The sequence below is a fragment of the Adiantum capillus-veneris genome, chromosome 27, assembly GCF_014529385.1.
Source record: "Adiantum capillus-veneris isolate H3 chromosome 27, ASM1452938v2, whole genome shotgun sequence".
NCBI classification, from domain to species: Eukaryota; Viridiplantae; Streptophyta; class Polypodiopsida; order Polypodiales; family Pteridaceae; genus Adiantum; species Adiantum capillus-veneris.
The window spans coordinates 50,529,851-50,601,939 of NC_140957.1; the positions used below are offsets into that span (position 1 = coordinate 50,529,851).

The 72,089-nt window shown below is 42.2% G+C and overlaps 1 protein-coding gene and 2 pseudogenes across 1 annotated transcript; all 3 read left to right on the top strand.

Annotated features, from left to right (window-relative positions):
- The first annotated feature begins 1,903 nt into the window (after window positions 1-1,903).
- LOC147421950 (magnesium-chelatase subunit ChlH, chloroplastic pseudogene) lies at window positions 1,904-9,411 on the top strand (annotated as a pseudogene).
- A 45-nt stretch (window positions 9,412-9,456) lies between these two features.
- LOC147421951 (magnesium-chelatase subunit ChlH, chloroplastic pseudogene) lies at window positions 9,457-26,317 on the top strand (annotated as a pseudogene).
- A 20,627-nt stretch (window positions 26,318-46,944) lies between these two features.
- LOC147421952 (uncharacterized) lies at window positions 46,945-69,974 on the top strand. The gene is made up of 5 exons (XM_086502613.1): window positions 46,945-47,091; window positions 47,856-47,920; window positions 48,196-48,268; window positions 69,810-69,839; window positions 69,918-69,974. The coding sequence occupies exons 1-5, from the start codon at window positions 46,945-46,947 to the stop codon at window positions 69,972-69,974; spliced, it is 372 nt and encodes a 123-aa protein (XP_086358739.1).
- The last annotated feature ends 2,115 nt before the right edge of the window (window positions 69,975-72,089 follow it).

The following is a 72,089-nucleotide window of genomic DNA, read 5'->3' on the forward strand; positions in this document are numbered from 1 at the left end:
CCATCTCTATGCCTCTCTCTATTATCTCCAAAGTACAATTCCATCTTACTCCTTATATATATACATAAATTCAGCATGTGTACCATGCTTAACCTCTGCAAATCAAAAGATCTCATCAACGGAATTACCATTTTCATCACGATGATCAACCTTGGCAGCGGCGGCGTAAAGAAGCGAAGAAGAAGAAGAAGACCAGCGGTCATTTTTTCCACAATCTACACAAGGGTGAGTTCAAGCTTCTTCAAAGCTTCACCATCTCAATGATTCTCTTTTAAGTCACCCCTCTTCCTTCATCAAATCAAATCACTCTACCCATTGTAAATGTAACATTAACTTTCTAGTGATTACTAACGACTAACATGCTAACACAAAATAGCATTGACCTAACCATAAAAGACACCTCACCTCAAGACATGTGTATAGTAACACACACACTCTCTCTCTCTTTCTCTCTCCTTACTGACTTCCACCTTATTTACCATCAATAATGCTCTCTTTTGAGCCCACACCCATGACTCAAGCAGACAAAGAAGGCCCGCAATGTTTTGATATTCAAAAAATTCATAATCCTGATTTGTTAGCTTGTAAATTAGGATTTCCAATAATCTTTATGAGGGGTCTCCAACCTATAAATAGGCCCCTCTCCTTCTTGTAAAACAACCTCCAACATCTCACATAGCACCCCAACACTCTATGCGTGAGGAGAGACTTAGGTGTAGCAACCACTTGTGAGCTTCACTCTTGGGGTGAGAGAAGCCTTCAAGCTACACATTGCAAGTGAGAGAGCGTGAGTTCCACAAATCTCAAAACCACTATTGTACATGCTCCTTCATCATCAATAAATCGAGGTTTGGTGCATCAAAGGCGTGATTCGACGTTCAAATCTTCGTCCTTCCATTTGTGTAATACGGTTTGGTGAATTCAAGGTGACTTGTGTATTTTGAGTTTTTATCGGTTGATCTTGATTTTAGAAAGTGTTTTAGTGTGTTTTTCATTGCCAGTTTTGTGTCCATTGTAAGAGGGTATTGTGGTGAGAGGTCTCCCACACCCTAAGACAGTGTGTGTGTGTTTTGGCAATGATTAGCAATCACTAAGCATTGAGTGAGTTTTGTACAAGTTCTACGATAGCATCATAACGAACCATCTCCATTTGCAAGTCACAAATAAGGTATTACGCAAGATCCTTCCCTCTCTCTCTTCCCTTTGCTCTAGCTCTCTCTGCTCCATTTCATGTGTGTCTTGGTGTGAGGTTGCTTGTGTGTGTTGTGTGGTGCATCTTCTTGGTTGTGCCAAAATCTCTCTTGCATCCTAGTTCGCATACCATAACTAGGTGGTGCCCCTATCTTGTTTGGGTTTGGCTGTGGGTTTGTTGTTGTGTTGTGCTTGTGGTTGCCCCAGCCCCAATTGAGCAGCACGGGAGCCTTGAGGGGTGTTTAGAGGTCGCCTCTCTTGTTGCCCGCCCCGGACCGCTCCAATTTTGGTGCCCCCACTGAGGACAGACTTGTGTATGTTTTGTGTAGGCTCAACCTTTAGCATAATCAAGTAGCTTGCATGAATCACGAGAATTTGTATGATCCCTTCATTCCCATTGCAAGGCAAAAGGTACACATAATTGTTAGTACTAAGTTGCAATTTCAACGTGTAATTCGTAGAATTTTAGGTCCTCTTAGGTTGGCAGGGATATTGAGGAAATCTACAGGAATAACAACAAGGGGGTGTTAGAGGATGTTGAACTTTCTCGGGAGATCACTGATGTCTGCCGGGCTGCTATTACAGCATTTGTGGAGGAGACAACCAACAAGAAGGGGCAGGTTGTCAATGTGTTTGAGAACTTGGGTTCTCTTTTTGCAGTGCCTAAGAAAGCACCCTGGGTTGCAGTGGTCAAAGAACCAAGTTTAGCAATGCGAGCCGGGAGAAGATGCGGATTCTTTTTGAGTTCCTTGGGGACTGTTTGAAGCAAGTCGTTGCCAACAATGAAGTGGGCAGCTTGAAGGATGCCCTAGAAGGCAAATATGTTGAGCCAGGCCCAGGAGGTGACCCAATCAGGAACCCGAAGGTCTTACCTACAGGAAAGAACATCCATGCCCTTGACCCACAATCGATTCCAACTGTTGCTGCGATGCTGTGTGCAAAGACGGTTGTGGACAGGCTGTTGGAGAGGCAGAGGGTTGAGAATGGAGGTGCCTATCCAGAGACGATAGCTCTTGTTCTGTGGGGTACAGACAATATTAAGACCTATGGAGAATCACTTGCCCAGGTCCTTTGGCTTTTAGGAGTCGAGCCTAGGCCGGATGCCCTTGGCCGTGTCAACAAGGTTGAGCCTGTTTCTTTGGAGCAACTTGGCAGGCCTCGGGTGGATGTTGTTGTCAACTGCTCTGGAGTATTCAGAGACCTCTTCATTAACCAGATGAATTTGTTGGACAGGGCTGTGAAAATGGTAGCCGAACTGGATGAACCAGTGGAGATGAACTTTGTCAGAAAGCATGCTCTTGAGCAATCAGAGAAGCTAGGAATTGCTGTCCGAGATGCCGCCACCAGAATTTTCTCCAATGCATCCGGCTCCTACTCTGCCAACATAAGTTTGGCAGTTGAGAACTCTTCATGGGAGAGTGAACAACAGTTGCAGGAGATGTACCTGAAGCGCAAGTCGTTTGCCTTTGACTCTGATGCGCCTGGAACTGGTATGAAAGAGAAGAGAGAGGTGTTTGAGTTAGCACTGGCTACGGCCGATGCGACATTCCAGAATCTAGATTCGCCAGAGATCTCATTGACTGATGTAAGTCATTATTTCGATTCGGATCCCACCAAGCTTGTTCAGGGACTAAGGAAGGATAAGAAGAAAGTTAGTTCATACATAGCAGACACTACAACAGCAAATGCCCAAGTGAGGAGTCTTTCTGAGACAGTGAGGCTGGATGCTAGAACAAAGATGCTTAATCCCAAGTGGTATGAAGGGATGCTGGAAGGTATGCTATCAACAACACTTACAAAGGATGAAAGAGAGGAGTTCAAATGTGTGCTAAGGAAGTTTCCTAGGCTTTTTGCTAAAGACTACACCGATGTGCGTGGAGTAGATGCTGTTCAACACAAAATTGAGTTGAAGCCAGAGGCCACACCTAAGGCTCAGAAGCTACGAAGGCTAGGAGTCATCAAGGAGCAGGCTTTACTCAAGGAGGTAAGAAAGCTTCTAGCAGCAGGGTTCATTTATCCAGTGGATAATTCAGAGTGGGTCTCTCCTGTTGTTGTCACTCCTAAGAAGAACGGAAAGTGGAGGGTGTGTGTGGATTACCGTCCACTCAATGAGGCAACAAAAAGAGATCACTTTCCCCTCCCATTTCAGGATGAGATACTAAATGAAGTAGCTGGTCATGAGAAGTACACTGTGTGTGATGGCTACTCAGGCTACTTTCAAATAGGTATCGCATTGGAAGATCAATTGAAAACAACCTTTATCACTCCTTGGGGTTGTTATGCTTTTAGAGTCATGCCATTTGGTCTGACAAATGCTCCTGCAACATTCCAACGTTTCATGAACATGGTGTTTCAAGCATTCTTTGGAAAGTCAATTAGGGTGTTCATTGATGATTTTTGCATTTATAGCTCAGAATCATTGCATCTACAAAGGGTAGAAGAAGGTTTAAAGAAGCTCTACGACATGGGAGGTCAACTCAACCTCGACAAGTGCCACATAGGTGAGGATGAAGTGATCTTGCTCGGTCACAAGGTTTCCTATAAAGGCATTGAGGTGGATCCTTCAAAGGCAAAGGCTCTTATTGAGCTCCCATCACCGAAGAGTCTTAAGGAGGTCATCTCTTTCATTCAGAAGGTGAAGTATATGTCACGCTTCATTCACTTAGCCTCGGAGTTGCTTCATCCTTTGCAAAAGTTGACACAACAAGTAGAATTTGCATGGTCTGATGAGCTTGAAGAGTATTTTTGTAACATTAAAGTCATTTTGTCAGAGCTACCAACACTCATGCCTCCTTGTTGGGAGTACACATTCTTTGTTAGCTCTAGTGTTGGAAGGGAAACAATTGGTGCTGTGTTGCTACAACAAGATCCCCACAGTACAAGGATGCGACCCATCTACTTTGCTAGTAGGGTCATGAATGCTTTGGAGAGAGACTACACCGAAGCAGAACTCATGATGCTTTCTCTCATGTTTGCGGTGAGAAAGTTTAGATCCTACCTACTACCAAAACCTTTTGTAATTCTCACTGCAGAAAATTTGTTCCCTTGGGTGTCATCTCAAATGAATCTTAGTACTAGGATCTCAAAGTGGATTATGGAGTTGCAAGAGTTCCAATACTCTTTCAAGGTAGAAGATAGTGTGCGTGCACAATTGGCAGGGATTCTCACTTATAGGGTACATAAGAAGGAAATTAAGGTGCCTCAAGTAAAGACCCTACCATTGCCACCACCAAAAAGTATTCCCAATGCTTTTACCTTGTTCTTTGATGGAGCTTTTCGACAAGCCACAGGAAAAGCAGGGGGAGGGCTAGTGTTGCTCAACCCAAGTGGAGAGGTGGTCATGAAAGAAAAGTTCAATCTACCAAGTTCAGCTAGCAACAATGAAGCAGAATATGACACTCTACTTCAAGGTTTGAAGATGTGCATTGGCCAAGGGATACAACGCCTCATGGTAAAGGGAGATGCACTTCTCATTGTTAAACAGATTTTAGGCATTTGGGCATGCAAGAATGAGAGCTTACGGACAAAAGTTCATGCCATTCGTAGATTGTTTAATCAATTTGAAGAAGTGCAACTATATCATATTCCTAGGAAACAGAATGAAGATGCTGATTTACTTGCACAACAAGCCGTTGCATGTGTAAAGAAAGAAGTGCAGGTCATCATGGTGGCGGCTGCTGTGAAGCAACCGAGGTACCAGGGATTGGAGTCATTGGCTCCCATCATTGGCTACATTTTGGAGGGTGAGTTTCCACCAGACTTCACAAAAGCTCAGAAGAGGAGACTCATGAAGAAGGCAAGCGTATATCTCTTCCTAGAAGGCTCCCTCTATCAAAAAGGGAAGGATCAAGTATGCAGAAGAGTACCAACTATTGAGGAAATTCCAGCCATTCTAAAAGGTTTGCATGAAGAGGCATGTGGTGGTCATTTTGCCCAAGAATCAACTGTGAAGAAGATTTTGCTTGCGGGGTATGTTTGGCCAAGCTTGCATGTGGATGTTCAACATTGGTGTAAAAGCTGTCACAATTGTCAGATAAATGGAAATAGAAGGTTGGTGCATGGCCCGAGGCAAATAGTGCTTGCAAATGGACCCTTTGAAAAGTGGGGCATTGATGCTATGGGTCCTCTGCCTAGGACAAAAAATGGTAAACTCTACATTCTAGTGGCTGTAGACTATATGACTAGGTGGGTGGAAGCTCAAAGTGTGGCAAGAGTGAATGAGAGGACGGTTAGCAAGTTTGTGTACACTCACATTTGTTGCAGATTTGGCACACCTTTGGAGATTGTTTCTGATAATGGCCCAGGGTTTAGGAAGGGCTTGCTCACAGAAGTTTGTGAAGAGCTTCACATTCTACATCGTCATAGCACACCATACTACCCACAGTCAAATGGTTTGGTGGAGAAGGCTAATGGTGTCATTGCAGGAATCATTAGAAAGATGGTGCAAAACAAGACAAAATTATGGGATGACTTCTTGGATGGTGCCTTGTGGGCATATCGAACCACATATAGGGAAGCCACGGAGTTCACACCATTTCACTTGGTCTATGGTCAAGAGGCTTTGCAGCCTATCGAGCTCAACATTCCAACAATGCGACTTCATGGCAAAGGAGCACAAGATGATCAAGAGGTATGGATGGATCGACTTCTTACGTTAGTGGAGCTTGAGTGGAAAAGAGAAGCAGCATACGAGTGCTACAAGAGGAAAGCCACACAAGCGAAAGAATCGCACGACAAGAAACTGAAGGACAAAGGCATCAAGGAAGGAGAGCTTGTGCTAAGGTATGACAATCGACTTGACAATCGTTTTGATGCCAAGTTTGAAACTAGATGGCAAGGGCCATACATAGTCAAGAAGGCTTTCAATTCTAGTTACTATCAGCTTATGGACTTGAATGGTAAAGAGCACTCCAGGAAGGTAAACGGGTATCGCTTGAAGCCCTATTTGAGTCGCCTTCTACCAAAGGATCTACCAAAGATCTGTCCAAAGGCCTCTGTCTCATGTAAGTATTGTTACATGAAGCATGAGTGTAACTCCAGCCAAAATTCTGAGGGGCCAAACAATGAAGATCTCGTCAAGGACTCTAAAGCACTCTCTTTGGAAAAGATGCTCTATGATGGTACATGAATATACCATCATCCTGGGGGAGGGCTAATGATAGCCGTTTTTCGGCTCTCCATAATTGCTATACTAAGTTACTCCACCCTACCAAAATCACCCAAACACTATGGCTATCCCTACCATTTCACTGCAAATAGGCGTGTGTGAGTTAGGGGGCTTTTCCTATATTTTCTTAAAAAACCCTCAGCTAGCTAGTCACTGGGCTAGGTGAGCCAAAAAAAATAAAAAAAATAAAAAATAAAAGTATATTATGGCCTCTTTGTGTGTAAATATTTCATTGTATATATGGCCTAAATATAGGGATTTTTTATAATTATTTTGGTATTTTATTTAAATATTTCTACTTAGGTGTGTGTTTTATTAAACCTATGTACACCTTCTTTCATCCTCTTACACCATAATTATATTTTTTGCCAATATGTACATACTCTAACCTCATATTTTTCCTTTATACAAATCACTCCCACATTTTCACCCTCACCCTCGTGAAAACAAAAAATTGATTTCTACTCATTGGTTACTTTTATTATATTATTTACTTGCATACCTTTTCCTCTTTCACCCAAAATAATTCAAGGAGGGATCATATCATATGATTCCAATATCTTTCCATATCCATAACTCCTCCATATTTTTATTATTATTTTTACTCATTATTCTAACACCATGTGCTCATTGAGCTAAAGTCCATGAATAGTCCATACACTAGTCCCACCATGTATATATTTCTTTATTCACTAATAATCCTCCTCCATGCATGTGTCAAGGGCAACTTGGATGCTTTGTATTATGATATGACAAAGGAGGGGCTCACTCTTGGATGCATTGTACAAATTCAACAAAGGAGGGGTCCACTAAAAGACTTTTGCAAGCATAAAAACAGGCTTTTTGGTGAGAATTTTGGCACCTATCTCCACTCCGAATTTGGAGCAGTGGTCAAAAGAGAAAATGTAGCCCACGCTTTGAATAATCACCTCAAATTTTTTCATGATTTTTGGAGCTACCAGCGGTGAGCTATGATTTTTTGAGTGGACCCCAGTCTGCCCACTTTTTTCACAAGTAGCCCCTAGTCTTCTCTCACCTCTTTCCACACTTCTACACACACACACACACACACACACACACATTTCTCTCAATCCCTCACTCAAACCTGCACCTTCAATGGTTTCTCTCACCTTCTTCACCATTAACCTCCCCACTTACTTCCATAGCTCTCATATGAGCTCTCCATGTACATACACCATCTCTATGCCTCTCTCTATTATCTCCAAAGTACAATTCCATCTTACTCCTTATATATATACATAAATTCAGCATGTGTACCATGCTTAACCTCTGCAAATCAAAAGATCTCATCAACGGAATTACCATTTTCATCACGATGATCAACCTTGGCAGCGGCGGCGTAAAGAAGCGAAGAAGAAGAAGAAGACCAGCGGTCATTTTTTCCACAATCTACACAAGGGTGAGTTCAAGCTTCTTCAAAGCTTCACCATCTCAATGATTCTCTTTTAATTCACCCCTCTTCCTTCATCAAATCAAATCACTCTACCCATTGTAAATGTAACATTAACTTTCTAGTGATTACTAACGACTAACATGCTAACACAAAATAGCATTGACCTAACCATAAAAGACACCTCACCTCAAGACATGTGTATAGTAACACACACTCTCTCTCTCTCTTTCTCTCTCCTTACTGACTTCCACCTTATTTACCATCAATAATGCTCTCTTTTGAGCCCACACCCATGACTCAAGCAGACAAAGAAGGCCCGCAATGTTTTGATATTCAAAAAATTCATAATCCTGATTTGTTAGCTTGTAAATTAGGATTTCCAATAATCTTTATGAGGGGTCTCCAACCTATAAATAGGCCCCTCTCCTTCTTGTAAAACAACCTCCAACATCTCACATAGCACCCCAACACTCTATGCGTGAGGAGAGACTTAGGTGTAGCAACCACTTGTGAGCTTCACTCTTGGGGTGAGAGAAGCCTTCAAGCTACACATTGCAAGTGAGAGAGCGTGAGTTCCACAAATCTCAAAACCACTATTGTACATGCTCCTTCATCATCAATAAATCGAGGTTTGGTGCATCAAAGGCGTGATTCGACGTTCAAATCTTCGTCCTTCCATTTGTGTAATACGGTTTGGTGAATTCAAGGTGACTTGTGTATTTTGAGTTTTTATCGGTTGATCTTGATTTTAGAAAGTGTTTTAGTGTATTTTTCATTGCCAGTTTTGTGTCCATTGTAAGAGGGTATTGTGGTGAGAGGTCTCCCACACCCTAAGACAGTGTGTGTGTGTTTTGGCAATGATTAGCAATCACTAAGCATTGAGTGAGTTTTGTACAAGTTCTACGATAGCATCATAACGAACCATCTCCATTTGCAAGTCACAAATAAGGTATTACGCAAGATCCTTCCCTCTCTCTCTTCCCTTTGCTCTAGCTCTCTCTGCTCCATTTCATGTGTGTCTTGGTGTGAGGTTGCTTGTGTGTGTTGTGTGGTGCATCTTCTTGGTTGTGCCAAAATCTCTCTTGCGTCCTAGTTCGCATACCATAACTAGGTGGTGCCCCTATCTTGTTTGGGTTTGGCTGTGGGTTTGTTGTTGTGTTGTGCTTGTGGTTGCCCCAGCCCCAATTGAGCAGCACGGGAGCCTTGAGGGGTGTTTAGAGGTCGCCTCTCTTGTTGCCCGCCCCGGACCGCTCCAATTTTGGTGCCCCCACTGAGGACAGACTTGTGTATGTTTTGTGTAGGCTCAACCTTTAGCATAATCAAGTAGCTTGCATGAATCACGAGAATTTGTATGATCCCTTCATTCCCATTGCAAGGCAAAAGGTACACATAATTGTTAGTACTAGGTTGCAATTTCAACGTGTAATTCGTAGAATTTTAGGTCCTCTTAGGTTGGCAGGGATATTGAGGAAATCTACAGGAATAACAACAAGGGGGTGTTAGAGGATGTTGAACTTTCTCGGGAGATCACTGATGTCTGCCGGGCTGCTATTACAGCATTTGTGGAGGAGACAACCAACAAGAAGGGGCAGGTTGTCAATGTGTTTGAGAACTTGGGTTCTCTTTTTGCAGTGCCTAAGAAAGCACCCTGGGTTGCAGTGGTCAAAGAACCAAGTTTAGCAATGCGAGCCGGGAGAAGATGCGGATTGTTTTTGAGTTCCTTGGGGACTGTTTGAAGCAAGTCGTTGCCAACAATGAAGTGGGCAGCTTGAAGGATGCCCTAGAAGGCAAATATGTTGAGCCAGGCCCAGGAGGTGACCCAATCAGGAACCCGAAGGTCTTACCTACAGGAAAGAACATCCATGCCCTTGACCCACAATCGATTCCAACTGTTGCTGCGATGCTGTGTGCAAAGACGGTTGTGGACAGGCTGTTGGAGAGGCAGAGGGTTGAGAATGGAGGTGCCTATCCAGAGACGATAGCTCTTGTTCTGTGGGGTACAGACAATATTAAGACCTATGGAGAATCACTTGCCCAGGTCCTTTGGCTTTTAGGAGTCGAGCCTAGGCCGGATGCCCTTGGCCGTGTCAACAAGGTTGAGCCTGTTTCTTTGGAGCAACTTGGCAGGCCTCGGGTGGATGTTGTTGTCAACTGCTCTGGAGTATTCAGAGACCTCTTCATTAACCAGATGAATTTGTTGGACAGGGCTGTGAAAATGGTAGCCGAACTGGATGAACCAGTGGAGATGAACTTTGTCAGAAAGCATGCTCTTGAGCAATCAGAGAAGCTAGGAATTGCTGTCCGAGATGCCGCCACCAGAATTTTCTCCAATGCATCCGGCTCCTACTCTGCCAACATAAGTTTGGCAGTTGAGAACTCTTCATGGGAGAGTGAACAACAGTTGCAGGAGATGTACCTGAAGCGCAAGTCGTTTGCCTTTGACTCTGATGCGCCTGGAACTGGTATGAAAGAGAAGAGAGAGGTGTTTGAGTTAGCACTGGCTACGGCCGATGCGACATTCCAGAATCTAGATTCGTCAGAGATCTCATTGACTGATGTAAGTCATTATTTCGATTCGGATCCCACCAAGCTTGTTCAGGGACTAAGGAAGGATAAGAAGAAAGTTAGTTCATACATAGCAGACACTACAACAGCAAATGCCCAAGTGAGGAGTCTTTCTGAGACAGTGAGGCTGGATGCTAGAACAAAGATGCTTAATCCCAAGTGGTATGAAGGGATGCTGGAAGGTATGCTATCAACAACACTTACAAAGGATGAAAGAGAGGAGTTCAAATGTGTGCTAAGGAAGTTTCCTAGGCTTTTTGCTAAAGACTACACCGATGTGCGTGGAGTAGATGCTGTTCAACACAAAATTGAGTTGAAGCCAGAGGCCACACCTAAGGCTCAGAAGCTACGAAGGCTAGGAGTCATCAAGGAGCAGGCTTTACTCAAGGAGGTAAGAAAGCTTCTAGCAGCAGGGTTCATTTATCCAGTGGAGAATTCAGAGTGGGTCTCTCCTGTTGTTGTCACTCCTAAGAAGAACGGAAAGTGGAGGGTGTGTGTGGATTACCGTCCACTCAATGAGGCAACAAAAAGAGATCACTTTCCCCTCCCATTTCAGGATGAGATACTAAATGAAGTAGCTGGTCATGAGAAGTACACTGTGTGTGATGGCTACTCAGGCTACTTTCAAATAGGTATCGCATTGGAAGATCAATTGAAAACAACCTTTATCACTCCTTGGGGTTGTTATGCTTTTAGAGTCATGCCATTTGGTCTGACAAATGCTCCTGCAACATTCCAACGTTTCATGAACATGGTGTTTCAAGCATTCTTTGGAAAGTCAATTAGGGTGTTCATTGATGATTTTTGCATTTATAGCTCAGAATCATTGCATCTACAAAGGGTAGAAGAAGGTTTAAAGAAGCTCTACGACATGGGAGGTCAACTCAACCCCGACAAGTGCCACATAGGTGAGGATGAAGTGATCTTGCTCGGTCACAAGGTTTCCTATAAAGGCATTGAGGTGGATCCTTCAAAGGCAAAGGCTCTTATTGAGCTCCCATCACCGAAGAGTCTTAAGGAGGTCATCTCTTTCATTCAGAAGGTGAAGTATATGTCACGCTTCATTCACTTAGCCTCGGAGTTGCTTCATCCTTTGCAAAAGTTGACACAACAAGTAGAATTTGCATGGTCTGATGAGCTTGAAGAGTATTTTTGTAACATTAAAGTCATTTTGTCAGAGCTACCAACACTCATGCCTCCTTGTTGGGAGTACACATTCTTTGTTAGCTCTAGTGTTGGAAGGGAAACAATTGGTGCTGTGTTGCTACAACAAGATCCCCACAGTACAAGGATGCGACCCATCTACTTTGCTAGTAGGGTCATGAATGCTTTGGAGAGAGACTACACAGAAGCAGAACTCATGATGCTTTCTCTCATGTTTGCGGTGAGAAAGTTTAGATCCTACCTACTACCAAAACCTTTTGTAATTCTCACTGCAGAAAATTTGTTCCCTTGGGTGTCATCTCAAATGAATCTTAGTACTAGGATCTCAAAGTGGATTATGGAGTTGCAAGAGTTCCAATACTCTTTCAAGGTAGAAGATAGTGTGCGTGCACAATTGGCAGGGATTCTCACTTATAGGGTACATAAGAAGGAAATTAAGGTGCCTCAAGTAAAGACCCTACCATTGCCACCACCAAAAAGTATTCCCAATGCTTTTACCTTGTTCTTTGATGGAGCTTTTCGACGAGCCACAGGAAAAGCAGGGGGAGGGCTAGTGTTGCTCAACCCAAGTGGAGAGGTGGTCATGAAAGAAAAGTTCAATCTACCAAGTTCAGCTAGCAACAATGAAGCAGAATATGACACTCTACTTCAAGGTTTGAAGATGTGCATTGGCCAAGGGATACAACGCCTCATGGTAAAGGGAGATGCACTTCTCATTGTTAAACAGATTTTAGGCATTTGGGCATGCAAGAATGAGAGCTTACGGACAAAAGTTCATGCCATTCGTAGATTGTTTAATCAATTTGAAGAAGTGCAACTATATCATATTCCTAGGAAACAGAATGAAGATGCTGATTTACTTGCACAACAAGCCGTTGCATGTGTAAAGAAAGAAGTGCAGGTCATCATGGTGGCGGCTGCTGTGAAGCAACTGAGGTACCAGGGATTGGAGTCATTGGCTCCCATCATTGGCTACATTTTGGAGGGTGAGTTTCCACCAGAATTCACAAAAGCTCAGAAGAGGAGACTCATGAAGAAGGCAAGCGTATATCTCTTCCTAGAAGGCTCCCTCTATCAAAAAGGGAAGGATCAAGTATGCAGAAGAGTACCAACTATTGAGGAAATTCCAGCCATTCTAAAAGGTTTGCATGAAGAGGCATGTGGTGGTCATTTTGCCCAAGAATCAACTGTGAAGAAGATTTTGCTTGCGGGGTATGTTTGGCCAAGCTTGCATGTGGATGTTCAACATTGGTGTAAAAGCTGTCACAATTGTCAGATAAATGGAAATAGAAGGTTGGTGCATGGCCCGAGGCAAATAGTGCTTGCAAATGGACCCTTTGAAAAGTGGGGCATTGATGCTATGGGTCCTCTGCCTAGGACAAAAAATGGTAAACTCTACATTCTAGTGGCTGTAGACTATATGACTAGGTGGGTGGAAGCTCAAAGTGTGGCAAGAGTGAATGAGAGGACGGTTAGCAAGTTTGTGTACACTCACATTTGTTGCAGATTTGGCACACCTTTGGAGATTGTTTCTGATAATGGCCCAGGGTTTAGGAAGGGCTTGCTCACAGAAGTTTGTGAAGAGCTTCACATTCTACATCGTCATAGCACACCATACTACCCACAGTCAAATGGTTTGGTGGAGAAGGCTAATGGTGTCATTGCAGGAATCATTAGAAAGATGGTGCAAAACAAGACAAAATTATGGGATGACTTCTTGGATGGTGCCTTGTGGGCATATCGAACCACATATAGGGAAGCCACGGAGTTCACACCATTTCACTTGGTCTATGGTCAAGAGGCTTTGCAGCCTATCGAGCTCAACATTCCAACAATGCGACTTCATGGCAAAGGAGCACAAGATGATCAAGAGGTATGGATGGATCGACTTCTTACGTTAGTGGAGCTTGAGTGGAAAAGAGAAGCAGCATACGAGTGCTACAAGAGGAAATCCACACAAGCGAAAGAATCGCACGACAAGAAACTGAAGGACAAGGGCATCAAGGAAGGAGAGCTTGTGCTAAGGTATGACAATCGACTTGACAATCGTTTTGATGCCAAGTTTGAAACTAGATGGCAAGGGCCATACATAGTCAAGAAGGCTTTCAATTCTAGTTACTATCAGCTTATGGACTTGAATGGTAAAGAGCACTCCAGGAAGGTAAACGGGTATCGCTTGAAGCCCTATTTGAGTCGCCTTCTACCAAAGGATCTACCAAAGATCTGTCCAAAGGCCTCTGTCTCATGTAAGTATTGTTACATGAAGCATGAGTGTAACTCCAGCCAAAATTCTGAGGGGCCAAACAATGAAGATCTCGTCAAGGACTCTAAAGCACTCTCTTTGGAAAAGATGCTCTATGATGGTACATGAATATACCATCATCCTGGGGGAGGGCTAATGATAGCCGTTTTTCGGCTCTCCATAATTGCTATACTAAGTTACTCCACCCTACCAAAATCACCCAAACACTATGGCTATCCCTACCATTTCACTGCAAATAGGCGTGTGTGAGTTAGGGGGCTTTTCCTATATTTTCTTAAAAAACCCTCAGCTAGCTAGTCACTGGGCTAGGTGAGCCAAAAAAAATAAAAAAAATAAAAAATAAAAGTATATTATGGCCTCTTTGTGTGTAAATATTTCATTGTATATATGGCCTAAATATAGGGATTTTTTATAATTATTTTGGTATTTTATTTAAATATTTCTACTTAGGTGTGTGTTTTATTAAACCTATGTACACCTTCTTTCATCCTCTTACACCATAATTATATTTTTTGCCAATATGTACATACTCTAACCTCATATTTTTCCTTTATACAAATCACTCCCACATTTTCACCCTCACCCTCGTGAAAACAAAAAATTGATTTCTACTCATTGGTTACTTTTATTATATTATTTACTTGCATACCTTTTCCTCTTTCACCCAAAATAATTCAAGGAGGGATCATATCATATGATTCCAATATCTTTCCATATCCATAACTCCTCCATATTTTTATTATTATTTTTACTCATTATTCTAACACCATGTGCTCATTGAGCTAAAGTCCATGAATAGTCCATACACTAGTCCCACCATGTATATATTTCTTTATTCACTAATAATCCTCCTCCATGCATGTGTCAAGGGCAACTTGGATGCTTTGTATTATGATATGACAAAGGAGGGGCTCACTCTTGGATGCATTGTACAAATTCAACAAAGGAGGGGTCCACTAAAAGACTTTTGCAAGCATAAAAACAGGCTTTTTGGTGAGAATTTTGGCACCTATCTCCACTCCGAATTTGGAGCAGTGGTCAAAAGAGAAAATGTAGCCCACGCTTTGAATAATCACCTCAAATTTTTTCATGATTTTTGGAGCTACCAGCGGTGAGCTATGATTTTTTGAGTGGACCCCAGTCTGCCCACTTTTTTCACAAGTAGCCCCTAGTCTTCTCTCACCTCTTTCCACACTTCTACACACACACACACACACACACACACACATTTCTCTCAATCCCTCACTCAAACCTGCACCTTCAATGGTTTCTCTCACCTTCTTCACCATTAACCTCCCCACTTACTTCCATAGCTCTCATATGAGCTCTCCATGTACATACACCATCTCTATGCCTCTCTCTATTATCTCCAAAGTACAATTCCATCTTACTCCTTATATATATACATAAATTCAGCATGTGTACCATGCTTAACCTCTGCAAATCAAAAGATCTCATCAACGGAATTACCATTTTCATCACGATGATCAACCTTGGCAGCGGCGGCGTAAAGAAGCGAAGAAGAAGAAGAAGACCAGCGGTCATTTTTTCCACAATCTACACAAGGGTGAGTTCAAGCTTCTTCAAAGCTTCACCATCTCAATGATTCTCTTTTAATTCACCCCTCTTCCTTCATCAAATCAAATCACTCTACCCATTGTAAATGTAACATTAACTTTCTAGTGATTACTAACGACTAACATGCTAACACAAAATAGCATTGACCTAACCATAAAAGACACCTCACCTCAAGACATGTGTATAGTAACACACACACTCTCTCTCTCTCTTTCTCTCTCCTTACTGACTTCCACCTTATTTACCATCAATAATGCTCTCTTTTGAGCCCACACCCATGACTCAAGCAGACAAAGAAGGCCCGCAATGTTTTGATATTCAAAAAATTCATAATCCTGATTTGTTAGCTTGTAAATTAGGATTTCCAATAATCTTTATGAGGGGTCTCCAACCTATAAATAGGCCCCTCTCCTTCTTGTAAAACAACCTCCAACATCTCACATAGCACCCCAACACTCTATGCGTGAGGAGAGACTTAGGTGTAGCAACCACTTGTGAGCTTCACTCTTGGGGTGAGAGAAGCCTTCAAGCTACACATTGCAAGTGAGAGAGCGTGAGTTCCACAAATCTCAAAACCACTATTGTACATGCTCCTTCATCATCAATAAATCGAGGTTTGGTGCATCAAAGGCGTGATTCGACGTTCAAATCTTCGTCCTTCCATTTGTGTAATACGGTTTGGTGAATTCAAGGTGACTTGTGTATTTTGAGTTTTTATCGGTTGATCTTGATTTTAGAAAGTGTTTTAGTGTGTTTTTCATTGCCAGTTTTGTGTCCATTGTAAGAGGGTATTGTGGTGAGAGGTCTCCCACACCCTAAGACAGTGTGTGTGTGTTTTGGCAATGATCAGCAATCACTAAGCATTGAGTGAGTTTTGTACAAGTTCTACGATAGCATCATAACGAACCATCTCCATTTGCAAGTCACAAATAAGGTATTACGCAAGATCCTTCCCTCTCTCTCTTCCCTTTGCTCTAGCTCTCTCTGCTCCATTTCATGTGTGTCTTGGTGTGAGGTTGCTTGTGTGTGTTGTGTGGTGCATCTTCTTGGTTGTGCCAAAATCTCTCTTGCGTCCTAGTTCGCATACCATAACTAGGTGGTGCCCCTATCTTGTTTGGGTTTGGCTGTGGGTTTGTTGTTGTGTTGTGCTTGTGGTTGCCCCAGCCCCAATTGAGCAGCACGGGAGCCTTGAGGGGTGTTTAGAGGTCGCCTCTCTTGTTGCCCGCCCCGGACCGCTCCAATATCAAACATGAAACCTACCAGAACCTGTAGGTGTAGAAAGACCACAACCAGTAGTCGGCATAAGATACACACCAACAGTAACTGAATCAGAAGAGAAGGCTTTGGTGCCTATGCATGCATACTATGAAGATCCCAATGGATATGCAGCAAACTCTGTCTATTATCCATCGGAAGAACCCTCCACACCAAAACCATGGAGCATGATAGGAAATACAGGACCACCAACTGCTGCACAGGCAGCGAGAGAAGGAAGATATAGCTTGGATGAATGGACACTGTTGTTCATAGCCAACGGAGGCATGAGCGGGCAAAGACTTGCACACCAACAAAGAGGAGCTCAAGGAGCACCTCAACAGCCTAAGGGACCATGCTACAAGTGTGGTGGAGACCATTGGCTGAGGGACTGTCCTCATGATGAAATCATTAGGGTCAACGCATATTGCACCGAGTGTGGAATTACTCACTTGATTCGTGATTGCCCTAAGAACCTAAGCAAAGGAGCAAAAACTACTTTGAATATGCTGCGAGCACTGCCTTCCAGTGGAGGGTCAGAAAACGAAACTCCGATTCCTGTTAAGGTCTTGACGAGAGCCCAAACAAGGAAAAATGACAATCAACCCAAGAGTAACGATGAAAATCAAGAGGAAATCAAGACTGACAAGTCTAGCGTCAGTCCTGATAATCCTTGGAAAGAACGAAGAGCAAAAATGAAAGCTAGACGTGAGCGAAAATAGAAAGCTGTAGAAGCCGAGCTAACAATGGCTCGAGAGCAACTTAAACAGCAAAGAGAGTCTGACTCTCTAAAATCAACGGAAGGACCAAGAAGCGCAAGCTCAGGAGGGTCTGTATTGGTAGATAAGGTCAATGAACCCTTAGATGCAATCTTGCAAGCATATGAAGCAAGATTGAAGAACAGACAGACTCTAGAGCAAAGGTGGATGACATATCCATATCCAGAGATAGAAAAACAGAGACTAGAGATGTGCAAGCAGCTGATTGAAACTGTAGAAGCTTTACTAGAGCCTCCACCTATGGAAGTGAGAGATAGAATAATCAAACCACCAAACAATGAAACACCTATCAAAACTGAACAAAGGGCACCTGACAAGATAGAAAACGTTAAATCCTTGCCTGATGTAGAGGATGCAAGAATCGTGCCTAATAGCACTGATGAATCACTCAAAGATTTGCCACCATATACACCTATTGTGGAAGAAAATTGGCATGAAGAGCTATGGGAAACGGTGAGAAAAACTCAAGAGAAATATGAGACAAAAACAGTCGAGTCAGCGCCTTTCTCAGAGTTGAACTTGAATAAGCCTCCATGGGATTTAGATGCTAAATCATTTCAAGGGGATAATGATTCAGTTGCATCCGAAGATAGTAGACCAGCATTACTCAGAACTCTGCCGCCATACATGGGAGACTATGAGGCAAGGTCGGAAATTCGAAGGGTACCTTCTCAAAGAATAGGAGGGTCAAATCAATTGGACACTAAAATCTTGACGAACTTGTTGACCACTCCGGTCAAGTGTACAATCACGTTGGAAGAATTGTTAAAAATTAGGCCAAGCATGTGGATGGAAGTGGGCAAATGTCTTGAAAAATTTGGTATAAGGACGCCTCTTAAGTTCTTCGAAACTGAGCTTAATGACACAAAACCGAAGAGAGTCAACACTAGACCAGTGCCGCTCAACAAGGTCGGAGAGTATTGTGAGGGTGAATACGGCAACACTACTCTACCAGTTGAGTATAACGGCATAGAGACTAAGGCCATACTTGATAGCGGAGCTGGCATTGCCATTGCGACCAAAGTGCTATGGGAAAAATGGGGAAAACTGGCAATACGAACAACTAGAATGAAATTGCAACTAGCGGATGGGCACATAGAAAGGCCTATAGGATTGCTTGAGGCAATTGTGGTATCTTCATGTGGCATAGAGTACGAACATACATTTTCCATAGTAGATTTCGGCAAGAAGAACAATTATGAAATTATCCTTGGTAGGCCGTTCATGAGGCAACTCAAGATGGTGCAGGACTGGGGGTATGATTATTTGTATCTAAGACATGATGAAACCACTACACGTGTAAATATGAAAAATCATAGCTACCATGATGTCACGAGAACACCTATGGAAGAATTTGACTCAACCACCATTAGTGGATCAGAAGTCCCAGCGTGGCTCTGTAAGAAAAAGGAGATATGGATGTGCGGAGCATCTCAATGTAGTGAATTTGACCACAATGAAAGGACACTAGAGAGGGTCTTGGAAGATGATGCCTATATACGAGAACTCTTTCCTGAAGAGAAGCTCGAACCCCTAGAATGGTCTCAAATTTTGGCTACACTGGATGTATGCGTCAATGAAGTCACTCCCACCAAATTTTGTGACAAGAATGGCTACGATATCGTACCATACTACAAAATTGTGGAGGAAGACGAGAACTAAGGAGACACTGAGAATACGAGGATCAATAAAACGGAAACGAAACTTGAGATTAAGATAGTGGGCTATGTGGACATCCCCACTAAAGAAATCGAGTAGGATGGAGAAGAATTTTATGATTCTTCTGATCAATGTGAAAACAAAGATAATGTGGATGACGAGAAGTCAGAAAATACGGAGGAAGACGACCATCAGGATCAAGACAATGACGTCTTCTACAACTTCCCAAACCAAAGTGTGAGACGCCAAAAAAGATACAAGAGTAGGCGACACCATAACAGTCTACCAACTAGGCTGAGACCTATGCCTGAGTTCAGGGGTAAGATACATTTCCTTATGAACATTCATGCTGTTGATTGTGCTAAGGACAAAGTGTCAGGAAGATTTCTTACGGTTGCTGAAGACTTAGGTTTTAAGTCAAGACTGTTGAAACTTAAGAAAACCAGCAAAGGAAAAAAAAGAGTTGCAACAGAAAAATTGGATGTCTCTGGCGATCCAATTATAACGAAAGTTGAGCGGAAAAAGAGATACAATGATTTGAAACAAAAGCTGAAAAATGTATGGACAACTGAAATGGAAAGTAGCGATGGAACGAACGCTAGTGATGGGAGTAAAAAGATAGATGTACCTCCTCACTATTGTAAGTACACCATTCAGGAAAGAAAATTGGTGGTTTAGCAACCAATGAGAGAGCCTAAATCAAACAAGTCCTACGATGGGCCAGAGAACGCCAAGAAAATAGACCTAGCAGAGCCGGGAGAAAGTCCTCGACCTGCTTACATTGCCACAGATCTAAGCCGGGAAGAAGAGGACTTATTGATCAAAACGCTTAAAGAATTTTGTGATGTATTTGCCTAGATGATCTGAAGGGGGTGGATCCTAACATTTGTGAACATTCAATCCCTCTGAGTCTGATGCAAAGCCAAGCAAACAACGTCCATACACGTACAATGAGACATTCTCAAAAAGGATCAAGGAAGAGATAGACAAACTTATGGAGGCTGAATTTATTCATAAGATAGAGCACACGGACTGGGTGTCGCCGATAGTGGTGGTACCTAAGAAAAATGGGAAATTTCGAGTGTGTGTGAATCTCAAGAAGGTAAACGCAGCAACAATAAGGGACAACTATCCTCTTCCTATCACGGAACACATCCTGGAACGAGTAGCAGGCAAGCAAGCCTATAGCTTTATGGACGGATTCTCTAGTTATAACCAATTGGGGGTCAAACTAGAAGATCAATACAAAACAGTGTTTGCGACAGAGTGGGGCATATATGCGTTTAGGGTAATGCCATTTGGCTTGACCAATGCTCCAGCCACATTTCAGAGATTAATGACACATGCTTTTAAAGAATACTTGCGAATATTCTTGGATATTTACATGGATGACTTGTGTGTCTATTCCCTATTGAGAGAAGACCATATAGATCATCTTAGAAAGGTATTCAAAAAATGCAGAACGTATAGGATTTGCCTCAACCCAGAAAAATGTGTATTCATGGTACGGCAAGGTAAAATCCTAGGTCACATTGTTTCGGCTAATGGAATTACCACTAATGAAGACAAGGTAAAGGTGATCATAGAATTGCCAAGACCAAACACTGTACAAGAGGTACAATCATTTATGGGACATTGTGGATACTATCGACGTTTTATCTACATGTACGGTGTAATAGCAAAACCCTTGTATAGTCTAATCACGATCTTCATATGGACCAACGAATGTGAGGAGTCATTCCAGAAACTAAAAGATGCACTGGTATCTGCACCAATTCTAAAAGCACTAGATTGGTCAAAGATCTTCCATGTACATGTAGATGCTTCGGCATTTGCAATAGGCTATATATTAGCACAACCGGAGTAGGGTAATACAAATTTTCCCATTAGTTATGCTAGTAGACAACTCAACAGTGCAGAGAAGAATTATACCACCACTGAAAGAGAAGGATTGGGTATGATATGTGCGGTAAAGAAATTTCGGTATTACTTACTTGCGAACAAATTCACATTTTTTGTGGATCATCAGGCACTCTTGTACTTAGTAAACAAACCTTGTAACACGGGACGAATTGTCAGATGGTTCATTGTGTTGCTGGAGTTTGATTTTATGGTAGTAGTTAAGAAAGGAAAAACTCATCAAAGATCAGACCACCTTTCTCGATTACTACATGGCGAAAAAGCTACTGGGGTAGATTATGATCTCCCAGACGCATACCTGTTTAATATAGAGATGGTGACGAAATGGTTAGAGCAAATTATTCCGTTGTTGACATATGGAATGAATCTTGACGACAGACACACGGTGGAAGACGTTAGACAAGCACAAAATTACACAATGCTTGCGGGAAGAATGTACCATCATGGAAACGATGGGATTCTAAGGTTGTGTATAGGCCTAGAGGAGTACGACGTGTATCTAGAGGAGGCCCATACACAAACAGGGGGATTCCATCGAGGAAATCAAATGTTCTATGAACAATTAAGAAGACTTGGAGTGTATTGGCCAGTAATGGCACGCGATGTAGCTAATTACATCAAGAAATGCAACTTTTGCACATCCAATACCACTGTGGATTATGCCACATTATACCAAGTGACAGTAGCACCTGCATGGAGTCATGCTATTGTGGAATATTTGACTAATAAGGAGTTTCCAGGAGATTGGTCTAAAGCCAGACAAAAGGCTTTACAAATTGAACCGAATAGGTATACCCTCATTAGTGACCAATTGTATAAAAGAGGAACGAATGACCAATTGAGATTAGTTCCTCATGAAAATGACTACTTTCCATTATTGGAACAAGCTCATGCAGGCATAGCAGGAGGTCATTTTTCAGCAGAGAGAACCGTAAAAATCATTATGGTTGCAGGCATATGGTGGCCGACCATGATTCAAGATGCAGCAGAATTCGCAAAAAGGTGTGATGAATTTCAACGCACTAAGGTACCAATTAAAAGAGACGAAATGCCTTTAAGACCAATGGTAAGTGCTCGAGCATTCGCTAAATGGAGATTGGACTTTGTTGGTCCTATTACTCCACCAGCGTATCGTTCACAAGCACAATATATCATAGTGGCCACGGATTACATGACCAAATGGGTGGAAGCAAAAGCCACAACGAAAGTAGACGCTAGAACCATGGCACAATTCTTATATGAATATGTGTTTACACATTATGGCCTTCCAATCGAGCTAGTGAGTGATAGAGGGACACACTTTGTAAATGAAGTTATCCAACATCTCTTAAATGAGTTTATGGTAATTCATCGTAAATCTGCACCCTACCATCCACAAGCCAATGGTCAAGCAGAAGCGACCAACAAAATATTGTGCACAGTTCTTACAAAACTGGTTAGTGAAACAAGAATGAACTGGGATCAAATGCTATATTCAACATTGTGGGCTTATTGAGTTGCATATAAAACAACACTCAATGCTACACCATTTAATATGGTATATGGGTTAAATGCAATATTGCCTATTGAATTTTTGATTCCCACACTAAGGGTAGCCAAACAGTTGGACTGGACGGGGCATGAGCTTTTAGAACGGTTAGAGGACCTTGAAAAATTAGATGAGTTACGACTCAATGCTGTAGCAGCCATATATGCAAAAAAAAGACAATAGAAAGAGTTTTTCGACAAACATGTCAAAAACAAGGACTTTAAAACGGGTGACTATGTCTTAGTATACACCCTTAAACAACATGCCAAGAAGCTAGAGAAGCATGTCAAAAAGTGACTACTCATCAGTTGGATGCCCGGTCAATGAGTTATAACCGATGAAGTTTGGTCCAATTAGCGGCAATGCAATGCAAGATGGTTTTTTCATTTTTTGGTTGCATCAAAAGGCGGGTACAAGAAGATCAAAATGTGGCAAGGTCTATGTGAATGGTAGCCAAGGACTGGGTCTACAACCATGGCTTGATGGCTCTCAACAACTTGATCAGTAAATGCAAGGCTGGGAAGAAAGGCCAAAAAAAAGGTTTTCTTTTAATGCGTTTGTGGTAATTCTTGAGAAGCTTTTGAAGGCCATAGGGGGTCAATTGCTCTGGAGCTGCCACGTGACACATGCAGTGAACCCACATCCAAAGAGGAGGACTGAGCCCCTGGGATATTTTTACAGGACCATGGACTCACTGAAGGCATCACAAGGCAATGAGGACCCCCTTGGAGCCCAACGAGCTCAAGGCTATGATGATGAGTGGATGGCACTACCAGTGGTGGCTTGCGATGCTCGCTGGTGCTATTGGGAGTTGTTGATGTTGATAATGCTACTATCTGGTGCTTGTGCTATAGTGCTAACATGGAAGTCTAGCAAGGTGGGGTTTTTGCGGGCCCAATGGGTGCCCATTCTTTTATTGAGGAAGGTTTGACCCCAATGGCCGTGACAACCAAAATGGGGCCCTTGAGGTGCTTCACATGCAAGTGGGAGGTGAGGATGTTGCTGAGGTGTTACCACCCTTTCATGTATGCTAAAAATTCAAGGCCAAGTGGATGTAATGTGGGTCAAATGTTAAAATGAGCTCCTTGAGCGCGGCAGGAGCAAGGAAAAAGCCTTGTTTGTTTTTTTTTTTTGAAAAGGGAGCTCCATATAAGAGTGATTTTTTTGTAAAGGTGGGTTTTGTTTGAAGAAGGGGCTTTTGGAAGCCGTTGTTTGGAGAGCCTTCTTGTTGGGGAGCCTTTTGGAGGTGAAAAAGAAGCAATGCAGGAAGAGTGTGCCTTGCATAGTTTGATGGTGGTCTTGTAAACAAGTTTTTTGAATGCAAAGCTTTCCAGTGCTCCCTTTTTGGTGTTGGTTCCCCGCTTCCCTTTCTTGTTTCTGTTGTGCTTTTCTTAGTGTTGCGGGTGTCGGTGTGATTGAGTGCAACCCCGAACCGAGGTCCGTGTATGCAAAGTAACAAAGAGAAAGAGAGAGAGAGAGAGAGAGAGAGAGAGAGAGAGAGAGAGAGAGAGAGAGAGAGAGAGAGAGAGAGAGAGAGAGAGAGAGAGAGAGAGAGAGAGAGAGAGAGAGAGAGAGAGAGAGAGAGAGGCTTGAGTGTGTTAACGATGTAGAATAAAGGTGTTGGGTGTGTGATATATCCTGGAACATCTATGTGTGTGCATTTGTGTTTCAAAATGAGCATGGCAACACAATGCAGCTTGCTGTTGTGTTTTTTCTTTCAGGTGAGGCCACTTCCTCACTCATCAATCATAACAAGAATCATTGGTTGCAACGTGTTTTGTAATTTTATGGTTTTCCTCTTCAATAGATTCAAAGTAAAAGTTTCACATGGATGCATGATTTACATTAGAAAGTTACCACCACTATTTGATTTAGAAAGTTATAACTAGTCTACTTGATTGATTAGCTCCTTTAAAGAATAGACTAGTATATGATTTTCTCAGACATACTTAAAAATGAAGTTTAACTGCCTATATTCAAGTATAACTTTTACACAAAATGGACATACAAAATTGTTGCTTCTCACTTATGCTCTATTGAGGCTTATCACATCTAGCCAAAAAGAGATTATTGTTGTACAAGTTCTGGTTATGGATCATGATGAAAATTGGGTGATGTTAGTGTGTTTAAAGCTTTTGTGCATGAAGAGGACAAGAAAGAGTTTCAACTGATAGATTGTGGGAGAAGAGATGTACTACTTCTAGATTAAAGGTTAAATATTAAAGTAGTATTTCAAGTACATAACCGCCAATTCAATACAAGTAGTTGATGGATGCCTAAAATGTCAACATGTAAGACTCTAACATGCAACACCATAAACCCAGTTTATGATATTGTTCTTTGTCGAGATCTTCTAAGATTTTCCAAGCACGTCTTCTTTGCAAATGCTTGGTGTGGTTGATCCTTGTGGAGGGGTTTGAGGAAGAGACCTTCAAAAGAGCCCTTCTCCCAAAGTAAAGATTCTCAAAATTTTGTCGTTGTAAGTCCCTTTGAAGAGTGTGTGTGCATTTTAGTGTCAAAATGAGCATGTGCAAGTGAGATTGTGTGGATTTTGAAGGTGATTCCTAGTGGATTCGGGTGTTTCATGTATCCTGGGGCTATAGACAGGTAGTTTGTTGTGTTTCGCGTGTGTACCCCTTCCCCCTTTCCATCTTCTGGTGCCCCCTCTGAGGAGCACATTGATGCTCTTCATTGAACTTGAAGACAATGTTTTGTTGGTGTTGGAAATGGGAGATTTAAAGAGCAGGTTTAACTAACAATGGCATGGTTGGGGTTTCCAAACTTCAAAGGTTTCAAGACACGGAGGTGTGGGTACAAGACTACGGCTAGTTCCTGTTGGAAAGCGTCTTATCAAGAGAAGTGGGAGTGGCCCAAGATTTCCCACTCCTGGTTCATGGAAGAGCAAAGCTAGGCTATGATGGTCTGTGCAATGAAGAAAAGACAGGTCAAGAAGCTTTGGAAATTGCATTTCAATGCAGGTTCATGTCCAGTGCATAACTTGATGAGGTGAAGCGAAATCTGGATGGTTTGAGGGAGAGCCTGGATGGTGATTTCCAAATGTTCAAGTGGGAGTTCAGGGCTTTTTAGGGTCAGCTCATAAAGGTACTGTTGCTGAGGATGTTGATTTTTTGAAGTTAAGAAAATTTATGGAGTGCATACATGTGGATGTTCGTGACAAAGTGGAGGTCGATGGGCCGATATCGTATGTGGAGGTGGTGGCCTTTGCAAGTGGTTGCACAAAGAAGGGTTTGAAGAAGCGTCAAACCAGACAAGTATGGTCTAGTCAAATGGTGTTGAAGCCATCCAAAATGGTGGAAACAAAGACAAAGTGGAGGCTAGAGGATTTTCATGTAAAAGAAGACCCGAAGGTGCTATAAATGCAAAGAGACGGGGTGGTTCTTATGACCAAAATTCTAGGTAGTAAAGATCCATTTGTTGAAGAGCTGTCAATAGTTCCAAACCAAAGAGATGGTTTGGTAGGTGCAACGGTGGATAGTCAAATTTTTGGGAGTGTGCTCATGGTCGGCATGTGAGCTTTGCTGATGAGATTGAAGTCATAGAGATAAATAAGATTCTAGATCTTGAGATAGAAGGGGAGCACAAGCCAAGGTGCAATAGCTCTTTGGATAGGGATACAAGATGGGAGATGGATTCAACCTACTCGAGGTATGAAGAGTTTGACCTTATGCATGTGAGTGTAGATGTAGTGGATGTATGTGAAGAGCAGGTCAAAGGGCAAGTAGGTATGCTAGATAGTAGCCAAGGAGGAGAGTTTGGGCCTACCAATAAGGGCATGCAAGGAAATGAAGATGAGGTGCAAGGTGATGGTGCATGACATATGCCTATGGATTGTAGGGAGGATACTGTGGACATTGGCTCTATTGATTATGTATGTTTTGATGACGCGGTTGATTGGGGATGGTTCAATGACATGATGGCAAACATGGAGGGTTAATCACAGGTGCTTGTTGAGAAGGGTTTAGCCAGGATGTAGGTTAAAGGTGGCCTTGTGCTTTGTCCGCCACTAGATGAGGAGAAGCTTGAAGAGTAGGTATAGGCGGCTGATCTACAAGAGGAGATGATAGACCTCTATGAGATGGATGGTGCAAAAGAGCTTGAGATGCTGAAACTAAGGATGTTGGAGGTATGGAATTGAATGTAGAGTTGATGGTGACCATGGTGCCTATGTTGGAGGAGTTTCCAGTTAAGCGATGTGGTCCTTTTATGCATGAAGTAGGATCCAATGATGTGGCCTTGTTCGAGCTATCAAAGGAGGCATGCAACATGGTTGACACGTATGTTGATGGGTGCAGTTATGCAATAGGTGATCCATTGGGTTACGGCCTCCCTTGATGGCGTTCTAATATGTAAACAAGAGGAAGGGCCATGAATGCTAGAGGTAGATGAAATGTATGTATAGCAGGTGGGAGTGCATGATGGCACTCCATTTGAAGCAAGTAGTGCACCAATGGGAGACCAATGGATGCTCAAAGAAATGGAAGTGAAGGTATGCTATGGAAACCCTATATGTACGGATGGTTGTGTGCTTGGATTTTGCACTATGTGGTAGTGCTGTAGGTGGGTGGATGTTCTCAATGCCAGGTGTTTGATTCATGTGGATGCTAGTAGATAATGCAGGGGGTTAGGAAACCCACCTAAAGAGGAAAAAGTGTAGGGGAGATGAAGTCTTTTGTACATACTGTATATATGGTTTTGGTTTTTTTAGTTTGCTTGAATTCTAGTAGAGTGTTGAAGGTTTCTACTTCAATACAGTTACTTTTGGTTGAGCATAAATGTTCAACTAGGGGGTGGGCAATGATGGTGCAACCAAAGTTGGTCAATGTTGAAAGGTGTGTTGTGTAGTGCTATGGGTGCTGACATGTGCATGTTAAAGGGCTAAAGCAGGTGAAAGGATCCTGGGCAGACAGGTAGCAAGGGGAATGTATGCTGATGAGGTTTTGTAAGCTAGATGGGCTCCAAAGTGGTCTAGATGGGATGGCAGGTAAATATGTTCATAGGGTTGGTTTTTTTACTTGGGATGGTAGAGCTTGAGATGTTGAGTCAGTTGGTCCAAACGGCTCATCAATGGAGCCACGGTGTGAAAGACATTAAAGTTTAAAGTTAGAAGGTTGTGTAGATTTTTGACGGGCATGGTAGACATGGACAAATGGCCAGAGCTGGTGTTAGTAGATAGGGTTGAAGATCTCTAGTTGTAGAGCATGCTGGTCTTCTCGGATTGTCAATTGGGTCCCAGCTGAGTAAGTTATGGGCAGTTGAATGTTTGTCAGGGGTCAGTTATTGGCCAACTTGCCTACTTTTGGAAATGTGCCATTAGCTATTTTGGAAAGCTTAACAAGGTTTTCGGGGCTAGTGCTCAGCATGAGGAGTTAGCCAAAAGTGAATTCCCGTTAGTTGGATGCCTGATCAATGAGTTATGACCTAATGAATTTTGGTCCAGTTAGCAGCAATGCAATATATCTCTTACACATATGCTCTCAAATAGAGAATAAACACTCACTCCATGAGCAGACTCAGCAAGAACACACACAAATAAATTCAGAGTCAGCAAACCGAACATAGATAAAGATCATGAAAGAGCGAAGACCACCATGGCTAAAGCTTCTCATTCATAGAACTCGTGAAAAATAAAACTGCAAGATGATAACGATAAGTATCCAACAAGATCTTCTTGGCATAACAAATCTGAGTCAGCAAGAATCCAACTTGTAATATCCAAGTAAGCAGCATTTTGACCTAGCAGAATTTTGACTAAGCAATATTCGGATTGAGCATTATTCAGACTAGGAAATACCCCTTTAAACACCTAGCACACCCCAATGGTGGATTTCCAAGAAATCCAATCGGACTTACATATCCCTTAATCAAAATATAGAATTCTCAAAATGAATAAAAAAGATACATAATTTGCTCCATCTAAATATACCTAACCTACACTTCTTTTTCCAAAGCTTCAAGAATAGGATCACAACCTTCAAAATCAGGCGTAAATACTCAACTTAACTAGAATTATCCACCATTGGTATTGTAGGCTCAGTTAGCACTGTTTTAGCGAGTGTGTTTTTTTTGCGAGATTCCAATTTCAAGCTTTTTCAATGAAAACGAATTTTGCAAGATTTTTGACGTTAAATTTGGAGCCTTTTCTAACAACACCAAAAAATTTGACCAAAAAGATAGCCATTGCTCATATGATACACACCGAAAAATGTGCATAAGCTCCCAAAAGTCCTAACTTTGAGCTTGAACATCTGTCAAGATCTGAACCATACAACATACATCTATAACGAGAGGGGATTCAAAAAAAACTTCAAAGGGTGAGGAGAACTAATTCTATAGCTCATACATAAGAGATGACTCATTCTATACATATCTCTAGACCACTTTTTTTTCCACAGGTTCACTACACTATAGGGTGTATCTTGTGTGTTTGCCCCAATCTTGCGTGTTTACGTGTGTATCTTGCATGTTTACCCATGCTAAACATGTCTGAAAAAATGATCATGAAAGAATGCATAATTGTATCTTATTTCACCCAAACCCTGTGTGTCCTAGAAGGCTATAGGTGCATTGGTTGTTTGCACCATCTTCATAATAATTGCATCTTCTGCTTCATATGTGTCACCTATTTAAATTTATTGGATTTGAATTCTTGGAACATGGAGTAGCATAGAAAGAATCATCTTCCATTGTTTCTAAAGTATCAGACACATAAACTTAGTGTTCTGAATGCAAAATGTGGTAAGTAGAGGATAATGTACGATCAAGGAAGTAATGCTTCTGGTCTTCATGATTCAATCTTGGCAACACATTGACTTTGGTCACACACCCTTTTGTTTGTATGATTGCTTGCAACCCTTGAAATTTGATGGAAGGAGGTAATAGGTTTTGTATAAAATATTCACTAAGGAGACTCTCTCCATGCCTTGAAACATTATGTTCAGTGGGAGCACCATTTATCACCCATGAAAGCAGGGGTGAACTTGTCATGTTTGAAGAAGACATGGAGAAGAAAAGCTTGAACCAGAGAAAGTAAAAAAGTTGAGACAATAGAGAGTAAGACATATTTAGGAATTCAGGGAATTATTCAAGTCCCACTTTTCATAATATTTCTCAAAAACTCAGTATTTTTTTGTAGTTTCAACTATCATCTATTTGTGGGCACACTAAATTTAATTCCTTTTTTTACTTCGTTAGCATAGTGGAGATTTTCAGATTTCTCTCCTCTCATTCACCCACGTGGCAGCTATTTACAGCGCTAAAAAAAAAGTTGCGCCGTCAAAAGCTAACGAAGTAATAATAAAAACAGCTACATCGACTACGCTCTCCATAGGCAGGTTGGCACTCCGCAGGATTGAGAACAGGCTCATTGTCGCTTCACAGTTGCTATCGCTTCACAGTTCGCAGCTAGGCTCAGGTTCTCTCTCTCTCTCTCTCTCTCTCTCTCTCCTCTCCTCTCCCTTATCCACAATTTTACAGAGGACCATGGGTCTCACGTTCTTTGCTACCAGCTTTGTCTGATGGTTGTCCTCCTCGGCGGCGGCCTCACCATGCGTTTGTTTACTCACCACTTTATTCCTTGTTTTCAATCGGTTGAAAAGGCCTCAGGTTCTCTCTCTCTCTCTCTCTCTCTCTCTCTATACTTGCCTCCCAACTTTGTGTTGGCTACACACACACACACACACACACACACATTTCTCTCAATCCCTCACTCAAACCTGCACCTTCAATGGTTTCTCTCACCTTCTTCACCATTAACCTCCCCACTTACTTCCATAGCTCTCATATGAGCTCTCCATGTACATACACCATCTCTATGCCTCTCTCTATTATCTCCAAAGTACAATTCCATCTTACTCCTTATATATATACATAAATTCAGCATGTGTACCATGCTTAACCTCTGCAAATCAAAAGATCTCATCAACGGAATTACCATTTTCATCACGATGATCAACCTTGGCAGCGGCGGCGTAAAGAAGCGAAGAAGAAGAAGAAGACCAGCGGTCATTTTTTCCACAATCTACACAAGGGTGAGTTCAAGCTTCTTCAAAGCTTCACCATCTCAATGATTCTCTTTTAATTCACCCCTCTTCCTTCATCAAATCAAATCACTCTACCCATTGTAAATGTAACATTAACTTTCTAGTGATTACTAACGACTAACATGCTAACACAAAATAGCATTGACCTAACCATAAAAGACACCTCACCTCAAGACATGTGTATAGTAACACACACTCTCTCTCTCTCTTTCTCTCTCCTTACTGACTTCCACCTTATTTACCATCAATAATGCTCTCTTTTGAGCCCACACCCATGACTCAAGCAGACAAAGAAGGCCCGCAATGTTTTGATATTCAAAAAATTCATAATCCTGATTTGTTAGCTTGTAAATTAGGATTTCCAATAATCTTTATGAGGGGTCTCCAACCTATAAATAGGCCCCTCTCCTTCTTGTAAAACAACCTCCAACATCTCACATAGCACCCCAACACTCTATGCGTGAGGAGAGACTTAGGTGTAGCAACCACTTGTGAGCTTCACTCTTGGGGTGAGAGAAGCCTTCAAGCTACACATTGCAAGTGAGAGAGCGTGAGTTCCACAAATCTCAAAACCACTATTGTACATGCTCCTTCATCATCAATAAATCGAGGTTTGGTGCATCAAAGGCGTGATTCGACGTTCAAATCTTCGTCCTTCCATTTGTGTAATACGGTTTGGTGAATTCAAGGTGACTTGTGTATTTTGAGTTTTTATCGGTTGATCTTGATTTTAGAAAGTGTTTTAGTGTGTTTTTCATTGCCAGTTTTGTGTCCATTGTAAGAGGGTATTGTGGTGAGAGGTCTCCCACACCCTAAGACAGTGTGTGTGTGTTTTGGCAATGATCAGCAATCACTAAGCATTGAGTGAGTTTTGTACAAGTTCTACGATAGCATCATAACGAACCATCTCCATTTGCAAGTCACAAATAAGGTATTACGCAAGATCCTTCCCTCTCTCTCTTCCCTTTGCTCTAGCTCTCTCTGCTCCATTTCATGTGTGTCTTGGTGTGAGGTTGCTTGTGTGTGTTGTGTGGTGCATCTTCTTGGTTGTGCCAAAATCTCTCTTGCGTCCTAGTTCGCATACCATAACTAGGTGGTGCCCCTATCTTGTTTGGGTTTGGCTGTGGGTTTGTTGTTGTGTTGTGCTTGTGGTTGCCCCAGCCCCAATTGAGCAGCACGGGAGCCTTGAGGGGTGTTTAGAGGTCGCCTCTCTTGTTGCCCGCCCCGGACCGCTCCAATATCAAACATGAAACCTACCAGAACCTGTAGGTGTAGAAAGACCACAACCAGTAGTCGGCATAAGATACACACCAACAGTAACTGAATCAGAAGAGAAGGCTTTGGTGCCTATGCATGCATACTATGAAGATCCCAATGGATATGCAGCAAACTCTGTCTATTATCCATCGGAAGAACCCTCCACACCAAAACCATGGAGCATGATAGGAAATACAGGACCACCAACTGCTGCACAGGCAGCGAGAGAAGGAAGATATAGCTTGGATGAATGGACACTGTTGTTCATAGCCAACGGAGGCATGAGCGGGCAAAGACTTGCACACCAACAAAGAGGAGCTCAAGGAGCACCTCAACAGCCTAAGGGACCATGCTACAAGTGTGGTGGAGACCATTGGCTGAGGGACTGTCCTCATGATGAAATCATTAGGGTCAACGCATATTGCACCGAGTGTGGAATTACTCACTTGATTCGTGATTGCCCTAAGAACCTAAGCAAAGGAGCAAAAACTACTTTGAATATGCTGCGAGCATTGCCTTCCAGTGGAGGGTCAGAAAACGAAACTCCGATTCCTGTTAAGGTCTTGACGAGAGCCCAAACAAGGAAAAATGACAATCAACCCAAGAGTAACGATGAAAATCAAGAGGAAATCAAGACTGACAAGTCTAGCGTCAGTCCTGATAATCCTTGGAAAGAACGAAGAGCAAAAATGAAAGCTAGACGTGAGCGAAAATAGAAAGCTGTAGAAGCCGAGCTAACAATGGCTCGAGAGCAACTTAAACAGCAAAGAGAGTCTGACTCTCTAAAATCAACGGAAGGACCAAGAAGCGCAAGCTCAGGAGGGTCTGTATTGGTAGATAAGGTCAATGAACCCTTAGATGCAATCTTGCAAGCATATGAAGCAAGATTGAAGAACAGACAGACTCTAGAGCAAAGGTGGATGACATATCCATATCCAGAGATAGAAAAACAGAGACTAGAGATGTGCAAGCAGCTGATTGAAACTGTAGAAGCTTTACTAGAGCCTCCACCTATGGAAGTGAGAGATAGAATAATCAAACCACCAAACAATGAAACACCTATCAAAACTGAACAAAGGGCACCTGACAAGATAGAAAACGTTAAATCCTTGCCTGATGTAGAGGATGCAAGAATCGTGCCTAATAGCACTGATGAATCACTCAAAGATTTGCCACCATATACACCTATTGTGGAAGAAAATTGGCATGAAGAGCTATGGGAAACGGTGAGAAAAACTCAAGAGAAATATGAGACAAAAACAGTCGAGTCAGCGCCTTTCTCAGAGTTGAACTTGAATAAGCCTCCATGGGATTTAGATGCTAAATCATTTCAAGGGGATAATGATTCAGTTGCATCCGAAGATAGTAGACCAGCATTACTCAGAACTCTGCCGCCATACATGGGAGACTATGAGGCAAGGTCGGAAATTCGAAGGGTACCTTCTCAAAGAATAGGAGGGTCAAATCAATTGGACACTAAAATCTTGACGAACTTGTTGACCACTCCGGTCAAGTGTACAATCACGTTGGAAGAATTGTTAAAAATTAGGCCAAGCATGTGGATGGAAGTGGGCAAATGTCTTGAAAAATTTGGTATAAGGACGCCTCTTAAGTTCTTCGAAACTGAGCTTAATGACACAAAACCGAAGAGAGTCAACACTAGACCAGTGCCGCTCAACAAGGTCGGAGAGTATTGTGAGGGTGAATACGGCAACACTACTCTACCAGTTGAGTATAACGGCATAGAGACTAAGGCCATACTTGATAGCGGAGCTGGCATTGCCATTGCGACCAAAGTGCTATGGGAAAAATGGGGAAAACTGGCAATACGAACAACTAGAATGAAATTGCAACTAGCGGATGGGCACATAGAAAGGCCTATAGGATTGCTTGAGGCAATTGTGGTATCTTCATGTGGCATAGAGTACGAACATACATTTTCCATAGTAGATTTCGGCAAGAAGAACAATTATGAAATTATCCTTGGTAGGCCGTTCATGAGGCAACTCAAGATGGTGCAGGACTGGGGGTATGATTATTTGTATCTAAGACATGATGAAACCACTACACGTGTAAATATGAAAAATCATAGCTACCATGATGTCACGAGAACACCTATGGAAGAATTTGACTCAACCACCATTAGTGGATCAGAAGTCCCAGCGTGGCTCTGTAAGAAAAAGGAGATATGGATGTGCGGAGCATCTCAATGTAGTGAATTTGACCACAATGAAAGGACACTAGAGAGGGTCTTGGAAGATGATGCCTATATACGAGAACTCTTTCCTGAAGAGAAGCTCGAACCCCTAGAATGGTCTCAAATTTTGGCTACACTGGATGTATGCGTCAATGAAGTCACTCCCACCAAATTTTGTGACAAGAATGGCTACGATATCGTACCATACTACAAAATTGTGGAGGAAGACGAGAACTAAGGAGACACTGAGAATACGAGGATCAATAAAACGGAAACGAAACTTGAGATTAAGATAGTGGGCTATGTGGACATCCCCACTAAAGAAATCGAGTAGGATGGAGAAGAATTTTATGATTCTTCTGATCAATGTGAAAACAAAGATAATGTGGATGACGAGAAGTCAGAAAATACGGAGGAAGACGACCATCAGGATCAAGACAATGACGTCTTCTACAACTTCCCAAACCAAAGTGTGAGACGCCAAAAAAGATACAAGAGTAGGCGACACCATAACAGTCTACCAACTAGGCTGAGACCTATGCCTGAGTTCAGGGGTAAGATACATTTCCTCATGAACATTCATGCTGTTGATTGTGCTAAGGACAAAGTGTCAGGAAGATTTCTTACGGTTGCTGAAGACTTAGGTTTTAAGTCAAGACTGTTGAAACTTAAGAAAACCAGCAAAGGAAAAAAAAGAGTTGCAACAGAAAAATTGGATGTCTCTGGCGATCCAATTATAACGAAAGTTGAGCGGAAAAAGAGATACAATGATTTGAAACAAAAGCTGAAAAATGTATGGACAACTGAAATGGAAAGTAGCGATGGAACGAACGCTAGTGATGGGAGTAAAAAGATAGATGTACCTCCTCACTATTGTAAGTACACCATTCAGGAAAGAAAATTGGTGGTTTAGCAACCAATGAGAGAGCCTAAATCAAACGAGTCCTACGATGGGCCAGAGAACGCCAAGAAAATAGACCTAGCAGAGCCGGGAGAAAGTCCTCGACCTGCTTACATTGCCACAGATCTAAGCCGGGAAGAAGAGGACTTATTGATCAAAACGCTTAAAGAATTTTGTGATGTATTTGCCTAGATGGACAAAGATCTGAAGGGGGTGGATCCTAACATTTGTGAACATTCAATCCCTCTGAGTCTGATGCAAAGCCAAGCAAACAACGTCCATACACGTACAATGAGACATTCTCAAAAAGGATCAAGGAAGAGATAGACAAACTTATGGAGGCTGAATTTATTCATAAGATAGAGCACACGGACTGGGTGTCGCCGATAGTGGTGGTACCTAAGAAAAATGGGAAATTTCGAGTGTGTGTGAATCTCAAGAAGGTAAACGCAGCAACAATAAGGGACAACTATCCTCTTCCTATCACGGAACACATCCTGGAACGAGTAGCAGGCAAGCAAGCCTATAGCTTTATGGACGGATTCTCTAGTTATAACCAATTGGGGGTCAAACTAGAAGATCAATACAAAACAGTGTTTGCGACAGAGTGGGGCATATATGCGTTTAGGGTAATGCCATTTGGCTTGACCAATGCTCCAGCCACATTTCAGAGATTAATGACACATGCTTTTAAAGAATACTTGCGAATATTCTTGGATATTTACATGGATGACTTGTGTGTCTATTCCCTATTGAGAGAAGACCATATAGATCATCTTAGAAAGGTATTCAAAAAATGCAGAACGTATAGGATTTGCCTCAACCCAGAAAAATGTGTATTCATGGTACGGCAAGGTAAAATCCTAGGTCACATTGTTTCGGCTAATGGAATTACCACTAATGAAGACAAGGTAAAGGTGATCATAGAATTGCCAAGACCAAACACTGTACAAGAGGTACAATCATTTATGGGACATTGTGGATACTATCGATGTTTTATCTACATGTACGGTGTAATAGCAAAACCCTTGTATAGTCTAATCACGATCTTCATATGGACCAACGAATGTGAGGAGTCATTCCAGAAACTAAAAGATGCACTGGTATCTGCACCAATTCTAAAAGCACTAGATTGGTCAAAGATCTTCCATGTACATGTAGATGCTTCGGCATTTGCAATAGGCTGTATATTAGCACAACCGGAGTAGGGTAATACAAATTTTCCCATTAGTTATGCTAGTAGACAACTCAACAGTGCAGAGAAGAATTATACCACCACTGAAAGAGAAGGATTGGGTATGATATGTGCGGTAAAGAAATTTCGGTATTACTTACTTGCGAACAAATTCACATTTTTTGTGGATCATCAGGCACTCTTGTACTTAGTAAACAAACCTTGTAACACGGGACGAATTGTCAGATGGTTCATTGTGTTGCTGGAGTTTGATTTTATGGTAGTAGTTAAGAAAGGAAAAACTCATCAAAGATCAGACCACCTTTCTCGATTACTACATGGCGAAAAAGCTACTGGGGTAGATGATGATCTCCCAGACGCATACCTGTTTAATATAGAGATGGTGACGAAATGGTTAGAGCAAATTATTCCGTTGTTGACATATGGAATGAATCTTGACGACAGACACACGGTGGAAGACGTTAGACAAGCACAAAATTACACAATGCTTGCGGGAAGAATGTACCATCATGGAAACGATGGGATTCTAAGGTTGTGTATAGGCCTAGAGGAGTACGACGTGTATCTAGAGGAGGCCCATACACAAACAGGGGGATTCCATCGAGGAAATCAAATGTTCTATGAACAATTAAGAAGACTTGGAGTGTATTGGCCAGTAATGGCACGCGATGTAGCTAATTACATCAAGAAATGCAACTTTTGCACATCCAATACCACTGTGGATTATGCCACATTATACCAAGTGACAGTAGCACCCGCATGGAGTCATGCTATTGTGGAATATTTGACTAATAAGGAGTTTCCAGGAGATTGGTCTAAAGCCAGACAAAAGGCTTTACAAATTGAACCGAATAGGTATACCCTCATTAGTGACCAATTGTATAAAAGAGGAACGAATGACCAATTGAGATTAGTTCCTCATGAAAATGACTACTTTCCATTATTGGAACAAGCTCATGCAGGCATAGCAGGAGGTCATTTTTCAGCAGAGAGAACCGTAAAAATCATTATGGTTGCAGGCATATGGTGGCCGACCATGATTCAAGATGCAGCAGAATTCGCAAAAAGGTGTGATGAATTTCAACGCACTAAGGTACCAATTAAAAGAGACGAAATGCCTTTAAGACCAATGGTAAGTGCTCGAGCATTCGCTAAATGGGGATTGGACTTTGTTGGTCCTATTACTCCACCAGCGTATCGTTCACAAGCACAATATATCATAGTGGCCACGGATTACATGACCAAATGGGTGGAAGCAAAAGCCACAACGAAAGTAGACGCTAGAACCATGGCACAATTCTTATATGAATATGTGTTTACACATTATGGCCTTCCAATCGAGCTAGTGAGTGATAGAGGGACACACTTTGTAAATGAAGTTATCCAACATCTCTTAAATGAGTTTATGGTAATTCATCGTAAATCTGCACCCTACCATCCACAAGCCAATGGTCAAGCAGAAGCGACCAACAAAATATTGTGCACAGTTCTTACAAAACTGGTTAGTGAAACAAGAATGAACTGGGATCAAATGCTATATTCAACATTGTGGGCTTATTGAGTTGCATATAAAACAACACTCAATGCTACACCATTTAATATGGTATATGGGTTAAATGCAATATTGCTATTGAATTTTTGATTCCCACACTAAGGGTAGCCAAACAGTTGGACTGGACGGGGCATGAGCTTTTAGAACGGTTAGAGGACCTTGAAAAATTAGATGAGTTACGACTCAATGCTGTAGCAGCCATATATGCAAAAAAAAGACAATAGAAAGAGTTTTTCGACAAACATGTCAAAAACAAGGACTTTAAAACGGGTGACTATGTCTTAGTATACACCCTTAAACAGCATGCCAAGAAGCTAGAGAAGCATGTCAAAAAGTGACTACTCATCAGTTGGATGCCCGGTCAATGAGTTATAACCGATGAAGTTTGGTCCAATTAGCGGCAATGCAATGCAAGATGGTTTTTTCATTTTTTGGTTGCATCAAAAGGCGGGTACAAGAAGATCAAAATGTGGCAAGGTCTATGTGAATGGTAGCCAAGGACTGGGTCTACAACCATGGCTTGATGGCTCTCAACAACTTGATCAGTAAATGCAAGGCTGGGAAGAAAGGCCAAAAAAAAGGTTTTCTTTTAATGCGTTTGTGGTAATTCTTGAGAAGCTTTTGAAGGCCATAGGGGGTCAATTGCTCTGGAGCTGCCACGTGACACATGCAGTGAACCCACATCCAAAGAGGAGGACTGAGCCCCTGGGATATTTTTACAGGACCATGGACTCACTGAAGGCATCACAAGGCAATGAGGACCCCCTTGGAGCCCAACGAGCTCAAGGCTATGATGATGAGTGGATGGCACTACCAGTGGTGGCTTGCGATGCTCGCTGGTGCTGTTGGGAGTTGTTGATGTTGATAATACTACTATCTGGTGCTTGTGCTATAGTGCTAACATGGAAGTCTAGCAAGGTGGGGTTTTTGCGGGCCCAATGGGTGCCCATTCTTTTATTGAGGAAGGTTTGACCCCAATGGCCGTGACAACCAAAATGGGGCCCTTGAGGTGCTTCACATGCAAGTGGGAGGTGAGGATGTTGCTGAGGTGTTACCACCCTTTCATGTATGCTAAAAATTCAAGGCCAAGTGGATGTAATGTGGGTCAAATGTTAAAATGAGCTCCTTGAGCGCGGCAGGAGCAAGGAAAAAGCCTTGTTTGTTTTTTTTTTTTGAAAAGGGAGCTCCATATAAGAGTGATTTTTTTGTAAAGGTGGGTTTTGTTTGAAGAAGGGGCTTTTGGAAGCCGTTGTTTGGAGAGCCTTCTTGTTGGGGAGCCTTTTGGAGGTGAAAAAGAAGCAATGCAGGAAGAGTGTGCCTTGCATAGTTTGATGGTGGTCTTGTAAACAAGTTTTTTGAATGCAAAGCTTTCCAGTGCTCCCTTTTTGGTGTTGGTTCCCCGCTTCCCTTTCTTGTTTCTGTTGTGCTTTTCTTAGTGTTGCGGGTGTCGGTGTGATTGAGTGCAACCCCGAACCGAGGTCCGTGTATGCAAAGTAACAAAGAGAAAGAAAGAGAGAGAGAGAGAGAGAGAGAGAGAGAGAGAGAGAGAGAGAGAGAGAGAGAGAGAGAGAGAGAGAGAGAGAGAGAGAGAGAGAGAGAGAGAGAGAGAGAGAGAGAGAGAGAGAGAGCTTGAGTGTGTTAACGATGTAGAATAAAGGTGTTGGGTGTGTGATATATCCTGGAACATCTATGTGTGTGCATTTGTGTTTCAAAATGAGCATGGCAACACAATGCAGCTTGCTGTTGTGTTTTTTCTTTCAGGTGAGGCCACTTCCTCACTCATCAATCATAACAAGATTCATTGGTTGCAACGTGTTTTGTAATTTTATGGTTTTCCTCTTCAATAGATTCAAAGTAAAAGTTTCACATGGATGCATGATTTACATTAGAAAGTTACCACCACTATTTGATTTAGAAAGTTATAACTAGTCTACTTGATTGATTAGCTCCTTTAAAGAATAGACTAGTATATGATTTTCTCAGACATACTTAAAAATGAAGTTTAACTGCCTATATTCAAGTATAACTTTTACACAAAATGGACATACAAAATTGTTGCTTCTCACTTATGCTCTATTGAGGCTTATCACATCTAGCCAAAAAGAGATTATTGTTGTACAAGTTCTGGTTATGGATCATGATGAAAATTGGGTGATGTTAGTGTGTTTAAAGCTTTTGTGCATGAAGAGGACAAGAAAGAGTTTCAACTGATAGATTGTGGGAGAAGAGATGTACTACTTCTAGATTAAAGGTTAAATATTAAAGTAGTATTTCAAGTACATAACCGCCAATTCAATACAAGTAGTTGATGGATGCCTAAAATGTCAACATGTAAGACTCTAACATGCAACACCATAAACCCAGTTTATGATATTGTTCTTTGTCGAGATCTTCTAAGATTTTCCAAGCACGTCTTCTTTGCAAATGCTTGGTGTGGTTGATCCTTGTGGAGGGGTTTGAGGAAGAGACCTTCAAAAGAGCCCTTCTCCCAAAGTAAAGATTCTCAAAATTTTGTCGTTGTAAGTCCCTTTGAAGAGTGTGTGTGCATTTTAGTGTCAAAATGAGCATGTGCAAGTGAGATTGTGTGGATTTTGAAGGTGATTCCTAGTGGATTCGGGTGTTTCATGTATCCTGGGGCTATAGACAGGTAGTTTGTTGTGTTTCGCGTGTGTACCCCTTCCCCCTTTCCATCTTCTGGTGCCCCCTCTGAGGAGCACATTGATGCTCTTCATTGAACTTGAAGACAATGTTTTGTTGGTGTTGGAAATGGGAGATTTAAAGAGCAGGTTTAACTAACAATGGCATGGTTGGGGTTTCCAAACTTCAAAGGTTTCAAGACACGGAGGTGTGGGTACAAGACTACGGCTAGTTCCTGTTGGAAAGCGTCTTATCAAGAGAAGTGGGAGTGGCCCAAGATTTCCCACTCCTGGTTCATGGAAGAGCAAAGCTAGGGTATGATGGTCTGTGCAATGAAGAAAAGACAGGTCAAGAAGCTTTGGAAATTGCATTTCAATGCAGGTTCATGTCCAGTGCATAACTTGATGAGGTGAAGCGAAATCTGGATGGTTTGAGGGAGAGCCTGGATGGTGATTTCCAAATGTTCAAGTGGGAGTTCAGGGCTTTTTAGGGTCAGCTCATAAAGGTACTGTTGCTGAGGATGTTGATTTTTTGAAGTTAAGAAAATTTATGGAGTGCATACATGTGGATGTTCGTGACAAAGTGGAGGTCGATGGGCCGATATCGTATGTGGAGGTGGTGGCCTTTGCAAGTGGTTGCACAAAGAAGGGTTTGAAGAAGCGTCAAACCAGACAAGTATGGTCTAGTCAAATGGTGTTGAAGCCATCCAAAATGGTGGAAACAAAGACAAAGTGGAGGCTAGAGGATTTTCATGTAAAAGAAGACCCGAAGGTGCTATAAATGCAAAGAGACGGGGTGGTTCTTATGACCAAAATTCTAGGTAGTAAAGATCCATTTGTTGAAGAGCTGTCAATAGTTCCAAACCAAAGAGATGGTTTGGTAGGTGCAACGGTGGATAGTCAAATTTTTGGGAGTGTGCTCATGGTCGGCATGTGAGCTTTGCTGATGAGATTGAAGTCATAGAGATAAATAAGATTCTAGATCTTGAGATAGAAGGGGAGCACAAGCCAAGGTGCAATAGCTCTTTGGATAGGGATACAAGATGGGAGATGGATTCAACCTACTCGAGGTATGAAGAGTTTGACCTTATGCATGTGAGTGTAGATGTAGTGGATGTATGTGAAGAGCAGGTCAAAGGGCAAGTAGGTATGCTAGATAGTAGCCAAGGAGGAGAGTTTGGGCCTACCAATAAGGGCATGCAAGGAAATGAAGATGAGGTGCAAGGTGATGGTGCATGACATATGCCTATGGATTGTAGGGAGGATACTGTGGACATTGGCTCTATTGATTATGTATGTTTTGATGACGCGGTTGATTGGGGATGGTTCAATGACATGATGGCAAACATGGAGGGTTAATCACAGGTGCTTGTTGAGAAGGGTTTAGCCAGGATGTAGGTTAAAGGTGGCCTTGTGCTTTGTCCGCCACTAGATGAGGAGAAGCTTGAAGAGTAGGTATAGGCGGCTGATCTACAAGAGGAGATGATAGACCTCTATGAGATGGATGGTGCAAAAGAGCTTGAGATGCTGAAACTAAGGATGTTGGAGGTATGGAATTGAATGTAGAGTTGATGGTGACCATGGTGCCTATGTTGGAGGAGTTTCCAGTTAAGCGATGTGGTCCTTTTATGCATGAAGTAGGATCCAATGATGTGGCCTTGTTCGAGCTATCAAAGGAGGCATGCAACATGGTTGACACGTATGTTGATGGGTGCAGTTATGCAATAGGTGATCCATTGGGTTACGGCCTCCCTTGATGGCGTTCTAATATGTAAACAAGAGGAAGGGCCATGAATGCTAGAGGTAGATGAAATGTATGTATAGCAGGTGGGAGTGCATGATGGCACTCCATTTGAAGCAAGTAGTGCACCAATGGGAGACCAATGGATGCTCAAAGAAATGGAAGTGAAGGTATGCTATGGAAACCCTATATGTACGGATGGTTGTGTGCTTGGATTTTGCACTATGTGGTAGTGCTGTAGGTGGGTGGATGTTCTCAATGCCAGGTGTTTGATTCATGTGGATGCTAGTAGATAATGCAGGGGGTTAGGAAACCCACCTAAAGAGGAAAAAGTGTAGGGGAGATGAAGTCTTTTGTACATACTGTATATATGGTTTTGGTTTTTTTAGTTTGCTTGAATTCTAGTAGAGTGTTGAAGGTTTCTACTTCAATACAGTTACTTTTGGTTGAGCATAAATGTTCAACTAGGGGGTGGGCAATGATGGTGCAACCAAAGTTGGTCAATGTTGAAAGGTGTGTTGTGTAGTGCTATGGGTGCTGACATGTGCATGTTAAAGGGCTAAAGCAGGTGAAAGGATCCTGGGCAGACAGGTAGCAAGGGGAATGTATGCTGATGAGGTTTTGTAAGCTAGATGGGCTCCAAAGTGGTCTAGATGGGATGGCAGGTAAATATGTTCATAGGGTTGGTTTTTTTACTTGGGATGGTAGAGCTTGAGATGTTGAGTCAGTTGGTCCAAACGGCTCATCAATGGAGCCACGGTGTGAAAGACATTAAAGTTTAAAGTTAGAAGGTTGTGTAGATTTTTGACGGGCATGGTAGACATGGACAAATGGCCAGAGCTGGTGTTAGTAGATAGGGTTGAAGATCTCTAGTTGTAGAGCATGCTGGTCTTCTCGGATTGTCAATTGGGTCCCAGCTGAGTAAGTTATGGGCAGTTGAATGTTTGTCAGGGGTCAGTTATTGGCCAACTTGCCTACTTTTGGAAATGTGCCATTAGCTATTTTGGAAAGCTTAACAAGGTTTTCGGGGCTAGTGCTCAGCATGAGGAGTTAGCCAAAAGTGAATTCCCGTTAGTTGGATGCCTGATCAATGAGTTATGACCTAATGAATTTTGGTCCAGTTAGCAGCAATGCAATATATCTCTTACACATATGCTCTCAAATAGAGAATAAACACTCACTCCATGAGCAGACTCAGCAAGAACACACACAAATAAATTCAGAGTCAGCAAACCGAACATAGATAAAGATCATGAAAGAGCGAAGACCACCATGGCTAAAGCTTCTCATTCATAGAACTCGTGAAAAATAAAACTGCAAGATGATAACGATAAGTATCCAACAAGATCTTCTTGGCATAACAAATCTGAGTCAGCAAGAATCCAACTTGTAATATCCAAGTAAGCAGCATTTTGACCTAGCAGAATTTTGACTAAGCAATATTCGGATTGAGCATTATTCAGACTAGGAAATACCCCTTTAAACACCTAGCACACCCCAATGGTGGATTTCCAAGAAATCCAATCGGACTTACATATCCCTTAATCAAAATATAGAATTCTCAAAATGAATAAAAAAGATACATAATTTGCTCCATCTAAATATACCTAACCTACACTTCTTTTTCCAAAGCTTCAAGAATAGGATCACAACCTTCAAAATCAGGCGTAAATACTCAACTTAACTAGAATTATCCACCATTGGTATTGTAGGCTCAGTTAGCACTGTTTTAGCGAGTGTGTTTTTTTTGCGAGATTCCAATTTCAAGCTTTTTCAATGAAAACGAATTTTGCAAGATTTTTGACGTTAAATTTGGAGCCTTTTCTAACAACACCAAAAAATTTGACCAAAAAGATAGCCATTGCTCATATGATACACACCGAAAAATGTGCATAAGCTCCCAAAAGTCCTAACTTTGAGCTTGAACATCTGTCAAGATCTGAACCATACAACATACATCTATAACGAGAGGGGATTCAAAAAAAACTTCAAAGGGTGAGGAGAACTAATTCTATAGCTCATACATAAGAGATGACTCATTCTATACATATCTCTAGACCACTTTTTTTTCCACAGGTTCACTACACTATAGGGTGTATCTTGTGTGTTTGCCCCAATCTTGCGTGTTTACGTGTGTATCTTGCATGTTTACCCATGCTAAACATGTCTGAAAAAATGATCATGAAAGAATGCATAATTGTATCTTATTTCACCCAAACCCTGTGTGTCCTAGAAGGCTATAGGTGCATTGGTTGTTTGCACCATCTTCATAATAATTGCATCTTCTGCTTCATATGTGTCACCTATTTAAATTTATTGGATTTGAATTCTTGGAACATGGAGTAGCATAGAAAGAATCATCTTCCATTGTTTCTAAAGTATCAGACACATAAACTTAGTGTTCTGAATGCAAAATGTGGTAAGTAGAGGATAATGTACGATCAAGGAAGTAATGCTTCTGGTCTTCATGATTCAATCTTGGCAACACATTGACTTTGGTCACACACCCTTTTGTTTGTATGATTGCTTGCAACCCTTGAAATTTGATGGAAGGAGGTAATAGGTTTTGTATAAAATATTCACTAAGGAGACTCTCTCCATGCCTTGAAACATTATGTTCAGTGGGAGCACCATTTATCACCCATGAAAGCAGGGGTGAACTTGTCATGTTTGAAGAAGACATGGAGAAGAAAAGCTTGAACCAGAGAAAGTAAAAAAGTTGAGACAATAGAGAGTAAGACATATTTAGGAATTCAGGGAATTATTCAAGTCCCACTTTTCATAATATTTCTCAAAAACTCAGTATTTTTTTGTAGTTTCAACTATCATCTATTTGTGGGCACACTAAATTTAATTCCTTTTTTTACTTCGTTAGCATAGTGGAGATTTTCAGATTTCTCTCCTCTCATTCACCCACGTGGCAGCTATTTACAGCGCTAAAAAAAAAGTTGCGCCGTCAAAAGCTAACGAAGTAATAATAAAAACAGCTACATCGACTACGCTCTCCATAGGCAGGTTGGCACTCCGCAGGATTGAGAACAGGCTCATTGTCGCTTCACAGTTGCTATCGCTTCACAGTTCGCAGCTAGGCTCAGGTTCTCTCTCTCTCTCTCTCTCTCTCTCTCTCTCTCTCTCTCTCTCTCTCTCTCTCTCTCTCTCTCTCTCTCTCTCTCTCTCTCTCTCTCTCTCTCTCTCTCTCTCTCTCCTCTCCTCTCCCTTATCCACAATTTTACAGAGGACCATGGGTCTCACGTTCTTTGCTACCAGCTTTGTCTGATGGTTGTCCTCCTCGGCGGCGGCCTCACCATGCGTTTGTTTACTCACCACTTTATTCCTTGTTTTCAATCGGTTGAAAAGGCCTCAGGTTCTCTCTCTCTCTCTCTCTCTCTCTCTCTCTCTCTCTCTCTCTCTCTCTATACTTGCCTCCCAACTTTGTGTTGGCTGCGCGATGCATCTTTCATGCCGAGCCTGCTAGAACCTAGACATCTACTTGAAGAAGTTTTGGGTTACTTCGCCTTCGGTGACTTATCCCATTAAGAGCCACTGATAGAGTAGGCCCAACGATTTTGCTATGGATGACTTAAAATTCTATGCTCTATGATAGTACAAAGTGTGCACCATGTCCGAGTCCTAAAAAGATTTCTTAGAATACCCATCACATGCTGACAAGAAAGGTAGATGGGTCTGACAAGATGGAGAAGCATCACTTCAGATGCAAGGATCACAAGGAGGAGAAAAAACCTTTAGCCTGGTTTTTTCCTACACTTTTGGGGCTATGTGTATGAGTTTAAGTCACTTATCAGTTGCGGTAGAGGAGGAAGACTCCTATCAAAATCTCCTGTGCCGTCAAAAGCTACGCGGAATAAAAGTAAACAGCGGAGCAGTTCGGAGGTTGACAGTGCGCAGGATTGACGACAGGTTGATCTTCTCCAGAGACAAGCTCCACAGTCTGCGGGCAGTTCTACACGCGCTGGCTGAAGCACCACGTTCCACAAAACAGGATGGAAGGTGGGAGCGTCATGATCGTCTCCTTTTCTTTCTCCTTCATCATCAGCCATGTCTGCGCCAGCAGGAGCTCGACCACGATGAACCGTGGGAGCTCGCAGGAGAAGGGTTGGGGGAAGCGGTGCAGGCAGCACGTCCCTTGGCAATGGAAGCGCCGGCGGCAGCAACATGCTGCGTTTCTACACAGACAACGCCCCTGGCTTCAAGATGAACCCCACCTTCGTCCTCGGCATGAGCGTCTGCTTCATTGCAGCTGTCGCACTCCTCCACGCTGTAGGCAAGATCTATGCATCTCGATCTGCTGCTTAGCTATTAAGGCCTCTTTTCTTAGTTTTAGTCATAATTTTGTAAGGTTGTAAGGATCTGCATCAGAAGCAGATCTGGCAGCGAAATTGACTGCCTACAAGTCTGTTGTAAAATCTCTTGAGCAATTTTGCATTGGATACATTTGATTCATCACGAGATGTCATCGTTTTTGACAAGTTTGGATATGGCTGGATGCTTGTGAGTCTTTGTGCATACAATAACGTATATGTATGGAAGTTCCAAAGTATGTATGTGTGTTGATTTTCTGAGATTTAATGTTGGTCTTTGTTGCTCAAATGTGGAAAGTTAAGTCACACCACTTCACTTATGCTCATGGGTGACTCTGCTCAGCCTTAACATGAACTCCCAGTGTGCTGCTATGTATTTGCGAGATCGATTTTCTCAGCAGCTATGGGTAATTTGTTTGTCTGAGGCAATCATCATATATCAAATGCAAGATGTTTGCTGATCTCGTTGCCACGTACATGGAAAATACCTCTATTGATACGATGCAGTCAGAGCGGAATCGCCTCTTTTTTGAGTGCGCGTGGCTTTGCAGATATGGTGCTTGAATGTCAGAACCTGAGGATTTCCCCTCAGTGAGAACTCAGCATGTCCACTATACTCGTCGCTCATGATGTGATTATGATGCAAATATGGAGTGATGGCAGAAGAGTTGCAAATCTTGCAGGAAGTAGATCTTCCAAGTCTTGTGCTCTCCAGACATTGTCGATGGCGATGCATACAGATGCTCCTAATGTTTGTAGAGTTTCCAGCCTTTCTTTCAATTTTCCTTTCCCCATTAGCACACTTTGGAAGTATGTGGCTTGACCTCCTAATTGCCACAACAGGGATGATTGCATCTCTCTGATCCCCATACTATCAGGGCTTTCATTCACAAATTCCACATGTGCCACATGATTGAATGCACATTGCGATTGTTGCAGCTCTTCTAAAATGTGAGCCAAGAGCGTCTCTTTGCCGAGCCCACCTTGGCCCACTATACCCACTAGACAGAGCCGTGGTTCCCTAAAACTCAATGCTCCAGGGTTTGTGGCAATGATGCAGGGTGTGGTAGTAGCGTTGGTGCAATACGATCTACTGCATGTTGTTGGTAAGAGTAGTTGGAGGACCTTGAGGGCCATGGAGTACACAGATGGCGTTAGCAGAACAAGGCTAGTCACAACGCACAACACTACTAGCAAATCCCTCTTTTGAGCTCTAATTGTTTGCTTGGTGATTCCTCGTTTCACAATGCTGCCAATTGTCCTGTAGATCTTCATTACTTGCTAGTGCATCTTGCATGGATAACTAATTTGATGTTTTGAGACCATGTCCACCTTGTGCAATGTCTAGGAGGGGAGAGTTATTATGCACGGGTAGGGGGTGTCCTTGCTGAGGATAAAGGGGTCTCATTAGCAATTATAGCAGCTATGTGTGTATGTCCACCTTCAACTACCTTACTCAGCTCGTTTCTACAGGTGCAACTACTTATGGCCTAATTCTACCGTGTTTCATTGCAGACAGATCAAGAGAAACTTGGACACAACTCCTCTACATTTGCAACGGCGACATATTCCAACGTGCGGTGAGTACAAAGTGCCACATTTTAATCTTGAACGCTGAGGACACAGTAAAAAGGAACACACCAAAAATTGCATGCTGCCGTGGGAATGGCACGTTCCCTCGTATTATAAAAATTGGGGAGGACTGTGCAAACTCCTCCGTGCAGGGACACCAGCACGTTTTCTTTTTTTTCTATAACATAAGAGATAAAGAACACATACAAATAATGAGATTACTCTCAGAACCTTAAACATTGTGCTATTACTTTTCTAACGCTTTGTACTTATTCTTTGCAAGGGACATTCAAGAAATCAGCTACCGCTTGCCTCTTCTCAGTCCGAAACCCCACAACAGCGCAATCCAGCACCAGGTACATAGTTGTTTCAAGCGCTTGAACTATCCGTTGCTTAGCCGTGACTACTAACTAAATACCACAAGGATCTGATCGCATTGAACCATTAAGATTGAGTCCGACTGAAGCCTTCAATGGACCATCACCGAAAGCGTAGGACACACCTCAGCAGATCAAAAGCGAGACATCGCACTTCAATCAAGAAGAAGGCTAGATTTCTACCATGCTCACAATCATGGATTGATGTCGTCAATTTAGTACACCGATGGAGTTCAGAAATAGCAACGACATTCAGACCTTTAAGAATATGCTTTGTTTGTGGTGTGGTTTTCATCCAAAGAAGTGCCTCTTTTCATTGTACTCGAGCTCTAGACGAGACATCGGTTGTAATGTTTACTAGCAGTCTACTGGTATCCAGCTTAGAGGCTACACAAATAGAAACACAATGGGTGCAGTGCTCCACTTGTGAGAACTCAAGTGCACGGCGCAGATATTGTGTGCCGTTACTTCCAGACTACACAAGAAGAATAGTGAACGGAAATCAGATTCACATACAGCTATTGAGCATCATTGACATATCTATCAACACCATCTCAACAGTGACAACAATTGCACGTGGTACACTAGACAGACGTTCAATATTAGATAACCCTCTGCTATCATGGAGTAAAGAGCATAGAACAACCTTCACAGAGCAAGACCTAGCTACATCACAAGTGGCAGACATACTTGCATTCAATCTTGAGAACAACTTCGTACTACAGAAGTACATGTCGATGGCTGAATGACCGAATAAGAAGCTTGGCCTCTGCATACTAAGTCAAGATAGTGTGAGCAAGATCATTCAGCACCAACAAGACAACGCACCGTTTGCACTGATGGCGCAGCTTGACACGAGTTTGATGTTTGGTATCATCGAAAACATCGTTGAACTAGCCAAGAGAAGAGCATTCACCGCTAGCGATACTTACGAATTTGCTTCTCTGCAGCTCCGTGGCCGTCAACAATTGCTTGAGAGAACAGTTACTGTTAAGGCGGTTACGCCGCTAGCGGAAGCTAAATAGCGAGAACTCAACCAACAACAGAATTTGTCAGGCGAGGACGGAGCTTGACCCGCAGGCGCATGGAAACAACTAGGTGGGTGTCAAATCACCTACTCGACCTTCTAATGACAATCACTACTAAGGAAATCAAATCTAAGCTCTAAAATACGCAAGTGACTGAAATCCGTACTACGAACAAATGCTATACGAAACAGGATCTAGAATCATCGAATCGATCTCAAACTCAAGGGGAAGTCTATACACTAGGTAAGAACAACACCCTAAAGACTTGAACTGCAAAATCAACCTATAACCACTCCGTACGGTAAACGCGTATGAAGACAGGCCGAAAAATACAGGTGACCGAAACTTGACCCCGATGGTACGAATGCGTAGCTCTACTCGTTGTGGTTCTATAGATATGCTGCACGCTCTATTCCGACACACGAGTTGGAAGAAAACTCACACCGAAGCTCGTAGGAACTTACCACACGTAGAAGCCGATAGTGCGCACTCTTGGTATCTGTGCGTAGCTCTCACCGTTGCTAACACAATGGTGGTGTCGCTTCTCCAATGGCGGCCCCGTAGCTCGCATAGCAAGGAGATAAGACTCTCTCTCTCTCTCTCTCTCAGACACAGTCACGGCGCTCAAAAACTCACTTTGATTAATAATTGAATCCTCCTTTTAGGTTACAAAACTTTGGCTTATATACCTCAGCCTTGGAGGTGAGAACATCTCTAGTTATTTACATCAACAGGTGAAATTACTTCGGGATTACAAGCTGGAAACTCAATTGAGTCCCGTTACTTAATGAATGGCTCAAATCAAAATTAATGTCGGAAAGACATTTATTACAATCAATGGTTACAAAATGATGGGTGTGAGCAAAAATGCGGGTGTGATCCTCTGCTGGCTCAACACTCCCCCCCTCCGCGTTCATGTCGTCCCTGACATGACTTTTAGGCTTGATCAATAGAGTCCTGTCGTCTTGAGCATCTGCAAATGTGATTCGTAGCGTAGGTTGCCGATGGTCAAGGTTGGGCCAAATATTTTGCTTTCGTGAGTGAAAAAGCCGGTGTAGAAAGCTTCTTCGAATGTTTGCATGTGGAAGCTAGGCAAAAACATAATTCTTTGGTATAAGAGATGTAACACCTTTGGTGATGGCTGCAATGAAAGATCATACATCATATCCGTCACTGTGTCGGCCGTCGATAGTAGACTCGAGGTAGTGGCTTTATCTGGCGCGAACACTTCAATGCATGCTAAGAGAGTCCTGCAGATTTTCTTTAGCATCTGACACGAAAGGTCAGGAGAGCCAGTAAAGAGTTTGATGGTGCCCGTTAGGGTTTTCACCATGTAGGCTTTACCTATTCTCTCTCCTTCCTTTGGTCCTGGCATCCTTGGGTAATTAAGCCAATTTGGCTTCTTTTCTGCAATCCTGCCATGCTCTTTCCAGCTTCTGACTCTTGGCACCGGGCAGAAGGTTGCATCCTCCCGAATCTCCTTTGGAGCCTCTACCAAGTAGATGAGGTAGGCTGGGTATTTGTTCAGCCAACCTTTCCTCCATCTAGGTTGAGAATCTACAATCTTCTTTGATTGTTCATCCTTTGTGATGTTGCCTTCGTAAAGAGCGACATACTGCTCCTCCTCTATTCTCTTTTTCGTCTTTATCACTTCAAATTTCATCAGAGGGAAAGGCAGGCTGGGTTGCATCCACTCTTCATGGAGCACTTTTGTGTCTAAACCTTGAAGTCTAATGGAGATGAGGAGTCTCCTTTCCCATTCCATTTCCGCCTTGGCACTTTCCTTTTCTATTTGGTCCTGGAGCCTGTGTTCTTCTTCTTCAGAGATTCCTGAAGTTGAGGCCACTTCTTGAACTGGGGCTGGATCTTCAATTGTGGTTGCCTCTCCAGTTTCTGGTAGCTCTATGGCTGCTCCCCCTGCTTCTTCTTGTGGTGGCTTTGTTTCTCTTCTTTGTTGCTCTTGGAGGTCTTGGAGCTGTTTGCGGAGGGCCTCATTTTCTGTCCTTAGTGTTTGGTTTTCTGATGTGAGCCTCTCCTCTGCAGCCAATGATCCCTCCGCCATGTGCAATCTTTGCACTTGCTCTAACCTTAGCTCTCTTTGCAAACTTCTGACCTGATCTTCCAGAGCTGTTACGAGGGCTCCCTCTTGTTCTGTTCCTGCTCTGCTAGCTCTAGGGGTGGTCCTGAGTCTCGTGATTGTCCTTTCTTGAAGTTCGACTCTTTCCCTTAGCTCAATGAGCTCATCCTTGGCTGCCTCCAGCTCATCTTCTATTCTCTCCTTTGCTTCCTGTGAACTTGTTACCTCTCTTGAAGCTTCGGCTAGTTGGAGTATCAAGCCGTCTCTCTCGTTTTCTGCGTCGTAGAGTGATGCTTTATGACTTTCAGATTCAGTCATAGCATTCTCTAACTTCTTCTGCAACTCTGCTTCCTTTTGTTTTGCTGTCTCAAGTGCTACTTCCTTTGCTCTGGATCTTTCTTTAATCTTGCTGAGCAGTTCATGCACCATGTGCATGTCTTTTTCATCTTCATCTGTCAACTTGACAGCTCTTTGTGCCACCACCTCCAATGGCTTCGGCTCGTCCATTTTCTCTTTACTCTCCATTGTACCCTTTGTCTTTTCCTTCGTCCCTTTCCGATCATCTTGTTTCCGTAGGGGTATCCCATAAACTGCCTCCAGGGCCTCTTCTTCACTGTATCCGATCGCTACCAGATCCTCATAATCATCTTTCTTTTGCTGAACTGGATCTATCTCCTTTTCCTTGGTCCCGGCCTCCGGCTTTTCCATAATTTCTGTTTCTATTTCTATTGTGGTTTCCTCCACAATAATTTCCATCTTCTTCGGGCTTGGTACAACAGTAGAAGAGGGCTGATTGTCCTCAGTCATCTTGGCTTTCCCTTTGTTTGCTTGCCCGTCTTTCTCTTGAGGTTCAGTAGACTCATCTATTTTTTTCTTCCCCTTTTCGTCCTTTTTCAGCTCAGCTTTTAAAAGCTGTACTTCCTCTTCAGTATAAGGCTCGACAGGTTGCTGCTCCAGTATGGCCTCCGACTCCTCATAAGCTCTAATATATTGATCATATTGATCAACATGTGGCCTGGCTGAGCTGGTTCCGACTTTAGTGGGGTCTGGCACCCACATTTCTTCAAAATCCCCCTTTAGAGCTCTTTCCGCTCTAAACTGCTCTACCAGCCTTTCCATTCTTGCGGCTTTTTGACTTTTGGTTTGCTTGGGATCGGCCTTCTTCTTCGCTTTCTTCTTGAGCGGCTCGTCCACAGCCTCTTCAGGTTCTGAAACTATTTCTAGTTTTCGGCGTGCTCTTGTGGACGCCCTCTTGGATACTTCTTGCTGTTCTTCCTCCTCATCGGCTTCTCTAAGCCACTCATTCTGGGAGGGAATCCGTGGCCCTTGATCTCTAGCTCCAATAGCTTCATAAGCTATTCTTGTTAGGATTTCTCCTCCTCCGATGTACTTTGGTTTCTGGTTGTGCATGGCGATTACTTGCTCGTGGATGTATTGAGCATAATTCACCTCTTTTGGCATGTTGCTCTTTAGTGCCCATGTGATGGTTGTCGCAATGGCATGGGGTGGTGTAGTATACTTCTGCGGTCTTTTACTGCACACATGGAAAAACTGGTTGTATAACCGGCAAAGGGTTGCCGCTCGTTGATCTGCCATATCTCCGTAGGTTGTATTTTGTTTCTTTGATCCATAGACCTCTATGGCCTCCCTTCTTTCTCTGACAGAACTCCCTTTGTTGTGCAGCTTCAATGCATTTGCAATGAGCTGTGGAGTGATCTGTACTTCAACTGTTTCTCCATCCATGGCTGTCAACGTGGCTTTCCCATCCTTCTGAATGGATGTTGCCAACTCATACACTCTTCTTGTGTCTACACCTGATGGTCTCGAGGTGAAGAACCTGTGTAAGTCAGCCTTTTCCAGGTATCTGTTGATGTTCTCTGATCTGCTATAATCCACTAATTCTCGTGGGATCATAGGCACATCGACCGATTGCCCTTGAGGATCTCTGAAAGTCCCCTGGTAGATCTTTATTCCCTCTTTTTCTAGTACTGCTTCCTCCACCCAAGTCTTGGTTGGCTTGAGGGTTTCTGTTGGAATATCAAAAGGTTCTGCTTCTGCAAGAGCATCCTTGATGGTTGGTCTTTTTCTCTTAGTTGCCGATGACTTAGCGGAATCCATGGATCCTGTAACTCCAATTTCAGAAGTTAACGTCTTTTTAGTACTGAAAGCCGAAATGAAGCTTTTAACTATTCAAATGACTTGAAAATTGAAACATGAGCTATTCAGGGCCTAAGGATGCAATGTAGGTGAAAAAATATGAAAACTGGGCTCAAAAACATGCTTGAGACATCATACGCGTATGATGTCTTTTGTGTCAGAATGACTTCATATTGGTTGTGCTTGTAGCTGATAGTGTATACATGAGTATCATATGCTTGGATATGAGTTTGGATCCCATTTGGTCAAGTTTTGGCCAGTTTAGTCCGGTTCAGGCTCTTGGCAAAATTTTGAAAGGGAATTGGATTTTATGATCCAAATTGGGTAAAACTTGGTGGATTACTTTCAAATGGCATGTAGAACACTTCTGTTTGGTGGTTGAAGCCCTGAGGTGCCAAAATCACATAGTGAGACATTATACGCGTATGATGTCTTTTAGTGCATTTTTGGACCAATTTTCTCTATAAGCTTGGTTTTGGCTTTAGATAGGCTTATTCAATGGATTTATCAAGTTTGGATAGAATTTGGACTAAAAATGGCTCTGGAGACATCATACGCGTATGATGTCTTTTTCATCAATTTTTCATGGGATTGGTTCTGTGGACTCTCCATGTGCTAGTGAAGGACTGTTTATACTCAAATCTTGGTTTGGACTTGAATATGTTGGATTTGGGACAAAAATAGGCTTTGTATGAAGGATTTTCTCTTAATTGGGCTAATGGGGTGATCCACCTGACCAAATGGTTCCAAACTTCATATGTAGCATGTATTAGATATATATAATGGATGTATGATGACAAATGAGCATTTTTGGCTCTGTAAGTGCAAATAGACATTATACGCGTATGATGTCTTTTGTGTCAAAATGGTGCTTTTTGGTTCCAGATAGCTTGTAGATGTGTTAATCAACAATCCTACAAAGTTTCAAGGAGTTTGGAGTTATTTTGACAAAATTAGGACCAAAAATCAATTTTATGGCCTACTTTGCGTCTTTTTGGTTTTCCTTGGGTTTTCTAACTCCAATTCTCATGATACTTGGTTCATAGGATGTGATTAACATGTGGAATGAGACTATGCACTCAAATGTTGAAATGAATGTGAAAATCATGCTGTGAGACATCATACGCGTCTTTTCTTGAAATGTTGGTCTTTTTGTGCAAAGAATGCTTTGTGCTAGTGCCCTAAGCCCTGCTAACTAGTTTTCAACTTAAAAAGTCATCAGTTTAGCTAAAAAGCCCCCTTATAGGCATTTCAGTTTCCGAAGTCGTCTTTTTGCCTTGGAGTTGAATTTCTTCAACTTTTCTTCTTGAGAGTTGCATTTCCAGCTCATTGGATATGTTGTGAAGCCATCCAGTTGGTTGGACTTGACTTTGGCTCCCCGTTCTCCATCTTTATCCATTTGGTTGCTCGAAAGCGTCTTTTTCACCATCGGTAAGTGAATCAGCTTTCTTTTGGGTTTTGCTTGCAAACATAAGTCATCCATGTATAGTTGAAACTGCTCGTGAAGTTTCATGTCATTTGGTCGTCAATTTTAGCCGTTATGCCAAAATGACGCTTTGTGTGTCCGCAGCCGAATCGGTTGTTCTGACTTACTTTTGGTGATCCAAACCCGGAGATACTCCATGGTTGCATTGCCCTCGATGTTGTTAAGCTTCCTGAGAAGTTTTGTGTCGTTCCGACAACTTTTTTCTGTTTGCCTCTTGCAGGCTCTGTTGACCTAGGGTTTTTCCAGTCGTTCTTTCTCGAGCTTTGAGTGCTAGAAACTCATCTTCTATGTTAGGGTAACCCACCTCTAAGTTCTTGCAAGGTTTGGTTAGGCGGTTGTGCCCCTACCTAGCGTTCTTCCCCATTCCCCGTCTGCTCTTGTTTCTTGGTTTTGGTGAGTTTTCGCGACAAAAGTTAACGATAAGCATCAAAAGCTTATGGCAACGAGTCTACCTCTCATGTCTGGTGTCCTCTGAGCTCTCGTAGCAGTCGTAGAAGGCGGTAGAAGGTCGGATGCTCCTGTGTGCTCTTTGCTCTCTCCAAGAAGGTAATAGTGGAAATGAGCTTGATAGTGAAGTGAAAAATACTTAACTTCGGGCTTCCCGGATCACTTGTTACCAAATTTGACATGTGCTCCTATCTCGTCGTGAAATGCACTTTAGGATTTGAAATTTCTCAATTTGGATTCCGTTTGACCTGTTTCTGAGTAATCTGTCCACTTTGCCAAAATTCTGTCATTTCGGGCTTTCCGCAACTTTTTCAGAATTGTACCCAATTTTTACCATGGGTTGCCCTTGTCATTAGGATCATCACCGTCTATTCTTTTCTTTTTTCCGATCTCATTTCACCTGCTTTTTTATTTTTCTTTTATTTTTATTAAGAAAATCATAAAAAATAAAGGAAAATAGCAAATTGAAGCCAAAAAATTCCAAACATACACGATAAATAGCTGGTAACCCTGTGTATATGAATATACACTTCTTTGTGATTTTTAGACTTGGATTACCATTTTTTTCCACTTTTTAGCTCCAAAAACACTCTTATTTAGTGATATTTACACATCTAGAGACCCAAATTCATCATTTGATCTCTTCTTGTTGCAAAACAAGGTATATAAGGACATAAATATTATCAATATCCGCAATCAAACATAAAAAATTACAAAATCATGTAAGGCACTGCCATTGTAATATAATTTTCTTTTTCTTTGTTTTTTCCGCTTGTAGCTGCTTTGTAGCTCCTGTATACCTCCCCCCCTCCTAGTCTGAGTCCTCCCGGACGACTATGAAGTGTCTGTGGGTGAAGCATTGTAGTTGTTTTGGTCATAAGTTCCCAATGCAATTGTAGAGCAATGATACAACAGTCTTTCCAATAAAGCTGCTCTTTGTTTGATTGATGGATTGGTGGTCGGGTTTTGGGTTGCTTTTGGCAATTTGGTAGTAGAATCAGTAGATGGATTCTTCGTTACCTTGTTGTCTTTTTTCACAATCCAAATCTGCTTCCGCTTTGCTTGTGCTTGCCACAAACTCTTTGCGACCCAAACCTGCTTTGTTCTGTGTGTTGATTTCCTTGGCTTGAAATACCTAGGAGTTTCCGTTGATTGTATTGAAGGGAGTTCCTTTTTACAAATCTTTGGGATCCAAATTTGCTTGCTATAGCTTTGTGCCGTCATGAACTGCTTTGGAATCCAGATCTGTTTCACTGTCCTTGATTGTCGGGGATCACTCTGTTGTCTGGTATTGAAGACTCTGTTTGTGTTTTCTGGCACAGCCTTTTTTGGTCTCCATACCAATGTTGACTCCGTTTTATCCCAAGGTTGAGCTGTTATCTTATTGCTTGTCTTCCTTATCCAATCTTGAGAGTTCCTCGTCGACGAGCAATCCAGTTGTGTAGAAACTTTTGGTTGCCATTGCTTCTTCTTTTTCTCTGTTTGTTGTTTGACTTTGTCTGTGGATTCTTCCTTTGGAGTTGGCTCTGCTCCTTTGGTGAACTTAACTGATTGACTTTCACCTTCGTGTTTGATAAGCACTGATTTAGAACTCCAGTCAATCATTGCATTGTATTGCTTCTGCCATGGTTGTCCTAGCAATAATGGATGTTGTGTAGCTTGGTCTTCAACCACGTAAAACATATGAGGATACACATATTGGTTAATCTGTATATGTAAAACTGTGCATCCGACAGTTTTGATTGAATTCTCAGAGTAACTCTTTAACTCTTGCTTGGCAGTTTGTAATTTCGTGTCATTTGTCAATTGTCTATACAAACTGAGTGACAGTAGGTTAGCTTGAGCTCCTGAATCCAATAGTGCTCTGGCTTTGATTTGGTTGGTTCCTACTTTACATTCAATGATGGGTTCTTCTTTGTCATTCCCCATTTCTGTTATACTAACTGCGTTTATTCGTATTGCTCCTTCATTGCGCTGTTTCTGACGCAGTAGTCTTCTTTTCTCCATTCTTTCCTTCGCCTCAGCTTGCGCTTCCTCTACAATCTTTTTCTTTTTTTGGACACGCAGCTTTTCTTGATGTATTTTGAGAAGCATGTCTTGGGTTAGCGGCAAAAGATACTTTTTCACTCTGCATCCACTAATCCAATTGGGCATTTCACAGCATATATCATTCCTAATCCCTCTCGCTCTGTTGTGGTGTAATTCTTCTCTGCACGGTTGAGCTGTCGATTGGCATAACAGATAGGAAAATCCATGTTTCCTTCTTCTGGCTGAGCCAGAATGCATCCTATTGCATATGCAGAAGCATCTATGTGCACATGGAATATCTTCTCCCAATCTGGTGATTTCAAGACTGGAGCAGTAATGAGTGCCTCTTTCAATTTCTTGAATGATTCCTCACACTCCTCTGTCCATTCAAAGTTCACTATTAGCCTGTAAAGTGGTTGGCCTATTATAGCGTACATGTAAATGAATCGTCTATAATATCCGCAATGTCCCATAAAGCTCTGTACTTGTTTCGCATTGGTTGGTCTAGGCATATCCACTATAACTTTTATCTTCTCTAAATCCGTGGATATTCCGTTTTGTGAGACAATATGTCCCAGAATTCTGCCCTGTCGGACCATAAACACACATTTCTCAGGATTGAGACAAATGCGATATGTCCTACATTTCTCAAATACTTTTCTTAGGTGTTCTAGATGCTCATCTCTCAGTAGAGAATGTACACATAAGTCATCCATGTATATTTCGAGAAACAGCCTTAAGTATTCTTTGAAAGCATGCGTCATCAGCCTCTGGAAGGTTGCGGGAGCATTGGTTAGACCAAAAGGCATAACTCGATAAGCATAAATTCCCCACTCCATTGCAAAAGCTGTTTTATGTTGATCTTCCAGTGCTATGGCTAGCTGGTTATATCCTGAAAAACCATCAAGAAAGGAGTATGCTGTTTTCCCTGATACACGCTCTAGAACATGATCAGTTATCGGCAGGGGATAATTGTCCCTGATTGTTGCAGCATTCACTTTCTTTAAGTTGACACACACTCGGAGTTTTCCGTTCTTCTTAGGTACTACCACAATCGGAGATACCCAATCAGTGTGTTCAATCTCGTATATGAATTCAGCTTCCATTAGCTTATCTATCTCTTCTTTGATTCGCTTAGCAAACGTTTCATTATATGTGTATGGTCTCTGTCTGCTAGGCTTTGCGTCTTGTTTCAGTGGTATTGAGTGTTGGCATATCGATGGGTCAACTCCCTTTAAGTCCTTATAAGACCATGCAAACACATCCCTATAATCTCTGAGAAGACTCAAAAGTCTCTCTTCCTCGCCTGGAGACAAATCTGTGGCTATGTACACCGGTCTAGGTGTCTCACCTGGAGCTGCTAAATCAACTTTTTTTGCATCCTCCGGTCCGTCATAAGATTCGTTCTCCTTCCTCTCTCGAATAGGTGGGGTTAATATCACCTTCCTATCCTCTATTGTGAATTTCCTATAGTGAGAGGGGACATCCATGTTTTCCTTGATTTTGACGTTTTCGTCCTCTCCACTCTCAATTTCTGTCGTCCAAACTTCCTTCAGAGTTTTCTTGAGCTCGCTGTACTTGTTTCTACGTTCTAACTTGGACTCCGTGTATTCTCTATTGCGCTTGTTCTTTTCTGATTTTTCTGTTTCAATTTTCGTTCCATTCTTTTGAACTTGATTTCTTGAGCCTCTTTTGTCTTTTCGTAAGCTCTTTTGATCACTGCCTCTCATTCTTCCAGAAATCTTATCCTTAACACAATCTTCAGCCTTTACTAGCATTAGGAATTGATTTTTTCCTCTTATTCCAGGCATCGGATTGGTTCTAACCCCTTTTGTTTTTCTCTTTGCTCTATAGCGTTTCTGGCGTTGTTTAGTTTGGTTCGGAAAATCATAAAATCGGACATCCGTTATAGTTTCTTCGTTTCCGCTTGAATTGTCCATTGACTCGTTGTCTGCTTCATTTCCCCACTCAGGATGATCGGGAATGTCGTGAAATACCTCCTCTTCATCTTCCTTTTCCAGTGTATCGTTCTTTTCAGTTTCTTTTTCGAGCACAGTTCTCAACATGAAATACGGAACCACGCCGTACCCGTCCTTGTCGCAAAATTTCGTTGTGGGACCATCCGAAATTGCACAAACATCTAGGGTTGCTAGAATGTGTGTCCATTCTAATGGTTCAAACGTGTCCTCTGGAAAGGGTTCTCCTACATAAGTTTCGTCTTCGATAGCCCTTTCTAAAACACATTCTTCTCGTTTCAGACTTCCACATTTCGAAGCTCCACACATCCATAATTCCTTGGGTTTACCTAACCAAGCTGGAAATTCGGATCTCGCCAAAGTAGCTGAATCAAACTCCTCTACCGGTGTTCGGTTCACATCTTTGTAGCTATGGTCTTTCAGGTTCACCCGGGTAGTGGTTTCCATATTTCTCAAGTATATGTGATCGTAGCCCCAATCTTGGACCATTTTCAATTGTCTCATGAATGGTCTTCCCAGTATGATATCATAGTTATTCTCCTTGCCAAAATCGACAATAGCGAAAGTATGTTCGTATTCAATGCCGCAAGAAGTCACTACAACTTTCTCTAATAACCCCATAGGTTTCTCCATGTGTCCATCTGCTAATTGGAGTTTCAACCTAGTCTTCCTTATTGCTGGTTTCCCCCATTTTTTCCAGATTTCTTTTGTAGCAATGGCTACCCCAGCTCCGCTGTCTAGTATTGCCATTGTGTTCACTCCTTGGAATTCAACTGGTAAGGTTGTATTCCCCTCTTCACCTTCGCAATACTCTCCGACCTTGTTTAAGGGTACAGGCTTAGCGTTCTTTTGTGGCTTGCTCAGCTCCTCAATGCTCTCTTGCAATCTCGATGTTGGATCTTTTATCCCGAATTTCTCCAAGCATTTTCCTATAGTGGTCCACATATGTGGTCTTAGCCTCAAAAGCTCAGCTAGAGTGATAGTGCATGTCACTGGTGTTGACAAAATCTCTATCAATCCTTGCGAGTCCATGACTTTTTCTGATGAGATTTTTCGTGAGGGAAGTGCTCTAATCTCGGATTTTGCTTCATACTCTCCTAAGTATGAAGGTAAGGTTTTCAGTGAATGAGGTTTGCTCTCCATTGTTCTAACAGAGCCCCCATCTCCCCAGTAAGATTGCAGATCCAAGTCCACTTGAGATCCTGCCTCAAATTCCACTATGGGAGGATTCCTGATGTCCTTCTCCCAATTTGTCTGATTAGCTTGGCAACTTAGCTCGTTTGCAAAGTTTGCCTCTCTCACTTGTTTCCAAAATTCATTGTAATCCTCATCTTTTCCGTAAATCCTCTGTATGAATGGATGAAAACTCTCTATCTCCTGATCGGTTGTGTTCAATACTATGCGGTCATCCTTTTGTGTATCTTCAGGCTTTTGTGCACTAGGAGTCTTTTCAGCTACCCGTGAAACGATAGTCTCTTGCTGAATTGGGTTTTCCTTTCCACAATTCATTGTTTCTTTTGGTGGTTCTAATAAGGCTTGTGCAGTCTCGATCATTCTCTGGCACATTTCAAGTCTCTGCTTTTCCAATTCTGCGTTTGGGTATGTCATCCACCTCTGTTCTTGTGTTTGGTTGTTCTTTAACCTAGCTTCGTAAGCTCTCATCAGTGCGTCCAATGGTTCGTGTACTTTGTCGACTAGCACTGATCCCCCTGAGCTTAAGCTCGTTGTTTCTTGGATACTCTTTTGTTTCGTTCTTTCCGGGCTCATCTCTCGTTTCCCGTTTTGACTCTCAAGTTTTTCTAATCTAGCTTTAGTTTGCTTTAGTTCCTCAGCTAGAATAGCGTCTTCACGTTCTTTTCTCAACTTCATGCGTGCTTTTCTAGCTTTCCATGTGTTTTTCTGACTCCGCGGTCCTTGACTAACCACTTCAGTCGCCAACTTTCCATTCTCAGGTTCTCTAGTGGTTTTCTTAGCTTGAGCTCTAGTAACAACTTGCGTTGGTATCAGAGTTTCATTTTCAGACCCACTGCTGGTAGGAATAGTTTCTAACATATTCAATGTCGTCTTTTGCACTTTGTTTGGATTCTTTGAACAATCCTCAATGAAGTGAGTAACCCCACACTCAATGCAATAAGCGTTAATTCGAATGATTTCCGTATGTGGGCAAACATTCATCAGATGGTCACCTCCACACTTGTAACAGGGTCCTAGTGCTGGTCTTGGTCCCATTTGATTCGTCCTTTGTGGATAGGATGGTCTCTGTCCTGCTAACCCTCCATGAGCTATGAACATCAAGGTCCTTGCGTCCAAATTGTATCTCTCTTCATCAGAAGCACTTGTAACTGTTGGTGTTCCAACATTCCCCATCATGCCCCATGGTTCTGGTTGTTTTGGTTCTTCTGGTGGGTAATACACTGTCAAAGACATGTGTGCACCCGATTCTTCGTAATAGGCTTGAACAGGCACTAAGGCTTGTTCTTCCTGATTCTCTAAGGTTGGTGCATATCTAATGCCCACTGGTCTTGCTCCTGGTAAAGGTGGTTGTTGTCCCAATACCGGTTGCGGTCTTTCTATCCCCATAGGTCCAGGTACATTTCCCGTTGGGTATCGAGGTACTGGATGTACTTGAGGTGGTGCTAATTGAGCAGGAGGTGCGTACTGGCGCTCCCTTACATACCCTTTGTTGTAATAACACTCCTCTGTTGGATGATTTGTCCATTTTTGTTCAATAGCACACCATTTCAGTGTTTTTGGCAATGGTTTTTGGTATGGTGCCATCCTTTTTAGAGCATCTTCTATCATTTGCTCTACATTTGGCATGGTTGTTGTTTGAACATTCTTTTTAGTGGTGGTCTCGCTCGCTACGGAGGAGGAGCTACTGGATGCAAAATCTGTATCCGCTGACACCTCTCCATAAACCGTACAGTTATCCACTAAGTACAATGCCTCTCTCGTTACTTGCTCGAAACTTGTACAAGCTTTCAAGTGCAAGTCCTTCTTGAGAGTGTCGTTCCTCAGTCCCACAATAAAGAGAACACATAGTCTGTCATCTTGTGGTCGTTCACGTACTAGACATCTCTCAATGTATTGTTTGAAGCGAAGTGAAGCTTCCTTCACTTTTTCGTGTTCTCTCTGTTTAAAAGCATATATTTGTGAGACCGTATTGTGCTTAATCCCTCGTTTTGAGAATTCCTCGGCAAACTCTCTTAGCAAATGGTCGATGTCATGGAATCCCCCAATGTTCATTGGTTGAAACCATGTCAATGCAGTACCTTCTAGAGTAAGACCAAATCCCTCGTATTGTGTATGGAAATCTGTTATCTGCTCAGCTCTTAAAACTTGCTTAAAGAGTGACACATGTGCATACGGATCTCCTGAACCACCATACTTCTTTGGCATACACTTGGCTACTTGAGATGGTCTCATACGTCTATGATTTTCTACCAATCTCATTGCTCCTGTGTCTCGGCTAAAGCTTTCTCTAGCATCATGGACTTCATGGGTTACCCTTGTTGGTTCCCCCGCCCTGAATCTACTACTAGGAGGTAAATGTGATGGTTCCGCTTCAAACCTTGGACCTGGCGTGGTATAGGTGGGGATTGGAACTGCACTACCTCGATTCGTCTCCATTGACTCTCGGGAATGTAATGATCCCATTGGTCCGAGCTTCGAGTCCCAAGGTTGACTGAAAGAGTCAGCAACTTGAGTTCTTTGTCCTCCTGTTGTCATTGAGTTTTGCACTCCATTTGTTGGTGCTGGTCTATGTGAGCTAGAAGTAACATAATACTAATGTAGTGGTCCCCCAAAGTATGTATATCCTTCTAATTCTTTCTTGCCCATTGTTGAGTATTGCCTGCCATACTTATCGTAAGCGGCAATTTTCACTTCCGATCCCTCTGTGTAGGTAAAGACATAGAGTCTTTTTTGGTCTGTCAACTCTCCGGTGTAGGGTTCTTCACATCTATAATAGAGATCTTGCTCCCCATTATTATATTTGTACAGCCCCACATAGATGTTATCAGTGTTGATCCTTGTAGTTTCATTCTCTCTTCTTAACCTTGCATTAGGGAAGTTCATTATTGGTGCTTTCTCCTCGAGTTCTTCATCTATTTTGGCTTTGGTGCCCATCAATCCCCACTTGTCCACAATGTTAGGGTTTAGGACTACCAAGTACATGGTACCCTCGTCATCTAGATATCTATCTCCGCTATAGCTCACAGGCACTAAGTCCTTGAACTCACTAGGTCTTTCTTCTATCTTTACACAATAGCGGTCCATTCCATCTTTGTAGATCTTGGCACCTTGCTCATTGTCGTACTGGTATTTTATGAACAGTAGCTTCATTGTGGCGGAAGGGTTTGATGATCCTGCTGCCATATTTTCTCTGTTGTTCAGGTTCAAGTGTTCCAAGTTTTCGGTGAAAATCTCGTAAGATCTCTCCGAAGAAGTATCAGAGACACTTCCTTCAAAGATCGGCTCTAATGGTTGCACCCAACTTTGGTTTACACTTCCCTCGGTTGATATGACACTTGTTGGTTCCCCTCGTTTTGGTTGATTATTCCGGAGATTCCTGCCCGATCTCAAATTCATCAATTCCCCTCAAGGACTGTAACTTTTCCGTCTCGGCAATTTGTTTTCCCCAAGTTTTTGTGGTCAGAATTGATCCAAACTGATTGATACTTGGTCAATTGTTTAATCTTGTCAGTCGGACAACTTCTGTTTCATCAAGTGAGAATTTTGTTGCAGTTATGCTGAAAAAGACATTATACGCGTATGATGTCTTTTTTCACAGCTTTTGACTATTTTGGTTATGCTCACTCTCAGTGGCCCCTTTATGCTCTGTTCACTCACAAAATTCAGTTTGAACTCTGTTTGAGCAAGTTATGGCTAGTTCAGGCTTTTCTTGGCAATTTTCCGCTTTTGACTTGTTTTTTGGGTCAATTGTGATCCAAATGGGATGAAACTTGAAATATAACCTCTAGACAGCTATTACAATGGATCTGTGTTAGCAAAGTATCAAAATATGTCCAAAATTAGGTCAAAGACATCATACGCGTATGATGTCTTTTTCATCAATTTGGGTCCAAACTTGATATTTATGCTTCCAACAGTGTTTGTAACAATCTTGTCAGGTCAGATTTCAAAAATAAGTAGTGGATGTGCCAAAAGACATTATACGTGTATGATGTCTTTTGTCCCAGATTTTGACTATTTTTGGTTTTAAGCCTTCTCCAATGTTTATAATTGAGTTTCAAGTGTTTTTGTCAGGTTTGAATGTAAAAACAAGATCTGAATCCAAAATTTCCTATTCTTTGCGTTTCTTGGACTCCGACTTGTCTTTTTGGGTTTCTTTGAGTGTTAATGCCCTTGTTTTAAGTTGATCTTAGGGTAAAACCCCCCTTCTAAACACTCTGGCAATGTCAAATTTTCAATTTTAGTCTCTGTTTAGGTCCTAAGACATCATACGCGTATGATGTCTAAAGTTGCAGATTTCCAGTTTTTCAGCACAGAACTCTTCCAATAGCTCTTTTAAGTGCTCAGCAACAATCAGTTACACAGAAAATTTGTATGAACTTTGTTTATTGCATATTTCACTACCAAAGCGACTTTTTCAGTGATCTAACATGCAATCAAACACATCAAGCAAATAGAACACCAATTGATAGCTCTAGATCAGGATCAAATCAGGCCCTACCTAAGCTACTTCTAATCATAAAATGGATTTTTTGCAATTGAAAATATAAAGAGATTTACTACCACACAAGGAGTAGCAAATGCTTTTTATGTCAACAACCACTTAAACACCATAAAAAACAATCTAATCTAAGCTAAACTAAAAATACTGTCAACGCGGAAGACCCAGGAATACCCCACTTCCTAGTATCTCTCGAGACCTTCGGAGGCCACCACTCCTAGATCTTTTCTAACTAAAGTATACAAAGTAGTTTATACGACTCACCTCGTAGGATTAGTCTAAGGTCACCTACTTAGGGCTCTCGTCCCCGGCAGCGGCGCCAAATGTTAAGGCGGTTACGCCGCTAGCGGAAGCTAAATAGCGAGAACTCAACCAACAACAGAATTTGTCAGACGAGGACGGAGCTTGACCCGCAGGCGCATGGAAACAACTAGGTGGGTGTCAAATCACCTACTCGACCTTCTAATGACAATCACTACTAAGGAAATCAAATCTAAGCTCTAAAATACGCAAGTGACTGAAATCCGTACTACGAACAAATGCTATACGAAACAGGATCTAGAATCATCGAATCGATCTCAAACTCAAGGGGAAGTCTATACACTAGGTAAGAACAACACCCTAAAGACTTGAACTGCAAAATCAACCTATAACCACTCCGTACGGTAAACGCGTATGAAGACAGGCCGAAAAATACAGGTGATCGAAACTTGACCCCGATGGTACGAATGCGTAGCTCTACTCGTTGTGGTTCTATAGATATGCTGCACGCTCTATTCCGACACACGAGTTGGAAGAAAACTCACACCGAAGCTCGTAGGAACTTACCACACGTAGAAGCCGATAGTGCGCACTCTTGGTATCTGTGCGTAGCTCTCACCGTTGCTAACACAATGGTGGTGTCGCTTCTCCAATGGCGGCCCCGTAGCTCGCGTAGCAAGGAGATAAGACTCTCTCTCTCTCTCTCTCTCAGACACAGTCACGGCGCTCAAAAACTCACTTTGATTAATAATTGAATCCTCCTTTTAGGTTACAAAACTTTGGCTTATATACCTCAGCCTTGGAGGTGAGAACATCTCTAGTTATTTACATCAACAGGTGAAATTACTTCGGGATTACAAGCTGGAAACTCAATTGAGTCCCGTTACTTAATGAATGGCTCAAATCAAAATTAATGTCAGAAAGACATTTATTACAATCAATGGTTACAAAATGATGGGTGTGAGCAAAAATGCGGGTGTGATCCTCTGCTGGCTCAACAGTTACTTTCAAGCCCAACGGCATGCTTGCCGCATCAAGCTCCGTGAACGACATCACAATAGAGACGGCAGCGTTTCCATTCCTGTTTCCTTTCGGGAAAGGCCAATATGATGGTAAAATCAACTTCAGTATATATGTAAAGATACATGCATCGACTTTGTTCTCCGTTTACACCCTGTACAAGACATACCTGCTCATAATGTACCAACTAAAGCAGGCTCTTATGTTGGCCAACAATACACACACGAGCTTGTTGCAAAGGGACATTGACAACTACAAGAAGGCCAATCGTACAGAAAATGACGAGGATACTGTGAGACATGTGCTTCGGTACAACACCCCTTCCAGCATGCCAGGCTCCTAGTCGTGGCACCGCAAGAACCTAAAGGACTTGATAGCAATGGTGGACGAATGGGGAATGCCTGATTTCTTCTTGACTTTCACTGCCGATGAGGTCACAGACACAAGATGGCCTGAGATTGACACGATCGAGCTAATTGCACGTCATTTGAACGCCTCCTTCACTTGGACAGACTGCCCAGTCGAATGCGCCCTCACTTTCCACACAAAATTCCAAATGCTTATGTCCAAATATATACTTGCGAAAGGTGTGTTGGGCCGTGTGCAACACCACTTGGTTAGATATGAGGTCCAAAATAGAGGATCACTGCATGCTCATGTCATACTGTGGATGCATGAAGAAGACAAAGAGCAACTATCTGCTGAGATAACTGCATACATCCCGCCAGAAACTAGCACTGTGGTTTTGCCAGAGTAAACACGGTTTTCCATTTCATGCGCAGCCAAATCCAAACCCAGTCTTCAACGAACAAAATCACAGATGGAAATACTTTAGGCCCCGGCATGAAGACAGAAATGTCGTACCGTACCACCCTACACTGCTTCTGCTACGGGGTGCACATATGAATATACAGCGGGTCACCAATTCATCATTGTCCTATTACCTCCTGAAGTATGCACTCAAAACTGAACCAATGGGCAATCTCAACATTTTCTCAGAAGATGCAGAGCGCTTAGGCCTAGGTGGCCTTGACACTGTGAAATTGAAGCTGATCTCAGCCTCTTTACTGTCGAAGCCTATCTCAGCAACAGAACTGGCATTAAATTGTTTGCAAATCCCAATCTTTTCAAAGAGTGACACCGTCCAATACGTCGACTCATCACCCCCGGCACTACGACAATGAATCATTTCTCACAACAATGATGTCGTGCTGCACCCTGTCGATCTGTACTGTGCACGACCACAAAGTCTGGAGAATCTTACGTTCTACGACTTCCACAAGAATTACACAGTGACGAAGGGAAAAAAAAGAAAAAAAAAGTATTTCAGAGGCGAACACCTACGGCCAATCGCTGGAGCGGCAACACCGACTGGTCTGTTTCACAAACTTCCACCCAGGGCATCATCCGGAGGCTTTCTTTTACAACGTGTTGCTAAAGAGCATCACCTTCAGAAACGAATCCCAGCTGCTCTCACCGGAGAACACGTCCAGGTCATACTATCTTGAGTGAAAACTTAGAAATTTGATACTGACAGATGAGGACCTTGAGATGTACATCACAGAGTATACACAACGAAATATGCTCACGACATATCAAACACACAAATTTCACAACATGATACTACATAAGACATCCTCAACAAAGGCTACCTCATTTCAATCTCCAGATGTGCAAACAGACTACGAGCAAGAGGACATGACTTCTCGTATCTCTGCCCTTCTAAACGAGCTTCAAAACGTCCAGAACGCGTCACTGACATCTGAACAAGCAGAGATCTACAAGAAGCTCACAGTAGCAAAGGGTGGTCTGCATGTGATCACAGGCACTCCTGGCAGTGGAAAAAGCTTCGTCATAAGATATATCACAAGCCAACTCATAATGCAAGGGAAAACTGTCACACTCGCTGCTTCGACTGGTGTAGCGGCCACGAGGTTAAGCAGCATCGCAACAACTGTCCATTACCAATTCAAGATACCAGTGCGCACACAACAATATCCCCTGTCAATCTCCAAAATTGATGACAGATACGTCAGTATCAAAGAAGCAGAAACGATTATCATAGACGAGATTTCTATGTTGACAAAGCAAACTTTTGATCTCATAGTACGAAAAATTGTGAATGTCACCAATGGCACACTGCTAGACCCATTCAAAGATAAAAAGATCTTCTTGTTCGGTGATTTGGCACAGTTGTCGTCGGTATGCAGGCATCAAAGTGATCATTGCTACTCATGCCACATCACAAGCTCCACTTATTGGTCCACTGCTACGTACATTATGTCTTGCTCAGTGCGCCATGCAAAAGATATCTCTTTCATAGAGTTCCTCAATACAATAGGAGTCAGGCTCCCCACAAAGAAAGAGATCCACGATGCGCTCGGTGACCGCATCATAACGCATGATCAAATAGAGCAACACATGGATAGGAATATGACAATCATTTGCACACACAAGAGTGACGCTTGATATTATAATAACCTTCTCTTGGAACGCTTCCATCGGTATAGTCACATCATCCAAATCGGCCTCAAGACAAATGCACACAACGTCCCTGAGCTCCAAGCATGGCTTGAAGATCCCGACTTCCACGCAATTGACAGAATAGCAGAAGGAGCAAATGCGCCGATAACAGAGAACATAGACTTAACAATTGGAGCAGCCAATGGATCACTATGTCGCGTAGACGAAATCCTCCAAGATGAAGAAGGAGGCGTCAAAGCAATCAAAGTCACACTCGACACATCCAAACAGGAACTTACACTTTGACGGTCAGAGCATAGCAAACGAACATTCAATGGGCACTGGTACCATAAATCCACATTCCCACTAGCTCTCGCCTACGCTATGACTGGACACAAGTCCCAAGGCGCAACAATCAACTCCAACGTCTTGCTCATTGTAAAAGAAGTTTTCGCCCCTGGACTTCTATACGTGATGCTATCACGCGTCACTGAGCGAACTCGACTACATTTACTAGAGCTACCTACGCCAGAGATGTTCACACCATCTAGATTTTTGAACTTCTAGCCGGGAATGTTTCCTACGCCCTCTTCAGTATCAATTCCTCTTTCTGTTAAACAGATGAAATCGCCTTGTAAATGCCTTCTATATAAAGCAGGAATTTTTGTTTAATTGCTTGTCTTCTCTTCTGTGGACTTCTCATGTTCAATATGTTGCACTGCTGAGACACCTTCCCTATCACCCCTGCTCGCTCTGATCCACCTTTTGTAAATTTACTGTTCTTCCCTTTTTCACTTCATTCATTTGTGTTTAAACGTTTGTCAGATCTTATGCTTCAGAAATACTGCAAGAGGTCATCAAAATAATTTTTTTAACGTACAGGAAACTGAATCAAACAATGGATCACAACACGATACATTTTGCACGCTTCTTTGATCTTGCATCTGCCTGTGTATACACATGCAAATCAATCACTCATTTTACTGTGCAGCTCTTCAAGCAATACACGAACAACGCAAAGGAAACGCAACCAGCGATACAACCTAAGAGATTTTACCTCACGACTAAGCAAATGAGATTGGCAAACTTAGCAGGCGAGAAACCCCATGCGTATATTGAGGGGTTCCATACTTTTCAAGAGCGTTGCAACTTCATGAATAAGTGCGACGCAAGATATAAATCTCTAGACCAAACGATTGCCACACCAAACACAGAAAGGATGACAACAGGTACTATTAGAAAAGGAAAATATAATGCCTTCTATCTGTCGTGCTAACAAGCTTGCTCCTACATCCTGCAGGTCTCATGAAGCAAATACTTGAAGAGCTTGATATCCAGTACGAGGATGATGAGAGTATGTTGCGTAATGTTGAAGCACAACAACTCCTCAACACAAAAACTGAAGGAATTACATTGTACGCGATGGAGCAGCTGCGATTTGGTTACAACATTGACTTGGATGAACTTTCAAAAGCTACTCAAGAAAAATGTTCCGCTATCTTGACAAATTTCATGACTTCGGCAAACCACACGCACGATGCAACTAATCCACCTATCACAATCCAGAAGGTAGCATGGCACTACAACGAACACAAGGCAGTAAATTATGGACAACCAGCCTCCCCATACGAGCCAGTTGCAACAGACCAAGGCAAGTATGTATAACAAGTATCACTAGCTTCCATTCACTTCTCCGTAGCAATGTCATTTTTTTATTGACCTAACCAATCTGCATGTACTGCAGATTTAGACACTCATCAACAACAAGAGACAAGCATCGGCCTTCCACCCCAGAAAAAGCAGCGTCGCGGGAAGAATACATAGTCTACAGTATACGCTGCACGAAGAACGATAGGAGATATATCGGAGTTACGAATAACATCCATAAACGCATTGGCGAGCACAAGCGCAATCCTTCGAAGAGAATGCGAGCGGACATGCAGACACACATTCCTTTCGAGGACAATTTTGAAATTACCACTTTAGCAACCAGTACCAATATTCATAAAGCTAGAAACTTAGAATATTTCTATATTAAACAACACAAGACAAAAACTGCATTAGGTTATAACATTTGTTCTGGACATCCACCAAGGTTGAGAAAATATTATTTTTTGAAAAAAAACAAGAAGGTATAGCTGTGAACTTCTGTCGTCTTCATTTCATTGTTTTGTTCACTGTCTTTGTCACATAACTTTGATCATTGCCTACAACAATGTCTTTTTGTTTCCATTCAAATTATGGCAGACATGACAACTTATCAACTGTTTTGATTTAAATGCCTTTTCTTTTCAGTTTAGAATGGGTAGGCCAATTCCAGCTGATCTGATTGAGTAGCAGCCAGAATTTGAGACTGCAATGTACAAGTTGCAATACTGTCTTTACCCACATTTGCAAGAGCGGGTGCTCAAACACTACATGCATAAATGGAGTGAGTTCATTCCATGGCCAGTGCAACCACCTATCCCATGGCATCCACATTACATCACCTGGGATGCACTCAATCGACAAATCACCATCGACATCACCGTGCTGGCTAGTTGCTGCACAAAACACCATTGTATGTTGTTCGTGCAGATTGCAGACGTGCTCGGCCTACTCAAGAATATAGAATTAAATTACTCTAACGTGGTCCCCGGCCACCTTCAGTCAACTAAACAATTCGTTTCGCGCTATTTTTCTGTCAACCAGTTTCCCACACGCGCAACTCTGAAGAGCATCTTACCGATATAGTCCTCCTCCTCTTCTCCACAGAAGATTTGTCCATTTCATTGTAAAGAAATCATTGCATGCTACATTCAATGTTCCGTTCTTAATTCCTCAACTTTTTGGCATACTATTTTCATCAAATCGTTTCAATCACTTACACTCACTTGGCGTAAGAAGATTTATGCAAAACAAATAATAAGTGCTCTCTCTCTCTCTCTCTCTCTCTCTCTCTCTCTCTCTCTCTCTCTCTCTCTCTCTCTCTCACCTTTCATTTCGACAATATTCTTTACGGATCTATACTCTTGTTCAGTGCTTGCTCTCTCTAATTGCAATCGCCTTGAAGGCTTGTACCTGTATACCAATTTTTTATCCACTTTCGGTTATACAGGCTGACGAAGCACTCTAGTTTTAGATAGCACCTACATTTTTGGCATACCTTACCTATTTGAATGG

What these genes read in the sequence shown, in the direction of transcription:
- LOC147421952 (XM_086502613.1), top strand. Translation starts at nt 46,945, where the DNA reads ATGTCCACTATACTCGTCGCTCATGATGTGATTATGATGCAAATATGG. An exon ending in TGCATACAGATGCTCCTAAT is followed by an intron (nt 47,092 to 47,855) that starts GTTTGTAGAGTT and finishes GTTTCATTGCAG; the next exon opens with ACAGATCAAGAGAAACTTGG. An exon ending in ACAGCGCAATCCAGCACCAG is followed by an intron (nt 48,269 to 69,809) that starts GTACATAGTTGT and finishes TTTAACGTACAG; the next exon opens with GAAACTGAATCAAACAATGG.